The sequence below is a fragment of the Sciurus carolinensis genome, chromosome 5, assembly GCF_902686445.1.
Source record: "Sciurus carolinensis chromosome 5, mSciCar1.2, whole genome shotgun sequence".
NCBI lineage: Eukaryota > Metazoa > Chordata > Mammalia > Rodentia > Sciuridae > Sciurus > Sciurus carolinensis.
In genome coordinates, this window is record NC_062217.1 from 114,761,551 (window position 1) to 114,833,639 (window position 72,089).

Genomic DNA, 72,089 nt, shown 5'->3' on the forward strand with positions numbered 1-72,089 from the left:
GATTTCCTGATAGCTATTAGGGACCCATCTCTGCCAGCTTGGGATGAGTATGCACATTGTAGATGAGTAAAGAAATGGAGAAAGGTGAGCTCCTGGCTATAGTAGGAGGCCACAGAAGATGAACCACACCAGTCCCTCAGTTTTTTTGAGGCCTTTTTTTGTGGATCTCTTAGTGCCTTGATCCATCTTTGCCAATACTTTGGGCAAGGTGGCAGTGGGGGACACAAACTAAAATTCAGATATTCAAAAACAAACCAACAAACAACTTCACTCTAGCAAATCATTTTATTAGGCTCAAGATGAGTTCCTGCCTGCAAAGCTCTCAAATGTCAGAACCTGTGGGCTGGGCAGCCGCCTACTTCCCATCCAAGTCACGCTGCTTAGGGTTCAACCTGAATGGCTAATTATTGGTCACCTCACCTTCTTGTCAAAGCCAAAAGATTATACTTAATGCACAACTTAAGCCGTCCCCTGGACCTCATTTGTTTGGGTTGGCAATCACGTTTTCTGTTCCCCTCCCCACTTACCTTTAAGTTTTAGTAATTGCCCTCTGTGCTCAAAAGAGCTTCCCACTAGGCCATTGAAATGTTGAAAAGCCCCCTGACATGGAGAAATGTTTATCTGCACTCTGAGAGAAAGAACTGGGACAAATATGTGCGGCTTTGGTACATGACAGGATGCAGATTTCTTGTAAGCAATTTCTTAACTTTCAGCTTAATAATGACTATAATCAACTTGGTGTGTTGAGAGTTGGTTAGAAGTGTTTTTAAGCAGTAACTGGAAACTTTAAAGATGGTAAATAAGTCATAATAGTGATCTTTTCTACAGTGTAAACATAATACCAGTGCTCCTTTGGGCTTTGAAAAATGTGGTACTTTCTCTATCTATCTAGGAACAAAGAAGATAAAGTCCTTTCTTCAGTTCTTCACTAGTCCTTCCTGTGGTGGGATTCCTAGCAGAACTTGCTTACTTTAAATAAACCTTTCAAGGATGCATCTAATGACCTACTACCAACAGGTCTCCTTCCAAAAGATGGGCGACCAAACTAAGTGCATTTTAGGGCTTCCTCAACACCCTGAAACCAATCGGGTGTAGGTGCAGTGATCAAAAGGAACCAGGCAGATTTTATCAGGAAAAATAGAAGTCTTTCAACTTCAATAGGTTTAACACTGAGTCTATCACCCAGCTGCTAGCAATGAGATCTTGGGTATGTAAGTAATTTAAGAGACAGATATATATATGTAAGCCTTGTCTGTAGGGTAAGAATTACCATGACTTTTGGACTTCCATATTCTTTTCTGCTTCTGGTCATTTCATCTGCCTACCTGTCCAATTCTTATTCATACTTAATAGTCCATTGTAAATATGATTTCCCTCTAAAAATCTTTTCTGATGTGATTCCCTGTTAGTCAACTTTTCATCACTGACCAAAATACCAAACACAAACGGATTAGAGGAAAAAAGATTTATTTTGACTCAGAGTTTCAGGGGTTTCAATTATGGTTAGCTGGCTCCATTGCTCTGGGCTTGTGGGGAGGTAGAGCATTACTGCAGAAGGACATGGTGTAGGAAAGCTGCTTAGCTCATGGCAGGTGGAAGCAGAGAGAGAGGGGGAGAGGAGGAGGCGGGGGGAGGGGGCGGGGAGAGGGGGAGAGAGAGAGAGAGAGAATGCGCCAAGGACAAGATTTTAGTTCTCAAGGACACACTTCCAGCGACCTACCTCCTTCAACCATTTCCCTACCTGCTTACAATTTCTACCAGCTCCCAGTAGTTCATTCAAATCATTAATCCATCAAATGGGTTAACTCACTAATGAGTTTAAAACACTTATGATTCACTTTCCAAAAGTCACACCTCTGGACATTCTGCATTGGGGACCAAATCTTCAACAAATGAGCTTTGGGGGTACATTCCAGATCTAAACCATAACATTCCCTATATGATGTAGGGTCCCCATTTTATGATTTCCTACCCAAAGCACCCTGTCCTATTCCTTCACAATATACTAGAGAATCATAATTAATTCATTTTCTGAATACTTTGTTTCTACTGCTGGAATATAATCTCCATGGGGAAAGGAGTGTTTTTTCCTGCTTACTATGGTATTCCAAGCTCCTTGTACATGGTTTCACTTTTGTTAATAAATGAATATTAATAAATAGTTGCTGGATGAATGGATGGTTGGTCTGTCTCTTGAGATCTGTGAGGCGGTGCACACAAAAGTCATGGAGTCAACTTGTTTTAACCTTATTCCTTCTCTTTCATTGTTATTTCACTGATGTGTTCATTTTTCTGCTTTTGTCTACAAACTTCAGATTCTTCATGTCCTGTCAAAGAATCAATTTTAGTGCTGGAGAACTGAGAAGATCTTCACTTTAATGGATCTTCATGTTAAGGACACTGTAGTTGAAGCAAAGAGGGTTTATTTAATTGTCAAGGTCACAGTCTATTTGACAGTATCCTGAGCACTCAGGTACACTCAGGGTTTACTTTGTGTTACTTTTTTGTTTTGTTTTGTTTTGTTTTTAAATCTCTAATCTTTTCCCAAACTCTTTTCTGGCCAGGGACATTCAACAGTTTACTTGAGTAGCCAGCTATACAGGGACCTGGTCTAGTGGAACAGAAAAAAAAGATTCGTACTGAATGTAGCATGTATAACCTACTTGCAACTAAAATCATCTAAGAAGTTTGCTCTAAACCTGGGGAACCCCGGGGGGAAGGAAGCAAAATTTATTTCCCATAGAAAAGGCATCTGTAATGAAAACAATATTTTTATTGATTGTTAAAATCCAAAAAGGAGTTTAGCATTTTCTTATTTTGTTGTATGATTCATCACAATTCATACTGTAAAACTTTCAAATTAGTTCACTAAATGGTACTCTTGATCATTAGAAGTCTATGGATTATTTGAAAAAAGTAGAAGCTGACCATGAAAGTTAGGTTATTTTATTGAGGTAGATGACTGAGTAGCATAAAGTTGTTTAAGGTATTTGCTAAACTCAGATCAAAGACTTGTAGGAATTAGTGAGTGTCCTAGAATCAATCTATTAGATCCTTCAGAGATGACAAGATTCTATTGATTGGCTGATACCTTTTCATCTAAGCCCACTGAATAAGGTCAGTGCTCATTTGTCAAGAGAGTACAGTGTGATCGTCACACTAGCTGGTTGGATTGAGACATGATGGTACATAAAAGTTAGACTTCTTTTCCATTGTAACCTGGCCCAATCTTGACAGAATTAGAAATTCCAAAGAAGTACAGAACTATCTGAGAAAATGAAGTCACCCTTTCAGAAGCAATTCTCTCATTTTGATGCCTTGAATCACGTGTTGAAGTTTCTTTGTTTGCTTTTATTCTTAAACAGGGCAAGTTCCTGAATTATCAAGTGTCTGTCACATCTGTGTCAGGTACTAGAGCTACTAGTCATGCTCAGTCATTGGCAGTGTTGGTGTTTGCGCAATTCTGTGACAATACCTTCTTTTCAATTGACACTGACCTATCATCAGTTATCTGAACCTATTGATAGAATCACCTTGCCCCTGACTTTTCTCAAGAGCGTTGAGTTTACTAAACAATAGTGTTCTTCCCGACCTCAAAGACAAGGAAGGATTGGCTAGTCCAATGCCAAAAACTGCATGGTTTTATGTGAATAAATTTGGCCCGGTACCTTATTGAGATACTTTAAAGTTATACATAAAATTCACCAAAGTAACTTTTGTAATAGGAGTACAAAACTAATAGTTTTAAAAATTGGGGAAATCAGACAATACCTACCATCTTAGCACCCAGATATGTACTGTTAATATTTTTGCATATATTCCTCATTTTTTCTGCATCAGTAAAATAAATGTATATGTGTATGAGTGATATATATAAATGAATTATGAATATATGTGTGTGTTAAAATGATGGAACGCCTTGTTTTATAAGCTTGTATTTTAAACCTTCCATTATGATATCAACAATGACAATAATAGGTAGTAGGCTAATAAATTTATAGGAACTATCTCATTTAATCTTGAAATGTTATTGCCACCTGTGGGAAGCCATTCTTATTTAGCATAGTTAGACTAGGTTGAGCCATGAGATGCAGAGGCCTGACTTCTAGGAACTGCCAGGAGGCCAGTGGCAATTCATAGGAGTGGTTCCCTGTCTCCTTTTGGAATTATCCCTTAAGAGAATGGCGCCCCTAACTCCACCCTATCCTGGTCATCACAGAGGAATCTCCTCCCAGTCCTTGCCCCCTTTACCTGTGTGTCTATAAATAAAAGAGAGCTGGGTTACTCCTGGTCAAATGTTGAAAAGAGGCCAAAGCTGGTTTGGCCAGACCCATCACACCACCTCTCTCATAAAAGGAGTATTGGCTCTTGTGTGTTTATTGTGTAGATAAGTTTTTTGGGTAATAGATAGAAAAACCACCAACATTCTCCTCCAGCAGTTAACCCTTTCTTCCTCCATGCAGGACGTGGCAGAGAGGACCCCGACAGCCACCCTTATGTCACATGTGAGGAAACAGACACTCAATGAAGTTAAGTAAAATGTCTGAGATCATAAAACTAGTTATTGGTGGAAACAGTACTTGAAATGATATAGAACTCGTTATACAATGTGTGATCTTAACCGTTATACTATACCGTTTTCCTTCTCAAGACATTAAATACTCTTTTTTATCAGATTTTAATGGGTTCATACTATATCATAATCCTGATAAATCTATTATTATTATCAATATATGATATTTCCAATTTTGTATTAGTAGAATAATAGTGTGGCGAATATCCTTTCAGATAAAGGTTTGGCTTAGTTCCTCCCAGATGATGACCTGGAAATAAAGATTTAAACACTAGCAACTTATTTGGGAGTGATCCAGGACACATAAATAAGGAGAGCAAAAATGAAAGGGAGAAAGAAACTCAATACACAGTCTCTTAATGAGCAATTCACCACTGTAAGACAGCTGAGGCTCTATTCCACTGTCACCTTTGGGAGTCTGTGTCGAACTCACATTTGTTCCCATGGAGGGTGAAGAATCCTTAACCTCTGTCCATCCTTGGTTAAGGATGCTTTCAAGGGAGTTAATTCCTTGGAACTTCCAGCCAACCTCATGTGTGATCTGGCAAACTTCCTTACCCAGGAAAGAGTCCAGGAAGAGAGTTGTTGGTGCTGGTTGTTAGAATCCAGGTTGCATTAAGAGAAGAGATTCGAGTGGTCATTGACAACATCTGATTCAGCATATATTTTCCTCCTGGATAAACTTAGGATTTATGAACTTCTGAAATATGCTAAATTTTGATTGGCATTCAGGAAGCCTATAAAGTTTATACATACTTTTTACACTACCACCAGTCTTGGGTTTGCCATGTTTGGTCTTGTCGTTATGTGCAAGAAGGTAAATCTTTGTCATTCTCTTAATAAGTGTTGCAGTTAATCTTTTAAATATATATACTTATAAGCATAATTAATATCTTTTTGTATGTGTTCATTGCCCTTCATTTACTTTGATCAAATTTTTTGTTATTATTTTCTTTTATGTTGAAGATATTATTTTCCTACTTTTCTCTTTGTCTTTTTAAACATATGTGTACTTTAGTTGTCAATGAATCTTTTATTTATTTTTATGTGGTGCTGAGTATCGAACCCAGGGCCTTGCACATGCCAAGCAAGTGCTCTACCACTGAACTATAACTCCAGCCCCTCTCTTTGCCTTTTAATTGTTATAATTTCATTAACATGGAAAAATTTTAAATTTTTCTATATTTTATACATCAGTTTCATTAATGGGCTAAGACTCTTCATGCATGACATTTTTTTACTTTTAAAACTTTCAAAACATTAAACATTGGTATATATTTTGCTTTATCATTTGAGGTAAGAATCAAATATGTAATTTATCTCTCTCATACTAAATTTAAGTTGTGTCATTTACTAAATTCTTAAGTAACAGATCAATTACTAAAAACAGATATTTAAGGACTTCTTGATTAATTTCTTATTATTTTATTGATACCTAAGATTGGAATATGAAAAGACTGTTCCTCATAGAAATTTCTAGTTTTAAGAATTTAAATTTCCTGTATTTATATTAAATATGATCATATGACTTACTATTACAAAATTCTAGCTACCTTTTCTGTATACCCACCATTGCCTTTATTCATGACATGGACATACAAAAACCCTCATGATTATTCTCTTTCTGTATTTGGCATTTCAGCCTACAACTCACACTCTTAGTGTTGCTTAGAGTGAAAAATTATTTTATATTGAATTTTTATTGTAAAATAAAACTTGCACATTTTTAAATTACATTTTCTCTGCATGAGACAACACTCTTCAGCAGATACAGTTTATGGTTATAAAGTAAAATTCTGGAAACTGGTACATGTTGAACCAGCCACCAGGGAATTCTTATGTTTCCATGAATGCAGTATCAGTGGCGTAAGATATTCAAGTTTCAACAGTATGCCTTCTCTGATTCTGTAGTTACATGAAAGAAGTAAGCCAGAGCTGTGGTCCATAGCATTAGAAATGCCAGTTACTGCACTAACAGGCCCCCTGATTTAACATGTGTCTGTCATGTATCACATTGGACATTTTCCAAGTTGTACTCCTGAAAGCCAAGTCCAGGTGGTCTCATCCCACTATCTTATAATGTCAAAGGGTTGCTTATCAGAACAGCTTAAGAAAATGTATCGTTGCAAGAGAAGGTTCAAAATGGCCTCCTGTCAATAACATGTCAGTAGAATATACCTTCTCCAGAAAGCACTCCAGTGACTTTCTGTTAGGGGTGGAATTTAATCCCCTCACATTCACACATTGAGATTCTAACTGCCATACCTGAGAATGTGACGTTATCTGCAGATGACTCTTTACAAAGGTAATCAAGTTAAACTGAGGTCAGTAGAGTGGGCCCTGGTCTAGTGTGACAGGTGTCCTTGTGAGAAGGGGAATTGTGGATATGGAGACAGAAATGCATAGAGAAGATTGTGTTCTCAAGCTGAGGAACACCTGAGACTGTCAGAAAAGAGGCCTGGAGTAGATCTTTCCTGGGTACTTTCAGAGGGAGCATGACCCTGTGAACACCTTGATCTTAGATTTCTAACTTCCAGAATCATTAGACTCTAAATTGCTGTTGTGCGAGCAACTTGGTTTGTGGTACTTTGTTATGACAGTTCTTGAAAACTGTATATTTTCCCTTCCTTTTTTACTTTCCTGTACTCTCAAAGCATTCTGCCTATACCTCTACCAGAGACTTACCACGTTTTATTGAGTTTTAGACTTTTGTAATTGTTTTTGAAAAGGTAATACATGGATATGAGAAAATGTTTCAACTAACAGTTTAGAGTAACACAAAACAGACACAGTGAAAACTGAGTCTTCTCAACTGATTCTCTGTGGCAGTGCCCCCGAGTGTCTTTCTGAGAGGCAACCTCGGTGACCTCTGAATTATATTCTTAGTGAAGGGTTATGGAAACTCCGGTCTTTTGAGCTTACATTTAGTTCTATAATTATCCCCAGTTTCTTTCTGTATTCCTCTTATTTACTATAAGCCACATGGAGGAGGGACTATTGCTTCTGTCTGTGTAATATCAGCTCTCCAAAAACATGAGTTTAATAAACTGTTCACAGGGTAGTTTCAGGCAGACTGATGTATTTAAAATGCATTTAAGGCTCAAAACCAAACACTTTTATTATTTAGTTATTTGAACATTTGGGTCAAGTAGAATCTGAGAGAAGATTTTGCTTGGTGGATCAGAACTAGGAGATGGTAAGGAAACTGAGCAATCTTGGGAGTGGAAAGAATATCACTGAAGATGAAGTAAAGGCTTTGTTTTCCTTTTGCTGCTCTTAACGGTCCTCAGTAATTGACTTTGAACTGACTTGGAATCTGAGAGGCAGTCTAACATACTGGTCATGAGCTTGCATTTAGGAGCCAGACTATTAGTGTTCATACAACTGCCACTAGTCGTAATTCATTAAACAAGTGCTTTAACCTCTTTGTAATCAAGTTATTTCTGTGGGAAATGAAGAAAGCAATAGTATCTCCTTTTTATACTTGTAAGGATTAAATGGGTTAAAGCTCTTAGATCAATTGGGGGCGCATAATAAGTACTGTAAATGTTGGATTTATTATTGGGTCATATGTGAGTTGTTCCACTATGGATATGTTAATATACCATTTTGAATGCCTTTGGCTGCAAGTAACAAAAAAATCAATCAAAAAGGAATTGAAGTAACAAAGATGCTTATTATTTACTGTAATAGTAGGTTCTCACAGAGGTTTCAGGGCTGGTTATTTAGTGTCTCATTGATGGCACTAAGAATGGAGGTTTCTTCTTTCTTTGAAACATCCATGTTTGAGGAATGGGGATCCCTAGCATGTTGGCCTTTGTCCTCATTCTTGTCTCCTAAGGGTCAAGAATGTTGTTGTTTTAGCAGTCAGACATAGACCTGACAACTTTGAGGGGGAGGTGTGTGGGGGGAGAGAGAGAGAGAGAGAGAGAGAGAGAGAGAGAGAGAGTCAGAAAAGAAAATAACACATCAATCTTGAAGAACAAGCAACTTTCTCAGAAGCTTCCAGAAGTTTCCTCATAGTTCATTGGTAGAATTATATCACATGTGCACACAACCAATCATTGAGACCTGGAATAACAAGTCCATGATCATGGGCTGCAGACCATCTTTCAGACCTGGGTTCTCAAAATTAGGATTTGTTAGCACAGAAAAATGGCAGTAAGTTGGCAAAGATATCTCTACCATAGTTAATTCATCATTAATTTCTTGATAGAATTGCTGAAATTTCAACTTGTTTTCCTCTACTGGTTCCTCCAAGGGGCCCAACATCATATAAGGATATAAGATATCCTTATATCTCCCTGGATAACAGCATCAGTGTTCATGGTCTCAACTGCTTCCAATGAAATCAACAGATTTCATTGTTTAACTCAGACTTCCTTTCTGAACACCAAATACATTTACTCAATTTTTGGGTGGCAGTCTTTATTAGCCTATTCTACTAGAATTTCAAACAAGTTAAAAATGAGTGTTTTTCTCCATAAGTCAACATAAGTATCAAGGAAGAATAGGATTAGGCCTGCCTTGTAGAGGTCACAGTAATAGTGCTCCAAGTCACCTGGCCTTGTTTCTTTTTTTTTTTTTATATTGTAAACAAATGGGATACATTTTGATTCTCTGTACATGGAGTAAAGGCATATCATTCGTGTAATCATAAACTTACACAGGGCAATGTTGTTTGATTCATTCTGCCATTTTCCCTCCTTCCCCCCCACCCCACCCACCCCTCTTTTCCCTCTATACAGTCCTTCCTTCCTCCATTCTTGCCCCCCTCCCTAACCCTAACCCTAAACATAACCCTAACCCTAAACCTAACCCTAACCCTAATGCTAACCCCTCCCACCCCCCATTATATGTCCTCATCCGCTTATGAGCGAGATCATTCGTCCTTTGGTTTTTTGAGATTGGTTTATCTCACTTAGCATGATATTCTCCAATTTCATCCATTTGCCTGCAAATGCCATAATTTTATCATTCTTTATGGCCGAGTAATATTCCATTGTATATATATTCCACAGTTTCTTTATCCATTCATCTATTGAAGGACATCTAGGTTGGTTCTACAATCTGGCTATGGTGAATTGAGCAGCAATGAACATTGATGTGGCTGTATCTCTGTAGTATGCTGATTTTAAGTCCTTTGAGTATAGGCCAAGGAGTGGGATAGCTGAGTCAAATGGTGGTTCCATTCCAAGCTTTCTGAGAAATCGCCATACTGCTTTCCAGAGTGGCTGCACTAATTTGCAACCCCACCAGCAATGTATGAGTGTACCTTTTTCCCCACATCCTCGCCAACACCTATTGTTGCTTGTATTCTTGATAATCGCCATTCTAATTGGGGTGAGATGGAATCTTAGGGTGGTTTTGATTTGCATTTCTCTTATTACTAGAGATGTTGAACATTTTTTCATATATCTGTTGATTGCTTTTAGATGTTCTTCTGTGAAGTGTCTGTTCATTTCCTTAGCCCATTTGTTGATTGGGTTATTTGTATTCTTGGTGTAGAGTTTTTTGAGTTCTTTATAGATTCTGGAAATTAGCACTCTATCTGAAGTGTGAGTGGAAAAGATTTTCTCCCACTCTGTAGGCTCTTTCTTCACATTACTGATAGTTTCCTTTGCTGAGAGAAAGCTTTTTAGTTTGAATCTATCCCAGTTGTTGATTCTTGCTTTTATTTCTTGTGCTATGGGAGTTCTGTTAAGAAAGTCTGATCCTAAGCCGACATGTTGAAGATTTGGACCTACTTTTTCTTCTATAAGATGCAGGGTCTCTGGTCTGATTCTGAGGTCCTTGATCCATTTTGAGTTGATTTTTGTGCAGGGTGAGAGATAGGGGTTTAATTTCATTCTGTTGCATATGGTTTTCCAGTTTTCCCAGCACCATTTGTTGAAGAGGCTATCTTTCTCCATTGCGTATTTTTGGAACCTTTGTCTAGTATGAGAAAATTGTATTCATTTGGGTTTGTGTCCATGTCCTCTATTCTGTACCATTGATCTACCTGTCTATTTTGGTGCCAATACCATGCCGTTTTTGTTACTATTGCTTTGTAGTAGAGTTGAAGATCTGGTATTCCGATACCCCCTGCTTCACTCTTTCTGCTAAGGATTGCTTTAGCTATTCTGGGTTTCTTATTCTTCCAGATGAATTTCATAATTGCTTGCTCTATTTCTGTAAGGTACGTCATGGGGATTTTAATTGGAATTGCATTGAATCTGTATAACACTTTAGGTAGTATGGCCATTTTGACAATATTAATTCTGCCTATCCAAGAACATGGGAGATCTTTCCATCTTCTAAGGTCTTCTTTAATTTCTTTCTTTAGTGTTCTGTAGTTCTCATTGTAGAGGTCTTTCACCTCTTTTGTGAGATTGATTCCCAAGTATTTTATTTTTTTCAAAGCTATTGTGACTGGGGTAGTTTTCCTAACTTCTCTTTCTCATCACTTATGTATAAAAATGCATTGGATTTATGAGCATAGATCTTGTAACCTGGTACTTTACTGAATTCACTTATGAGTTCTAAAAGTTTTCTGGTGGAATTTCCAGGTTCCTCTAAATATATAATCATGTCATCAGTGAACAGGTATAGTTTGAGTTCTTCTTTTCCTATTCGTATCCCTTTAATTTCTTTGGTTTGTCTAATTGCTCTGGCTAGAGTTTCAAGGATGATGTTGAATAGAAGTGGTGAAAGAGGGCATCCCTGCCTTGTTCCAGTTTTTAGGGAGAATGCTTTCAGTTTTTCACCATTTAGAATGATATTGGCCATGGCTTAGTGTAGATGGCCTTTACAATGTTAAGGAATGTTCCCACTATCCCTATTTTTTCTAGTGTTTTGAGCATGAAGGGATGCTGTATTTTATCAAATGCTTTTTCTATGTCTATCAAAATAATCATGTGATTCTTAACTTTAAGTCTATTGATATGGTGAATGACATTTATTGATTTCCTGATGTTGAACCAACCTTGCATCCCTGGGATAAAACCCACTTGATCGTGGTGCACTATCTTTTTAATATATTTTTGTATGCGATTTGCTAAAATTTTGTTGAGAAGTTTTGCATCGATGTTCATTAAGGATATTGGTCTGAAATTTTCTTTCTTTGATGTGTCTCTGTCTGGTTTAGGTATCAGCTAAATATTGATATTGATATTGGCTTCATAGAATGAGTTTGGGATGTTTCTCTCCTCTTCTATTTCATGGAATACTTTGAGGAGTATTGGAATGAGCTCTTCTTTAAAGGTTTTGTAGAACTCGGCTGAGAACCCATCTGGTCCCGGACTTTTCTTTGTTGGTAGGCTTTTGATGACCTCTTCTATTTCATTGCTTGAAAATGATTTATTTAATTTGTGTATGTCCTCCTCGTTCAGTTTAGGTAATTCATATGTCTCTAGAAACTTGTTGATGTCTTCGAGGTTTTCTGTTTTATTGGAATATAGATTTTCAAAATAGCTTCTAATTATGTTTTGTATTTCAGTCGTGTCTGTTGTGATATTTCCTTGTTCATTCTGAATTTTAGTAATTTGAGTTTTCTCTCTCTTTCTCTTTGTTAGTGTGGCTAAGGGTTTATCAATTTTGTTTATTTTTTCAAAGAACCAACTCTTTATTTTGTTAATTTTTCCGATTGTTTCTTTTGTTTCAATTTCATTGATTTCGGCTCTGATTTTAACTATTTCCTGTCTTCTACTACTTTTGGTGTTGGTCTGTTCTTCTTTTTCTAGGGCTTTGAGCTGTAGTGTTAAGTCATTTATTTGTTGATTTTTACTTCTTTTCTTGAATGTGCCCCATGAAATAAATCTTCCTCTAAGTACTGCTTTCATAGTGTCCCAGAGATTTTGGTATGATGTGTCTTTGTTCTCGTTTACTTCTAAGAATTTTTTAATTTCCCTCCTGATGTCTTCTGTTATCCATTCATCATATAATAGTATATTATTTAATCTCCAGGTATTGGAGATTATTCTGTCATTTATTTCTAATTTCAATCCATTGTGATCTGATAGAGTACAAGGTAGTATCTCTATCTTCTTGTATTTGTTAACAGTAGCTTTGTGGCATAAAATATGGTCTATTTTAGAGAAGGACCCCTGTGCTGCTGAGAAGAAAGTGTATTCGTTCTTTGTTGGATGGTATATTCTATATATGTCCGTTACGTCCAAATTGTTGATTGTGTTATTGAGATCTATGGTTTCTTTATTCAATTTTTGTTTGGAAGATCTATCCAGTGGTGAGAGAGGTGTGTTAAAATCGCCTAGTATTATTGTGTTGTGTCCTATTTGATTTCTGGAATTGAGAAGAATTTGTTTGATGTACATGGATGAGCTAATGTTCGGGGCATAGATATATATGATTGTTATGTCTTGCTGATTTATGCTTCCCTTAAGCAGTATGTAATGTCCTTCTTTATCCCTTTTGGTTTGAAGTCCACATTATCTGATATGAGGATGGATACTCCAGCTTTTTTGCTGTGTCCGTGTGTTGGTGTGGGTATGTTTTTTCCCATCCTTTCACCTTTAGTCTATGGGTATCTCTTTCTATGAGAGGAGTCTCTTGCAGGCAGCATATTGTTGAATTTTTCTTTTTAATCCAATCTGCCAGTCTATGTCTTTGATTGATGATCTCAGGTCATTAACATTCAGGGTTATTATTGTGATATGATTTGTATTCCCAGTCATTTGACTCATTTTTGTTTTTGACATGATTTGGTTTCTCCTTTATTTGGCTATTCCTTTAGGCTAGTTCCTCCCGTTGCTGATTTGCATTGTTTTTCATCTCTTCCTCATGGAATATTTTGCTGAGAATGTTCTGTAATGCTGGCTTTCTTTTTGTAAATTCTTTTAGCTTTTGTTTATCATGGAAGGATTTTATTTTGTCGTCAAATCTGAAAGTAAGTTTTGCTGGGTATAAGATTCTTGGTTAGCATCCATTTTCTTTCAGGGCTTGGTAAATGTTGTTCCAGCCCCTTCTAGCTTTTAGGGTCTGGATTGAAAAATCTGCTGATATTCTTATTGGTTTCCCCCTGAATGTAATTTGATTCTTTTCTCTTGCAGCCTTTAAAATTCTGTCTTTATTTTGTATGTTAGGTATTTTCATAATAATGTGCCTTGGTGGGTCTGTTGTAATTTTGTTTATTTGGAGTCCTATAAGCCTCTTTTATCTGGTTTTCCATTTCATTCTTCAGATTTGGGAAATTTTCTGATATGATTTCATTGAATAGATTGTTCATTCCTTTGGTTTGTTTCTCTAAGCCTTCCTCAATCCCAATAATTCTTAAATTTGGCCTTTTCATGATATCCCATAATTCTTGTAGATTCTGTTCATGATTTCTTACCATCTTCTCTGTTTGGTCAACTTTGTTTTAAAGATTAAATATTTTGTCCTCAGTGTCTGAGGTTCTATCTTCCAGGTGTTCTATCCTATTGGTTATGCTTTCTATGGAGTTTTTAACTTGGTTTATTGTTTCCTTCATTTCAACAATTTCTGTTTTTTTTTTTTTTTCAGTATCTCTCTTTATTGAAATGATCTCTTGCTTCCTGTATTTGCTCTTTTAACTGTTGATTGATGTGATCATTTAATGTCTGCATTTGCTCTTTCATCTCCTCCTTCAATGCCTGCATTTGCTCTTTCATCTCCTCGTTTGCTTCCCTGATTGTTTTAATTATGTACATTCTGAACTCCTTTTCTGACATTTCTTCTGCTGTGCTGTCATTGGGTTTTATTGATATAGTATGTAGGTTTGTTTGGGACATTTTCTTCCCTTGTTTTCTCATATTGGTCAGATATCAGTGGGACTCTGAGATTTCCTCTTTGGCTTATAGTGTCCCTATAGATTTCCAGTATATCACCTCCCAGTCTTCAGTAGTCTGAAGTCTTGGAGGAACTTGATAATGCAGTGCTTCTGAAGAAAGCTGCCCCTAGCCCGCTACTGGTTCTAGGGCTGGGGGCTGGCTCTGTACAGAAAGGCTCTCACTGGGCAACCTGCTCCAAGAAGCTGGCTGTGGAAGGAACCTGCCGCCAGAGGGAGCAGGGCTGCCTGGGGAAGTCTCTGGCTGCCCTTCCCTGGTCCCAGAAGCCACCTGCGGGCTGGAGCCCACCACTAGGTCCGGGGCTTGGAGCTAGCTCTGTGCGGAAAGGCTCTCACTGGCGGCCTGCTCCAAGAAGCTGGCTGTGGAAGGAGCCTGCTGCCTGAGGGAGCAGGGCTGGTTGGGGAAGTCTCTGGCTGCCCTTCCCTGGTCCCAGAAGCCACCTGCAGGTCAGGACCCGCTGCTGGGTCCGGGTTTGGAGCTGGCTTCATGTGGAAAGGCTCTCACTGGGTGGCCTGGTCCACGAAGCTGGCTGTGGAAGGAGCCCACTGTGGGAGGGAGCAGGGCTGCCTGGGGAAGTCTCTGGCTACCCTGCTCTGTTCCCAGAAGTCACCCATGGGCCAGGGCCTGCCGCTAGGTCTGGGGCCTGGATCTGGCTCTGTGTGGAAAGGCTTTCAATGGGCGGCCAGCTCCAAGAAGCTGGCTGTGGAAGGAGCCTGCACCGGAGGGAGCAGGGCTGCCCGGTGAAGTCTCTGGCTGCCCTGCCCTGGTCCTAGAAGTCTCCTGCGGGCCGGGGCCCACCACTGCGTCCGGGGCCCGGTGCTGGCTCTGCGCGGAAAGGCTCCCACTGGGCGGCCCGCTCCGAGAAGCTGGCTGTGGAAGGAGCCCGCTGCTGGAGGGAGCAGGGCTGCCTGGGGAAGACTCTAGTTTCCCTGCCCTGCTCTGAGAAGCCACCCTTGTCCAGGCCTGCCGCCCGGGTTGAGCTTCACCCAGTGGGAGAGACTCACCCCAGGGCTGTATGTTAGGTCTGAGTCTCTCATTGCCTCCCCTTCTTGAATCCTGGGTTCTGGAGCGATGGGAGATGCAGTCACCCTCTAGTCCGCCATCTTGGATCCTCCAGTCCGCCATCTTGGATCCTCCCCTTGCTTCTGACTATATGTTTCTAACCACTTAATTTTTCTGAGTCCTGCCCTGTCAACTTAACCAGCTTTTCTACTAACTATTTCCAATTCTCCCTCTCTACTTTCTTAGCATCAAGTAAGCAGCTTTCTTTGGACAATAGCTCTCAGGTAAAGTCCTGATGAGAATGCAGTTCAGCACATTTGAAACTCTACCACTAATCCTCTGCATCTCATGAAGTCCTCATGGCCACTGGCAAGTCATGACTTTGCTCTGAGCCATGGTCAGCTTCTTTCCCTGATTCAGCCATAAGAGCTAGGAGTGTATCATAACCTGTTGACTCTTCTCAATGCACAAGTGCTCAATCAAATGGACTGGGGGCTAGAGGCCTTGCTAGTGGGATGACTCAAATCCAATAAAAAGACATTTTAAGATGCTGTACAATTGTGACTTTTCACCAATTCAGAATTAAAGAAAACCATCCTATCTTCTGCAAAGCTGAAAAGTGAACTACACAACTTGGACACTAGAAGACTCTTTCAGAGTAGAAGGGAGGAAACGTACACTCTCCTCTTAAGCCCACCAAGTTGACACCAGATCCTTGGCATGGTGCCCCATCAAGGAAATGCCCCAAGTTCTTCAATTGAAGAAGTGGGAGTTACATTTCCTCCCAGCAAGTTCACTGGCCCCGAGGGCACCATGGCAGGATGGAACCTTGTTTCTAGAGAGAGCTGGTCTTCCTGTGACAGGCCCAATTAAGCTGCCATCTGCCATCAATTATCTATAAGGTCAATCAGGTGGAGCAACTGTGTAGTGTGGGGGCTGGACTGGAATCTCCCAGAAAGCTCGTAGACTCTTGGCTGCCTAAAACTTTAATTCAATTTGTATTTATGGAGCCCCTCTTCAAAGTCAGATGGATCTTACTGAAACTCCCATATGTGAAGCGTATTAGGATACTGTAAGATGGTAGGCAAGTTGGGGTGTGCCCTCTGAGAAGAAAACCCTTGGGTTTTCAAGTTCCCTGCCTGTTTTCTGTGGTGGGATAATAGGGAAAGGCCTCTGTGTCCCAGGGACCAGTGTGTACTGTGTTTTTTTCTCACTCAGGAGAAAAATCTTCTTAGGAAAGAACCCCAAACTCCTCTACCTTGAGGTATCATTGACTGGTGACATATTTTAGTTCTTTTATGCAAGTATCTCTAGAGAGATATAAACTTGAGTTTTGCAAAGATTTTCAAACTTTCCTCAGCACCATCTAAGTTCCATAGTATTTCTACAGAGTCTGATTTGGGAGGCAAGGTAGGACACAACTAGGATTCTCAACCATCTAGATAATGAACAAAAAAAGTTTGTGTTTCAAAATGCTTAGGTTAAAGAATTAAATATTTAATTTGAGGCACTGGCTACACTTTGGTAGATACTTTAGAGGGAGGAAAAATTTCTTGCAGTCCCCAAATTCTACCATATACTTGTTTACTTTGTGAGACCCTAAATAAGGTCATGGTTAATCTGTGGTCTAGAGAAGGAAACTTTTCTGGCATCTGATGCTAAATAAACCATTAAGACCATTTCCTAGCTCTGTGCTAGGAAATCTACTGATGAACTTTTCTAGTTCCTCCTCCATAGAAGTTCTGGAGAGAAACTTGAATGCATGTATCAGATAGTTAAAGAAGTAAAATTAGATATCTAACTGTGCTAACAGCTTGATCTGAATTGTTCCTATAATTGAAACAGTTATGTTCTAGGTCATGATAATGCCTCTCAGTAATATCTAAATCTCAGGAAGCAGAGAAACACCATAAACTGCTTCAAGATATTAGGATAATTACACATTGGAACTCATTCATTCCTTTGGTCCTGCATTGCAGTTCTTTAGTGGATGACATCCATTACACATTATCAAAAGATAAAAGGGTTCTTTCTTAAAATCCAATTTAGGGGCTGGGGATATAACTCAGTTGGTATAGTGCTTGCCTTGCATGCACAAGATCCTGGGTTCAATCCCCAGCACCACACACACACACAAAAAATCCAATTTGCTATTTTCTAATGAATTATTATGACACCAGGAATTATATAGAAAGTAAAAATTTCAGCACCTTGGTATTGAATCCATTCTTTGCCCCAGTTACCATGTTAGATATGGGAAGAAATAAAAATGTGGGTCAAGACTCAGTACCTATACTCAAGTGGCCCATAGTCTAATGGTAGAGAAATAACTGAATGTAATTATAAGACTTCAAGAAGACAGATGAGGTGGCGAGAGATAAATAATAAACAAAATCCTGAGGTAGACTTTTGAGATCAGGCAGTACGAAGAATGAGACTGTATTCAAAAGAGAGCTCTAAGCTAAATACATGAAGAGAATTTTTCCATCATAGAGCCGTCCCGGTAGAATTCAGAACACCAAGATCTCACAGTTTTCTAGAAAGAAAAACAAAAACACAAAAAAACAAAGTCAACTAGAAAGTTTAGGAAAAACTAAATACTAGATAAGAAATTCATAGTTCAAATATGAAACAAGCAAATATAGCAAGATTTTGTGTCCTAAATCCTTAGTACCTTCTCCTTTTGGCATGTAGATCATACCTCCTACTTTATAGACCCAGTCACATTAGTTAGAAAAATGGTGAATGACTTTTACGTTATCATAATATTAACATTGTTTATTGCTGTGATAGTATGAGCAGGTTATGCTACAAATGACCCCAACACTCAGTGACTTTCATCACCAAAAATTGGTTTCTTTGTCAGACTAAAAGTCCATCACTGTTCAGCTGGAGCTCAGATGTAGATTATCTTCATTTTTGGACCCAGATGGTATCTGGAATATTGTCAGTCTCATAGTAGAAGAAGAGACATGGTGATTCACATTGTGACCCCTCAAGTCACATTGCTATTCCTGAGTTCAGCCTAAGGTTTGTGTGTATATCTTCACACAGGTGGCACCCCAGGGATGGGAAAAAAAAATTTGGTGAATAGTAATACAAACCTCACAGTCCACTTTTCTACCTTTCAGCTATTTAGTATCCTACCTTTCCTATATTCTGAACACACTCATTCCTCCTTTAACAGAGACAACCAGCAATGCCAAACAGTAAATTGAACTCTACCTTTCATTCTAAGATAAAGACCAAGGTCTTTGGGTGAAATGAGATTGTCTCTGTATCGTGTATGGATGCATCTTATCTTGATCCAAAACTGTGAAAACACAAGGAGAAGCCATCATTCCCTCCCATACCCAAAAGACAGTGGCAGAACAGGGATGCTAATCCTAATAAACACCCCCACTTGGAAAGGTAAGGAATGAGAGACACGAAGCCGTTACCAGTCTCTATCAATTCTAAAATTACTGTAGGCAAATGTTGTCGAGGGAAGTATTCCTTGACTGGGCCTTGATTCTACTTTGGGGGAAAAACTACCTAGGCATTTTCCCTTTAGTCCTTGACCCTAACCTTTGGAAAGTCTTTCTTTTCCACTATTATCTTTGGCTACTCCTCAAGAAAGAATTGGTAAGTGCGACCTCCTTGGAGGCTGAAGAACTTTGTTTCCTTGCTTCAGCTCAAGCAGGAGGACTGGGGAGAGACAAAGGTTGTCCTAGATCTTGCACAGTCTCTTTCATGTGGCTCTACTACTAGCACAATGCTTTCAAAAACTTGTCTTTTCTCTTTGATTATTGTCAAAGAATTCCTAACCCCATTTTGAAATACAGCTCTCTAAACATCTTTAATCACTAGTACCATGCATCTATCAGACTTCTCTAGGAGACCAGCACCCTTAATCTCTTTCTCAGAGTCATTGAGTCTAATCAAAGGGATTTTCTGGATGCCATCTTAATAGGTTGAGATGCTTCAACAAAAGCAGGCAGGAAACCCTTAATTTGGTTCCTTGACATGAAGTTGAATTTTAGTAGGATTTTGTTGTTCAAAGACATATATAGTCCTTCCACAGAGAGAAAACAGAAGTTTGATAACCAGTAATATAATTAATTGCAATTATTCTAAATTTTAGATTCAGCATATCAAAAAACACAGGTGACATTTATACTGTAGAACTGAAGCACTAAAACCTTAACCAAATGAAAAGAACACAGCTGACAAAATTAGAGAGATAAAAGCATGCAGTCTATCTTCTTAACCAGAAGTCCTGCCCCATGCCTCTGACTCAGCAGGCTATCCTGTACTCATGGTGATTATATAATTTACCACCTGAATCTGTACACTCTTAAGAGTGAAAGTTGGTGTTATTAATAATTGTATCAAGAAGCAAACAATGGAGACAGTCCTATGATATCCAGAATGTGTATAATTCCCTACCTGAGCTACTCCTTTTAGCTCATGGTCCCAGTTACAGATTTTGCTGGGATGGTATGAATTCTCAGTTGTAGAAAAACAAGCTGTATGTGTCAACCATAATTTGGCAGCACAGAAGTGAAGAGTTGCCAGTAGAACTGTTTGCCAAGACACATGGTTGAAACCATGTCTTAAAAAAAAAAATCTATTGTTGCTGGCACTGATATACTGCTGCCAATTATTCTAATTTTCCTTTATTTTTGGTGTGGGGGATTGAACTCAGGGGCACTTGGTCACTGAGTCATATCCCCAGCCCTATTTTGTATTTTATTTAAAGATAGGGTCTCACTGATTTGCTTAGTGCCTCGGTTTTGCTGAGGCTGGCTTTGTACTCTTGATCCTCCTGCCTCAGCCTTCTGAGCTGCTGGGATTACAGGTGTGTGCCACCGTGCCAGCTCCTTTTGGTTTTTATGACCAAGAACCTGCCATTCAAATGTCATGCTTCTGGGTGAGGCTTTGGATTGAGAGAATCATAGGTCCATTGTGTTGAGAAGCTTTCATCCATCGAACACATTTATTAAGAATGGTTTACACAACAGGCACTTTATAAGACACTTGTGCTAAATGATGACCTTAGAAAGACCAAGTCTCCCCATGTATGAGCTCCAGGTAACTTTCATACATCTATGGCTTTTCTTCTTAATGACATTGTAGACGTCTAGAGGGCACAGCTTTCCCCCTCATGTTTTGTATTTTTCCTAGAACCTGTCATAGTGAGTGGAAGAGGCTTCAGAATATTTGTTTCTGTGAGATAGGATTGTATTCTGTTTAGCTTGGGACATAGGTACTCAATTATTGTTAAATGAATGAATATTTATTGTGTAATTTATTTCTTAAGTTTCATTCCCTTGGTGAAACAAAATCCAGTTCCCCACCCAAAAAGAAATACTTGACTGCTTGAGGAAGTCCAGTTTTGTTTGTTTCAGACATACTTTTGCCAAAACAAGAGGGGCTGAACTAAATTCCTCTTGTGAAGCAACTCTGTCTTGCTCCCCACTAAATCAGTGACCTTACAACATAGGGAAAGGGTGAATGCGTGTGTGTGTGGTTTTTTTTTTTTTTTTTTCTTTAAATAGTATTTAGCAGTCTTACTAGGAAAGAACAACATTCTGAAAATTTCTTTAAGTCTTGAGATGCTGGCAAGGAATTCATCTTAACTAAAAAGTGTATATTATGAAATTGTCAACTCCAGAATGTCTACTATGGGTTTTTTTTTTCTTTCACTCCAAAATTATTTCACTTAACAAAAGGGCCCAAGTTTGGCTGTCCTGTCATGATTTAAGTGGCCTGCACCTCATTAGTGTTGCCAGCATTTATTTAATAAAATCAAATCAGAATAGCATTTAATGTAGTTTTAATAGGATAGTTAACGCATGCTAATGAAATATTGATTGATTATTAAAATGAAGAGTGCTGAGGTGTAACAAATATGTGAGATATAAATCTTGTTGCTATGCCATTAATTCAGAATTACATAAGCAATAAATGTCTAATTAGATTCTTAGTAGTGATGAGTGGTAAGCATTTATTGAGACTCAGTTAAGATCGATGTTATAGACTTGTGCTAAGAAACACAACTTAATTAACTCTTCCATTCCTAATTTTGCTAGTCTTTGCTATTTTTAATTTTAATTTTAATTTATTTATTTTTGTTTCAAGAATGCTGAAGTGGAGGGGTAGAGGCAGAGAGAGGAGAGTGATCAGATAATCCCAAATTGGTCAATGACAAGAATATAGCACTGATCATTCTCTGATGAATTTGGATGGTAAGGCACTCACTAAAGTTCTTTTCCTGAAGAAAAGTTTGTAGATTCAGCTTGGCATGTCAATATAGTCAGACCTATGATTAAAGTTAAGACGAAAAGTGGTCCAGAATCAATCCTATCTTAGATAAAAGAATCTTAGAATGAAGAACAGTTCACTTACATAATATGACTTTAGGAGTCCTTGCTCTTCCAAAAATATCTATCTTACTTCTTTCACATCCTGCCTGAAAATCATTCAGTTATTCCTTTGGGCTCAAGGTATTAAGGCCTCTGGATTATACAGGATGGCCATAAAGTCTGGAAACATAGATAATTTTACAAGATGAATAAATAGTTGAAATAAAAAGACACTATATGTTCAATGACATTACATGATAATGCTCACTGTGTTAAAAATACATAACTCAGGTCTGGGGTTGTGGCTCAGTGGTTGAATACTTGCCTAGCATATGTAAGGTGCTGGGTTTTATTCTCAGCACCACATATAAATAAATAAATAAAATAAAGGTCCATAAACAACTAAAAATATATACATATATAAATTTAAAAAATACATAGCTCAACGTGCTGTACAAAATTACAAAGAACACATTTCATTAATGCAGCTTTTTCAAAAACGTATGTGATATATTGCCTTATTTGAATTTCTGATTTTCACTGAATAAAACTGTGCCTTTACCTAGTCCCCAGGGAAGTAATCAAGAAGTTTGAATCTATAAGAAATAGTTTGCATATGTCACCAGCTTTTTTGGTTGGTGTATTTTAAGCTGGTATTAAACAGTAGTTCTCTAATATCATTTCAAAAATTAACCTAGCTATTTACCTGGATAATGTCATGGAGAGACTTTGGGTTTTTAATTAGATCTGAGTTTGAGATCTGTGTTCTGTTCCTAACCATATGAGCTTCTTCTATTTACTTTACCTCTGTAGACATAATAACATGTGTGCCATAATGATACTGGGGGAATTAAATAAGATAATGTAGAAAAATGCCCAACACAATGTCTCCAATATTGTATGAATCAAATAGATGTTAGAACTCTTTGTCCTTCCCTGTTCTCCCCTACCCCTTTTCCACCTCACCTTATTTCACTGCCTTCAATGCACTTAGATTAACCCTCTTCCTTTCTTTTGTAAGAGGTGGGTAAAATGCTGATTCTTAGTTGGGTGTGGTCTAGAAATTTGAGGCAGGAAGTGAAAGAAGGGCACTGAATCACAAAGAGGAAATGTGGCAGAACACTAAGAGCATAATTCCTTGCTGTTCACTTTTTTTTTTTTTTTTTTTTTTTTGCTAAGGGCCAATGTCTCCTGGCCCAGACCAGCATCCAAAGGAACCCTAGTTGTAGATATTGCAGGTACTTGTTGCAGATGTCGCAGGTCCCTCCTTGCTCTGTGGACAGAGGGTATCTCAGAGCTCCAGGTGGGGCCACTACCTACAATTGTGCATTCCTGGAAGAGGCAGCACTGAGAAGGAGACTTTCAAATCTGCACGGGGGTAAACATCGTCTCAGGTTTATGTAGTTGTATTTGCACCATTTGTTTCTTCACCCCATTATCCTTTTGCAAACATCCCTTGGAAGCTTGTGTTCCTGGACCCCTGCTAATCTCTGTGAATGGAGAGGTAATAAAAAGGCTCACAGTTGAACATGGAGAACTGCCTGCGGTGCCTTCTTGTATTTGGGAAACCTGTGTCTCTTACAATAGAAACTTTCCTAAGGAGAATCATTGAGATTCTCCTCTGCAAGGTCAAATTTGGTTAAGAGATTCAACTTTTTTCCTAGAAAACTTGGTACCAGAAGCTATGAGTTTATATTTCACTTTTTCCCCCATTTTTTTTTTTCCTCCTTGTTAGTGAGACTTGAGTACAGGGATTTGACCCTGGGAAAGGATTTGATGATGTAGTCTCCTTTCTTTTCTACTGCCTGGTAGTTTCCTCTGCTAGTTGTATTGCTCCCGACAGTTGAATAAGAGAAGAAGGATTAATCAGGCATAAAATATCATTTTATTGTATTTCTTCTATCAACAAGCAACTACTTGTTGACTGGTGTCTTACTACGCACTCAATATTGTTCTATTAGGTAGTAGTTAGTAATGAGCAGTGAAGGTCATGGGCATACTTTAAGTTACTTTTAAAGTTTCTTTCAATTCCTTCCCAGGCACATGAGTAAATAACTTGTAGCAGATAACTTGTAGAAAAATGTCAGATGCACAGACCTTGAGAGGAAGCAAATAGAAACAAAAGGAGCTAATTGGTCAATACATCAAGAAAGAAGGATTAACGGGACTAACTCTTGACAGGATCCACTGGAGTCAGGATAAAGCTAGGAGTTATGACCATAGGTATTTCCATATATTTTAGAAGGGAAGTTTCTTTAGTATCACGGGGCACTAAGGTAACTTCTGATCAGCCACTGATCCCAGTGCCCACATCAACATAGGATTGACTTGTAGATGAAGTCCCTTGAAGAAGACAGCCACCATGACAGTTCCAGGGAGGACCAACTAGAGTTGGAAACTCCATCTGATGTGAAGGAGGCATTGAACACCTAATTGGCGAAGAGTGCAGAAGGTGTTCTCCAGGTCTCAAGGCAAACGTCAAAAGGTAATCAATTTGGAGACAGCACCGTTTCTTTGGTCGTTCTCTGCTCAGAGATGACCCACTCTCTCTTGAGAGTGCTTGTTCTCTGCTTAGCCTAACCTTACTTGGATTTATAAGAAAATTCTTTTGCTTGGCTTTTGGTGTCTGACTTTACATTTTATTTTGTTGAAACACAAGAACTGAAGTTTGGAGCTTCAACTCCCCACTCTCCTGTGACAGTTCTAAGCTCTGTAGGAGGTAAAAAGAGACACAGGAAATATTCTCTGTCCTCATAGAACTTTCTCATTCTAGCTAGGGATACAAAACTCATTTGTAAGAAAACATAAAAACCAATGTGTACTAAACTTTGCAGTTCTAGTTGGTATAAGATCAGAGATGGACAAAATCCCAGTAGAGAAGGTTCTCCAGGTAACAAATTTAAGGAAGGAAAAAGAAAGAGGAAATAACTAAATTCTCAGAGCATGACATTTTTTCTTAGATTAATCATCCAAACAAGCCTCTGAAGCACGTATTGTCCCCATTTAATCTATGTAAAAACAAAGACCCAGAAAGCACATGGTCATAACTTATTTATAAACACTTAGCAATTAGGTACTAACACCTGAATTTGATTCCAAGACAAGCTGATCTCTGAGCTCTTTCCCATGGAGCATCCTGGGGCCCATGGGACTTGAGTCAGGTTTTTCCAGAGGACAGAGTTTGCGTTAAGTGCACAGGAAGAGGACAAACACTTCAACCTCTGGGTGCCTGGAGGATAGTGAGGAGGCCTATGAGACCAACATGACTGAGGAAAGAGAAAGAAACTTTTATCTTAAATTCATGGTATTCCTTGGTATTTTTTTCCCTTCAGGTGCCTCGTGGAAATTCAATAAGTAATATTTAAACCAAATAATAAAAAGCAAATTGAAGGTTAAAATAATAAAGATCTAAAATACACTTCTCTTCTTTGCACACTGTTCCTGTGTGTGGAATACATAAATGAGAAGTACACTATGCAGAGTGGCTGTAGTAAGAAGCAGCTCACTGGCATCCTAACACCCACAGTTCAGAATATTTTGGAACTAATATGATTCCTGAACAAGCAGATGCTTTCTGGGAATTGTGGACCTTTGAAAGTAAAGGGGCAGTGTAACAATCCTTCATGAAGATGTGCAAATCGCAAGCCTGTGTACACCTTATGACCTCAAAATACAAACAGAATGTGAGAGGATTACAAAGAGAGACTAATGTGGAATCATAGTGGGAGGTTTTAATATATTTTTTTCAGAAACTGATAGCTCAAGTAGACAAAAGAAAATTAGTAAAAATATAGATTTGTACAACATAAGAGCTGAATTGAATGGTAGATGTAGAATCTTGTTATTAACAGACCAAGATTGGATTTTTTCCTAAGCACTAATAGAACATTTATAAAAATTGATCACACACTAGGTCATGAGAAGAGTCTCCACAAATTCTGAAGAATCTATATGAGCCATGCTGCCTAACCATAATAAGATAATTAAGTTAGAAAACAATAAGAACATGGTTTAAAACAACAGCAACTGTTGAATCTTTGGGACTGGGACATATGTTTAGAAAAATTAAAGAGGAAAAATTTGGAAATTAAAAACCACTTAGTATTGAATGAAAACAATAGTATTACATTTTGAAATAGGAGCTTAAAGTAGTATTCAATGGAAAATTTCTAGTTTACAAATTTTCCATTGAATACTGCTTTTCAATGGACTGCTGTTTGTAAACCATTGGTGTGGGGGTGCATGCTTGTAATCCCAGTGCTCAGAAGACTGAGACAGGAGGATAGATCGCAAGTTCAAGGACAGCCTAACCAACTTAGTGAGACCTCTCTCAAAATAAAAAATAAAAAGGGCTGGAGATGTGATTCAGTGGTTAAGTGTTCCTGGGTTCAATTCCCAGTCCCCAGTTAAAATAAAAATCACTTCTATAAGAAGTGAACTGGATTTTTCTTAAAATTTAAAAAATTATATTATTTATAAGATAAGCAAGAATATCCAATAACTAAAACTATTCTTAAAAATGAACAGAGTGCAGACTTGTGCTACCTGATATCAAGATTAAGTATAAAGCTATGATAAAATAACATGATATTGGTGCAGGAATAGATACATAGATCATCAGAACAGAACAGAAAGTCTAGGAATGAAATCAACACATATGGGCCCTGGGTGTATAACAGGAAGCAATGATAAATCAAAAACATGGGATGAACTAACTAATAATTATTGCACAGGAAAACTTGGTTTTCACATATAAAATGTAAAATTTAATCAGTCACTGCAGACATAAAAAATAATCAACACTGCACAGATCTGAATATGATTGGCTATATTAATGCCAATATCCTTCATGCAATGTTGTATTATAGTTTTGCCAAATGTTACCATGGAGAAAACTGGGCAAAATGCACAAGGGCTCTCTATTATTTATTACAACCACAAATGAATCTACAATGATCTCAATATAAATTACAATTGAAAATGTGAAAAGATGCTCACCCTTACTGGCAATCAGGGAAATTCAATATTAAACAATGAGATGCTATTTTATACTAAATAAATTGGTAAAAATAAAGAATTGTGACTATAACAAGTGTTGGCAGGATGCAAATATTTTAGGAAAAGGGGAATTCTAGTATTTTGCTTGTGGGAGTATAGATAGTAATTTTGCAATACTCAACAACTTCACTTCCAAATATATATCCCGAATATATCACTTTACATGCACCCATGGGGAGATGTACTAGGATGTTTGCTGCATTTGGTAGTAAAAAAAAAAACTGAAAGCAAATGAAATATCCATGAGTGGAAGAATGGATCAGTATAGACCATGGTAGGGGAACACTAGGCAACAATAAAAATGAATGACCCACATCTTCAAACATCGATGTGGATAGTCCTGGAAAGCATGATGCTGATTGAGAAGAATCAAGCTGTGAAACACACCCTTGAAACCATTCACTGTAAGTTAAAAACACACAACATAACATTTTATGTTATTTACAAAATCTTATGTAACAAGATATTAAAAAGAGAATCTCCTTGTTTCAGTTTAGACTGGAACACCTAGTCAAAGGCAGAATTGCTCTAACATTTTAAAAAGAGATGCTAGACCAGTGCAGCGAGACTCAAAAAGGAGTCACCTGTCCTTCTTAATTTATCACAATTCCAATCTTTCAAAAAGGATGGGGATGTTCAGAGAGATCATGGTTGTTAAAGTTTGCTTTGGAAGAAGTGTCCACGTGTCTCTCTTTCCTCCATCATTTTGCTTAGGTGAGTTAGGTACTTTTATCTCAAGTCAGATAAGGGAAGCTTCCTCAGAGATCGATTGTGTCTGTTGGTTGTTTGTTGAATACCATGGCCTGGTGGAAAGTGAAATCCGAGCCAGCTGAGGTTAAAAGGATATGACTGAGGCTCAAAGTTCTGAGAGTATAGCAAGGAAAGAGGCTGGGCAGGGTCAAGGAGGCACACAATTTCTCAAAGACAAGTTGAACCATAAAGAAGAGTCTACCATTCACTCATTAAACAAATTAATTGCGTATTATATACCAAGCATTGTTTAAATATTTAAATCTATTGTATAACATGGCAAAGATTATTATACTCATGGAGTTTATGTTCCTGTTAGAATAGACAAATAAGAAATAATAAACACTATAAATAATTGAAGAGCTAATCATAGAATGTGGTAAGTACCATAGGAAAAATAGAGGAGGGTAAGGGGCATTGGTTCTTCTAGAGTATAATTTTAAATGAAGGCATAGAAGCAGGTCTCTTGAGAAGATACGATCTAGGGAAACTTGAAGGAGGTATAAGAAACACCCTTCCATGTTTTGAGCCAAGCCTATTCTGGGAAGAGAGAATAGCCAATGAGAATGTCCTAGAAGGGAGCATGCACAGCATGTTCAAGGTGCAGCGAGAGAACATAGGGGCTGGAATGGAGTGATCATAGGGTGAGTGACAGGAGATGAAATCTGAGGTCAAGAAGGTAATGACTGGCAAGGTGGGAGATTATATAGGACCTTATAGGCCCTTATGAGTTCCTTAGCTTTTAATCTCATTGAAAACAGAAGCCCCACAGGGCATTGCTCAGAGGGGCTGATGTGATTTGCAATGTTTTAATGAGTCCTTCTTGATTCTGTGTTGAGAACAGACTCCTAGTGGCCAAGGATGGAAAAGAAACCAGTCAAGAAACTGTTGAAGCAATCCAGAGAGGAGGTGATTGAGGTTTGGACCATGGCAGAGGAAAGGAAGATGGTGAGAAGCAATCAGATTCTGAAATATGTCTTAAGGGTAAAAGCAATATTTCCTGATGGAACAATGTCAAGGGAAGGAAGAAATCAAGGAGATCTCCAAGTTTGGAACCTGGGCACCTGAAAAAATAGAAAGTATCAGTGAGACAGGAAAGACTTCGGGAGGCCTGGAGGCAAGATCAAGAGTTTAGCTTGACCCATATTCATTTTGAGATGATTGTTAGGCCAAGAGGGGATGTTGAGTGCCTGTTGGATGTATTAATCTGGAGTTCAGGAGAGAGGTCTGGACTGGGAAGTTAAATGTAGGAGTCATTGGCAATGATATTTTAAGCCCCTGAGAGTAGAATTAAATATGCAGAGAAATGAGAAATTAACTCTAGGGTCTCAAACATTAAGAGACCAGGAAAATGAGGAAGAACTAGGAAAAGAGATTGAGAGGAATGAATGATTAATGAGGCAGAAGGAAAACCAAGGGAGGTGGCGGTGGAGGCTGAGAGAGGGGAGTGTACATTGGAACAGGATGTGATCAACTGTGTCACATGTGCTGAGAGATCCAGTAAGATGAGGCTGAGAATTGATCATTGGTGGTCACCTCAATTTCCAATTAAAAAATAAAACTCAATAAAATAGAAATGGGTGAAAAATTCTTTAACATAGTAAAACATCTTTCTAATCAAACTTTTAAAATCAGTTTTTAAATTTCAATTTCAATTGAGATATAGAAATCAATAACCTCTATCCACCCCAAACTTCATTGGAACACACAATGGCAGAAAATAACTCATTAACAAAACACATAGAGTACCTAGGAAAAATTCATGCACACACACACACAAAAGTGCAAAACTTACATGGAGAGAACTTTAAAGTGCTATTAAAGGACTTAAAAGAATACAACAACAAAGAAGAAACAGCATATTCCAGGATAGAGAAACTCAATTTTATACAGACGATAATTTTCTATTTATTAATTTAGATACACAATGCAATCCCAATAAAAATTCTAATAGTTTTTAAAGCTATTAAATTAGACAAAATGATTCAAATGTGTAAAGATGAACTTGAAATTAAGAAAGTATGCTTTCATGGGGAGATGAAATCCTAAATGAAAGCTAAATGCAAATTGGGAAAAAATTCTATTTATATATATATATATATATATATATATATATGAGTAATTTGTTAATATATGAAGAGCTCCTACAAATAAACAAGTAAATCAACAACTCAATCAAAAGCTGGACAAATAAGTTAGTGAGCAAAGAAAATATAAATACTTTTTAAACTTTTGAAATTATAACCTCATTTTAAATTAAAAGAACACATTATAAAATTATAATGTGGTACAATTTTTCACCAATCACATAAAAATTTTTGACATGTACTTAGTGTCTAGGAAAATAGGTATGCTGATACATTTCTCATACAAGTATAATTTGTTATTCCCTCTTTGCAGACTAATTTGAGAATGCCTAGTTAACAATTAAAGCACCTTTTAATTTAGAAATTCCACTACTAGGTCTTATCTTACAGGTAGGTCTATACTGGACATGACATATTCATTACGATACTGTTTTAAATAGTGAGAGATTAAAAACTGCCTAAGCATCTGTAGAAAAGGGACTGGATAGATAGTACATATCGTAGCGTGCAAAGGAGCTTTAGGCGGCTGCTTAAAATAAGGAGGTGGTAGAGTACCCATGGAAAGCTCTCTAAGCTATGTTCAGTGAAAAACAAGCAAAACAAATCAGGGTGGAGAACACACTAACGATTGTTTAAAATAAATATGTGCTGTAGGACTGGAATAAGGTTAAAAAAAAAAATGGGTGGCTTGTGCAGCCACAGGAGGGACACTTACACTTACTATTACCAAAAGCACTCTTCAAATTGTATGCCATGTGTATGCTTTGTTCATTCAAAAATATAAACCGCTTTTGAAAAAAACCAAAAATAGATGTGCAAAAAGCACAAGCAAATTAATTGGAAAAGACCAAGAAAATGAAGACTTTAGAAGTCATCGAGATTCTCTGTGGTGAGTTCTGAAATCCAACAAGTCAGCGCTTGAGCAAGTGGACTGTTTGGCTTCTGTTGCAAATTCACTTGGAATCCACCAGATGGCACAAGAAAATGCAGTGTGGATAATTTTGGAGGGGTTGGTGCAGGTAATAAATCAGGGTTGGTGAGAAGGCAGGACTGAGGAGAACAAATATCCTCTCCGGACTGAGTCCTGATGGGTGCATTTAAATTCCAAGCTAGCCATGAACCCCCAAGGGTGTGTTTTTGTTACACATCAGCTGGTTGATGCTGGGGAATATATATGTTGACAACAATAAGCATACAATCAATTATATGTCACAGTTTCTGCAGGAATGGCTTATTAAACACTTGCTTCTTCATCATAGGATTCTCTTTTCTTTATATTTCCCTTAATCCATACTTAATGCTTTATGAAAAGAGGTATTTGTTTCTTGGTAAGCCACGTTTCTTTAATTAAAGGAGGAGAGTTGGGAGAGATCCACTGGAAAAGGAGAAAATTCTGGTTTCACAATATGCACTATTTATGAGGGTGCTTTGCTGTTGAAACCTATTAGAGGCCAACCCGGCCCAGTTGCCTCTTGCCCTCCCAGGAGACAATTACTGTCCTGCATAACAATTTGAAGCAAATATCGGATGTGGTCGAAAGAACAGTTGCAGCCCTCTCTCCAGCAACCGTTTCTGCTTAGATTTCTTAATTGTTTCCACCACTTCCTTTACTTGGCTTGTGGCCTTCTGGGTTCTGCAGGATACTGAGCTTCAATACAGCCTCTCATCCTCTCTGGAATTCACATGCGCAAGCAGATACTTCCTGCACCCTGGAGGAGCAGCACCTTTGAGAAGTGCTTCCAGCCAAATTCGTCCAACACACATGCACATGGGAGTCTTTGCCATGCTATGACTTCTTGACCACCAGGAAGAAGGCCTGCCTGGGTCAAGTTGCCCCCTCACCTCCTCAGTCAGCATAACTTTCCCTCTCTCCATTCCTGGAGTTCTGATCTGGTTTGTCCTAGGACGCAGCAGAGCGCGCCTTTGCCAGTGACTTTCTGCTTTCACCTGCTTGCTGATTTTTTTCAAGTGTGGCCTTCCAGTTGATTTGAGCATAGTAAGATAGGGCATCAGGAAAAAAAAAAAAAAAAAAAAAAAAAAAAAAAAAGGAACCAGGAAGCTTCTTCAATGATACAGTTTTCAACATTGAAATACTCAAGTCAAGAGATGTTTGGGGGATATTTGGGGTTACCATGCTGGAGAAAGCACTGCTCTTTTTGACTAAAAAGAGAGACTGCTTTCGGTCCTTATTGTTCATGACCCATGGCAAGATGCTGGGGTGGCAGATGTTAAAGGCCACCAGGTGTGGGGACCAGGAGTGGGAGGGTACCCATCTCAGCACTGTGACTTCAGTTCAGGAATATACCTACCAGCCTGGGCCTTAGTGTCCTCCTCCTCTCTAGAAGTATGATGGCAGAAGTATTGGTGAAGTCCAACTCAAAGAGTTATGAGGAAGAACAAAATTAAATAATCTACTTAAGGGAGTTTTGTGATTGGTGAAATGTTTTGTATTCATGGGGTGCCAAAAACTCTGGGCTGTGATGGTAGCTAGAAACACATCAATGATGGCTTTGGCTGCATGTGAAGCAGATAGCACCTGAACAGCTTGACCTAGTTGTGGCCAAGTCATGGGCAACAGAAGGTGCTACTAATCTCCCTGACCTGGGCTGGATGTGAGAAAAACTATTCCTGACCACGTAAAGAGCTGGCTGCCTTCTCCATCTCCAAGACTTCTCATTTAAGACGTGGTGCAGCATGTGAATGGAGGTATTATATCAGTCTTCCTTGCCAATGAAGAGCAAACCAAATCACATACATGTATTTTCCCATTTGTGTCTTAAACAATTCTGAGCATCTGCCAATTCCCATACTGTTCTTTGCTTTTTGAATGGACTTGCAAAGGTAGTTGGTACTGAGTCTGGAATTGCACACAGTTCTCTCCAAAACTCTGCCAGGTCACCTTTTATGCAAGCTGACTCTTTTATATGCACCCACAGTCTGTGGCAGTACTTAATTTTTTAGAGCACTCCCCCACCTTTAGTGCTACCAGTCATATGCTACATATACATTTAAATGGACCTGTTGAGCTAGAAGAACATCCACAAATAATATCCACCACCCACAAAGAACTCTGTAATATAGATACTGCCTCCTTTTCAAAGAGGAAGAAACAAACTCAAGGGGATTTGCTGATTTGTCCACGGATGTAGTTTGTAAATTCAAAGGCACAATTAGGACTCAGCCCTATCTGCCACCCCTCCTTTAGCAACACCATATAAGAAGTCCCAACAATATAGGAAATAGTGGAGGAATGACATGTGGCCTCTGTCATGTAGCATTCAGTCATGACCCACTGGCTGCTACACTAGCTTTTATACAACTTGTTAGAATGTGTAGATCCTAAAACTCCTTGTCCAAATATGTTTGGAAAACATATTCTCCTGCCTTACCGCCCCACAGTGTGCACAGTAGTATTCTAAGGGCCCTGAAAAGTCCTCCATTAATGAAGTCCATTTTACCTTATCTGACCCCATATTTCCCAAGCTTATTTGGGTACAGATTTTATATCATATCTACTAAAATCCTGAAGAATGAGTGTGCCAGGTGGGGAACACACTTTTTGATAAGTGCATAAAATTGATTTGAGTATATGAAAATGATTGAGGAAGTCGAAGAAAGCAGTCAGGCAGCATATAAACACTCAAGAAAAAGTATGTGAGGGGAAAGCTGCAGAGGGCTGGAAGCATGTCCCCAGAGGTGCCTGGGGGCCTGGGTGCCCAACACCCAGCCTTTCCCAGTCACTCATCCAGTCTCTCACCCGCCTCCAGACCTTGGCCTCCCCAGCTCTACACCGAGGGGCTTTCCCTGGGAGAACTCCAAGGTTGTTTCTCCCCCTAACCATCAGTCAACTTTTCCAGGAGATTTTGAAACTAATCCCTCAAAGCCATTTTATTTGTGGCTTTGTACTTCCATATGACTTAAACATCAACAGAAAATTTACAAAAGAAATATATAGGGCATTTCCTCCCCCCAGATTCATCCACTGTTTATGAGTTGCCCCATTTGCTTTGTGGATCTCCCCCACCCCTGTTCTCTCTCTCCCACTCCCTCACACCCCATCTTTCTCTCTCTCTCTCTCTCTCTCTCTCTGCAGTATTCCTTTTTGGGGAACCATTCGAGACAAAGTTGGAGATACCATCCTTCTTTATGATTAAATATTTCAGGGTAAATTTTCTAAGAGTTAGAATGTTCTCTTAACATATCCATGGTATCATTATCAAATTCAAGAACTTAACATCAATATAATACTATTATTTAATCAAATTTCAGGCCTGGGGATGTGGATCAAGAGTGCTGGCCTAGCATCTGTGAGACCGTGCATTCAATCCCCAGCACCACCAAAACAAAAATGGATTTCATCAGTTCTCCCCATAATGTCTTATAGCTTCTTTCCCCACTAAACTTCCATAGAGGGTGAGGATAAGTCTATGCGGAAATCACTTACCCACCTAAAATGAAAGAACTGGGGCATCCCATTTCCCTTTCCCTCTTGCTTCAGCACTGGAGTGAGCAGTTTGAGGAGTTTTGTAAACTTTGGCTCTGGAGTCCATTCATCTATGCAAGGAAAAAAAAAAAAAAACTTTCCATGTTAATTCTTCCTGAAAGTGAGATTTTGATGATACAAACTCATTTGGTTCATGGTGAAAATCAGCAATTTCTGAAAACAAAATTTTGTAATTCATCCCTTATTCATTCTCACTGAGCATGCATAACTTATAACTAGATTATAAATGTATCTGAGTGACAACTGGCAGTTACAGGCTCAAGGAGAACCTGGTTGGTTAGAGAAGATTTATACAAGAAAATAGCAGAGCAGAGAAGAGTTGGAAAGTAGGTTTGGTACTTAAATACTTAACGATTTTATTCTTTATGTTTCCTCCTTGAGAGAAAGATTGCTTTATTATCTTGCAGCAGTATAGGACAGTTGAGAGAGCACAGACTTGGAAGTTCTAGGGATCAAATTGCAGCTTAGTTCCTTATTACCTGAATATGTCCTTTAGCCTTTCTGGACCTCATTTACAAAATATGGATGTTAAGAAAACAAATTCAGGGGTGGGTTTCAATAAACCTACACATATAAAACGTTGGTCCCTCACCTCTGCCTGTATCATCCTTCAAATACTCTTCCTTACTGAATACAAAAAGTCTAATATCAACTTGTGAGACATGTTTACCTGGGACCTAGTACTTTGGGGAGAAGGAAATATTTCCTTGGAAATATTCCGTGGAAATAGGAATAATGTGATGCTAGGAAGCGTCTCAATGATGGCAGTCTTGACATTTTAGCCAGGAATTTTTATTCTTTCCCTCTTACATGTATCTGGTCGCCACCAGCAATACTTTTCCCCCAGATTTCTCAGTCTGATTGGAAACCTTCAACACAACCATCTGGGGTTCACAATAAAGGGTCAACTGCAGGTGCTGAGAAAATGGAACCAAGAGTCTGCCACTCCTGGGGGAGAAAGATAGGGACAGCTTTTGGGAGGAAATTGGTTGAAAAACTTACATGTGCAGTTTGGAAAACCCCCTTTTCTTGCTCCATCTTTTGGAAAAATCTTGATTCTCTTCAGAGAACCGTTTGGGAGAGAGTTTTGGCTAAGGCAGGTGTCTATGGGAGACCCTTCTCATCCAGAGCCAGAGCAGAGACTGGGGACCAAAAGGGAACACTATTTCAAGGCCATCAGATATTCTGTGTATTTGGCTTTGGGAAACGAATCCCCAAAAGCATGGTAGCTACCACTCTCATCCATGTTTTAAAAAAGCCAACAGTGGACACATTTCCAGCAATAGCCAGCACTAAATATAGTCAAGTCCCTCATCTGTAGGCAAAGGATAGTTGCTGCGGAGGAGCCAGCTGCCCTTGAGCCATTCTTTTGTCTCTGGGTGGTTAAATCAGAAAGGGAAGGGGGGTTTGGGGGTTAGAAAGAAGATAAAACAAAAAAGATGAATGGAAACCATTTTCTTTTAAGGGGCTCTTGGAGGAAGCAGTGGTTCCCTGAAACACCTCCCTCCCCAACCAGTTTAGACTTGCTCAATACAATGACTGGCATTTCCGTTCTCAGGTAAGAATACTCCAAATAAGAAACGTGTTCCTGCAATTGTTTTTATGGACTCAGTGTGATATGTCTGATGAATTGAGTTAATTCATTCTTTAACCTAACTGGCAAGATTTAATGGTTCACATTGAGAGCATGAATAACCATTTTGTTCCTTGAATGACTCTAGTTTAATGTCTCCTGATGTCAGTGTGTTTTGCCCAGGGTAAGACTTGCTATATGAATTATTCACTGCTTGATGGAATGAATGGGGCCATGTTTGCCCACAGAATGTTAGCTGTGGTTCTCTGACACGATGGGGCCCAGCGGATGCGTACAAAGAACAATGGGTGATTTAGAATTTGGTCTAAGCCTCAGCTAGAATCTTTATAGAAAGCATAGCACATTTTTCTTTTGTCTTGTAGCATACATCATGATAGCCTCAGTAGGTCAAGAAGCTCCTAGACTGTAAAAATAAAGAAAGAAAAAAGAAGAAGAAAAGAAAAAAAAAGGAAGGAAAGAAAAAACTCTAAGAGTGGTTCAGTAGTGGGTTGTTTTTTTCTTTTGTTAAACCTTGGTTAGTGTAAGGTGGTAGGTGATGAGGGATGGAAATGAACTTAAGAAAAAATTAAAATAAATAAATTATAAAATTACTAATTATAGAAAATTAAAGAAATTAGTAAATTTCCTATTTCACCAATGTGAAATAGAACGCTTTTGGTGAAAAAGACATGTAATGACTAAAAATGATGGATTTTAACTTTAACTTAGAATCAAAGAGATAGAAGCCCCTCTGGTTGAAGAGCATTTTCAGATAAGTTATCATCTTCCTGGCTACAGCCTCCACTAAAATTTCTCTTGTTTAATAAGAATGATTTATAATCTGGAGAAACAGTTAATGCAACTTAGTGGGAGCTGATAAATGAACCACTGAGTTTACTTACACAAATAAATGGAGCATTAATCTTGACTTTGAATTTCTCCACTGGGTTCTCTTTATAACCATTTGATATTGTGAATGACAGGGAGAAATGATTGGCAAGTTTTAATGGTTGGCAAAACTTTTCTGTCTTTAAACTTTAAAAACAAGACAAGCCTTGACACCGAAATATGGATGAAACTGGTTTCCATTCTTTCAGTCTTTACAGCTTAATAATGGTCAACTTGCTAAGTTAGCACATTCATTCAGAAACCACACTGAGACACAGCAGAGAACACAGCTCAGCTTGGCATCTGTCTGCAGCTGAGCTGTTGGGTAACTCTAGCAGGGTCCTGATGGTATCTCTTTCAACAAAGAGAGTGTCCACCCCTTATTCAAACAACTCTAACCAAGCAGTACGGGAACCAATGTGACTGCAAGGGTTCATCCCTGTTGCAGATAGAGAGGTAATTCTCAGCAGGGACATCAAGGCCTGGGAAGACACCTGTGGTAAAGACATCCCTTCCCAAAGACATCCATATCTTAATTCTGGAAACTGTGAATGTTACTTTGTATGGAAAAAAGATACTTAAAGATGTGACTAAATGAAGGATCCTGAGAGGAGAGATTATATTACATTGTCTGGAATGGACTCCAGATATAATCACTAGGGTCCTTATATGAGGGTGACAAAAAGTTCAAAGGACAAAAGAGGAGTCTAATCCCAGTAGCAAAAGGCTGGAGTACAAGAGGAGGGGTCATATGCCAAGTCATGAAGGCAGCCTCCAGAAACAAGAAGAGGCAAGAAAAGGAATTCTTCCAGATCCTGCAGGAGGCAACAGCCCATTGACATGCTGGCTTTCCCCCAGTGAAACTGATTTTAGATTTGTGGTCTCTGAACTATAAAAGAATACATTTGTATGACTTTAAGGAGAGCCTGGGTTTGATCCCCAGCCCTGGGGAGATAAAAAAAAAAAAAAACCCTAAAACGAATTCAACACCCAAAAGGGCCTTACTCCATTAGTACTATAAATGTCTCAAAAGGATTTTTATCTCCTTGCTCTTAACTCCCCACATGAGTTTTAAAGCCTAATTTCGTGGTGTCATCCTACAAAGTCTTGTTAGTCCACTGCAAAAGAAATGTTGAGATACAGACCATCATGTCATTTCCTCTGAATCAGAGGCTCTTTGTGTTTGTGGAAATACTGTACTCAACAGGGAGGTCTATGTTTCAAAGGGAAGTGAAGACTTTCACTTTACATATGGTAAGGCCTGAATAATTGTTGATGCAAGGATAAATAAATGAATGGAGAAACACAGAAAAAAAAAAAAAAGTCATTGAAAAGTCCACAAGTAACTCAACAGTTTCTGCTCAGGATTAAAGGCATTTCAATTTTAAAACTCATTGTAAGACGTAGTAAATGGGAAAGCCAACCCTGGATTTTAAATTAGCCTTTGTTTTCATTTGAGTCTAATAAAAATGCTAAAGCAAAAGCTGATTTAGTAGTATAAAATAATTCTTTGAGCTATTTTTTTGTGTGTGGATATGTCTGCAGAATGTATTTTATTCTTTTTACTTATTTCCTTCTGCTCTGGTATCCACTGGAACATATGTTACTACAAAAACTCACTTTACAGGGGAAAACATGTCAGGTTCATTACAATTTGATCCTGCTGGTCCCATTTAGACAGCCTTAGACTTAGGGTTAAATTTAAGATTCTCAGCTACTTACCTCATGCCTTAATTTAGGAAGGAGATGTAGACAATTATTACACTAAGTCTCCAGAGCTTTCATTCACAAGTTCCAGGCCCTTTCTGATCTGCCTTCTTCTTCAATTATATTTCTAGCATTTGACACAACTGACTCATTCCTTGATATTCTCTCCTTTTGTATTGCTGTGACTGCCCTTCCCTGGTTGCCTTCCTATCTGTCCAGGAGTTCCTCCATCAGCTCCTCTGCTCCAGCCTTGACTTGCAGGAATCTCTCTAGTCTCAGTTCTTCCTGCTTTCTTTCTTCTCAGTGGTCACTTCTGATCTGATGATGACTCAAGGCTCTTCCCATCAGGGGACCTTCATTATAGCAATACAGCATCTAAAACCAGCAGCCAGGCAATGCCACTTGTGTGGCATCTCTAATACCTCCACGACCCTGAACAGGACCAGAGTTTCCTTTGTCCCAAGTCTTGCTTCTTTGCAGGTGCTATTCCCTCTGTCTGAGTTTCTTCTCTCTTTGCCTATGAAACTCCCACAGATCCTGCTTCAGATGTCCTTATCTCATGGATGCATTCCCTGACCACCCAGACTAGATGAGAATCCCAGTTATAGGCTCTTAGCACACAGTGGAAAAAATATTTAAAACCCCTTTGTGAAAATGTGGTATATACAGACAATGGAACATTACTCAACCATAAAGAAGAATGAAATCATGACTTTTGCCAGTAAATGGATGGAACTGGAGACTATCATGCTAAGTGAAATAAGTCAATCCCCAAATGAACAAAGTCCAAATGTTCTCTCTGATATGTGGATGCTAACACATAAGGGGAAGGAAAAGAGAAGAATAGAAATTCATTGGATTAGACAAAGGAGACTGAAGGGAAAGGAGAGGGGATGGGAATGGGAAAGACAATAGAATGAACTGGACATAACTTTCCTATGTTAGTGTATGAATACACCACCAGTGAATCTCCACATCAAGTACAACCACAAGAACGAGATCCTAATTAGAATAAGTTATACTCCATGTATGTATAATATGTCAAAATACACTCTACTATCCTGTGTACCTAAAAAGAATAAATAAATAAATACATAAAACCCCTCTTTGAAACATATGAAACAAATGTTTTCCTCCTGTAAGAAGGAAATCAGTTTTAATTAAAGGGAAACCATAAAGCACATTAATTAGAACTAAAAACTATTTTGCCTTTTAGAAATTATGCCATGAAATGCTGATAGGGAATCTGAATTTACAAGGGAAGCTGAATTTACAACTTAGTAAACTTAACCAAAAGCCTTGGTTATGTGACTCTGTGAGAAGCAAAGTCCTAAGTGAGACAAAGTGTGATATGCTTTGTTCTCTACCATCCAAGGACAGAACTTGTCTTTACCCATTTACCATATGTAGATAATTGTGGAAACTGTGAATCATGGCTAGTGTAGAAGATGACTGTTCATGAATTGTCCTTATGGCTAATCACTTTGAATATAACTGAACTTAAGATGAACTCCCTTGGGTTGAAAACATATTTTCCTTCCTACAGCCCACATCTAATTCTGCCACATAAGGTGATTTTAAAAATACAAATAGCTTTATCCTGATATAATCCACATTTTATACAATTCACTAATTAAAAGTGTACAATTCAATGACTTTGACTATACTCAGAATTGGGCATCCAATTCCCAAACCACAATCAGTTTGGGAATATTTTTATCACCTGGACAGGCAATCCCACATCTCTTAGCTTTCACCCCCAACCCGAGGTAACAACTGACTTTCTGTCTCAGTGGATTTGTCTGTTCTGGACATTCCATATAAATAGAATCACGTGGTACTTTGTAACTTCTTTCACACAACATGCTGTTTCCAAAGTTCATCCATGTAGCATGAATATATATAATGTATTATATTAATATTAACCAATAAGTTAATATATATAATATAAAATAGCATGAATTCATATTTCATTATTTTTTTAATTGTAGAATCATTTTCCGGTGTACAGATGTGCCACATTTTATTCATTCATTCATTCATTGTTGAAGGTCTGTGTTGCTTTTAATTTTTGGCTATGAATACAGGATTGTCTCTCAGGTTTGAAAGTTGCCTTCACTTTTTTCTCCTTTCTGTAGTTATTTAAAAATAAAAGGTGGCTTGGGCATTTCTAAATCTGAAACTGTAACACAAAAAGTTGGTTTTTCTTTGACTACTTTATAGAATTTGCTTCACGTATTGTTATTTAGTTAGCTATCTGTAATTGTCTGTATGTTTCCCCTCTATTCGTGAGCTCCATGAGGAACAGGACCATGTAGTTTGTCTCTGTACCCCTGGCATCTTGCCCAGTAATTAGTGTATTTCAAAATTTTCTTGACTGACTAATTTAATCTAACCCCCACCTTGGTATGACCTCTCCAAATCCCCATTTCTGTAAATGACATAAGTGTTGTCTCAGTAATTTGAGATCCAAATCAGAGTCATATTTGTTTCTTCTTTTTTTTTCCCTTCTTCGTTTATATCTGAGTAGTCAGCATTTTATTTATTTTTTGGAAACTTTGTTCAAAGCCATTCCCAACATTTGTGTATCCATTCCTTCCTCCCACACTACCCAATCTAGGCCCTCATGCTTGATCTCCCTTCCTTCCTTCTCTCCTACAAAAGTTTTCAAAGTAGTCTTCACAAAAAAACCAATAGCATTACTCCACTTTCCTCTTTGTGACCGCCCAGTGGTTTCTCATTGGCCACAGACTAGAGGTCCTCAACCCGGAGTTGGAAGATGTCCAAAATGGGGTTCTTGTGCCACAAGGCAAGCAACTGCCTCAGTCTTTTCCAGTGTTCCCTCCTCTTATTTATCAGAAGACAGACTCTGCTCACTTGACCCATTGGATTTGACCAATATAATTGGATCAACTACTTAAAGTTGTGTAGGGAGGCATATACTAGTAATTTGGAACATTTTTATGACTAGCTATCCATCTCATTGATCAGTACAAAGAAATTTGATTCACGATTGTTGGATCAATATATTCCAACCAAAACCATATTTATTGGTTTTATCTATTTCCCAAAACTGAGTTACAAATAACTCTATCCCATAAGAAGTTTCCTATATACGGAAACTCCTTGCTTTCCTATCAGAGACAAGGTCATACATTGATCATTAGTAAACCTCTCTTTTGTTTTACATAAGCTCATGTCCTCTGCAGCAGAGCTAGGATGTCTTTTTATGGTATGGTAAAAGTAAAGATACAGAGAAAATATGATTCTCTTTTTCTTAGCAGAGAACTTCTCTTTCTCTAATCCAAAAAATGTTTGCTTTTGTTAGATAATAGTTTGATCATCCATTTATTCTTGGAGATGACACCTTCATTTCAAGGATCATGCCAAAACCCTACATTAGTCATTTTCCTATTATATATTAATTGTGTGTTCATGATTGGCAAGTCCTGGGCCAGTTTTGTCTGTTATAGATGATGTTTTTTAACATCCAAAAGGTCTTGCTGGACTCCTCTCCCACCAGCATAGTATGAAATAAATTAAAGCTGTTAAATAATGTTAATTAAAGAATTACCCAAAACCCTCTATAATTTATATGCCACAAATAAATCATAGCCTTGCTTTTCTTTGCTGCCACAAAGATAGACTCCTTTCCTTATTCCTATTTCATTTCCATCAGTACAGAGGTGGAGAGGAAAGCCTTCCCCAGTTTCTCTGACAATCAGCTGTCTTCAGATTTACTGCACCATTGCTGCCTCAAAAGTTAGAGCCTGCAATAATTGTGCATATTGAATATGTTATATCACTGGGAGGCAAATTATTGAACTGCTTCAACAATACCCTCTTGAAATAGGAACATGAAAAACTCAGTTTTTGCTTAAACTCTCAATGATGAATTATTTACCAAAAAAAGTTCCAAGCATGTGAAATAAACCAGCTTCCTGTTACAAGAAACAAAATCATGGTTCACTCTGACCATTCAAGAACATAACCACAAGTCAAAATTGTCACAAGACCCACCTGTCATAATTATTCATTAACCAGTAAAAATGCCATTTTCAGAAGCCATTACCACTGAGATTTTATGGTTGGTTAATTTGGAAAATGTTCTTAGGGGTTTTGAGAAAAGAATCTACTTCTTTAGTAATCAGTGTGTTATTGATTCAAGTCATATTTAGCTTTCATTTGAATGTATGATACACTAGAAAGTGTATGAATACCTGTTGATTAGCTTGGCCAGTTGGTGGGGAAAAATTACCTCCCACAACAAATTGGTGAAGAAAAGCAAGTCGAGTACTTGCAGATTTGACTATTCGACTGGTCTTAGCAAGGATCACAGTTTTACTGCTTTTGACTGGCCTATTAGTGCTCAGTTACTGTTCAGCTGTTCATGTCCGCATCTGTAAATGAACACAGACTCATCTCGAGAATTGTGTCAACCTTCTTTAGCTTTGGTGACCTGTTTTTTTTTTTTTTTTTCAGTTTCGTTCAAGCAGTTAACAGGCATCCATTATAGGTGAGCTCTGCTTGGGTAAAATTTGAACTGCCAAATTGTTTTAGGAATAAAAAGTCAAGAGAGATTTTCCTTATAGTTAAAACTGAGAAAACTTTTTTTCCAGTCATATCCATACATAATCTTGGGAATCAATTTTCAAGAGGTTTAATTGGTTTTGTTAGACCTCTGTAGTCCAAGAGTCAAGTTGAGCCCCTCCAATCTCAGGGCTCTCTTTCTGTGGTTCTCTGAATTCCATTCACAGCTCACCTTTTATGGTATATCCCTTCTCTCAGCTAAGTCAAGCTTTGGCTATCCAGATGAAAAAGATGTCTCTTTTCCCTGATTGGGCTTCTTCCAAAACCCACCTACTCTAGGCATGTGGTCACTAACTGTTAGCTATAGTTCAGTTTAAACAGTTAGTGTTCAAGATACTGAGAATAAAAGAATGTATAATAACATATAAGAAATAAATAATTTCAAGCTATGTAAAGATTATCAAATCTTTTCTTTTTATCCACAAATGAAAATTTGCCTTTCTTCTTGTATTTTTAGAGAAGTTTCTGACAAAAAAACTTTCATAATTCTCTAAAGATTTTCTTAGCCAGATCATAAGTTTAATACAGAGATTAACTACATGGTATCCTGTAATGCACTAACAAAAATTTTTTTAGTTGACGAACAAAATATAAATGAAATAATTGCATAGAAAAATACAATTTTTCTCAATGTAAATTTGACTTATAGACCATGTATATCAAGGGTAATGGTGCAACTAGTCTGATAAATACTATGCAATGGAAAAATACATCTAATGAAGTCCTGGGTAACACTTTGTCCATTTTGAAAAGAATTTGCTTTTATATCTTTCTGGTTTTCAGACATTCCAAAAGGAGTCATTTTGATTTAATTGAAAGCAACTGTGGAAATCAAATCAATTTAACATCTATAAAAATAGTCTTAGAATGGAATGATTTAAGAAATATGCAGTTTTATTTCCTCTTTTGGATCACTAAAACAAATTTGTTAGAATTTGTATAGATTAAATTATAACTGAAGATTTAAGTAGGGAATGAAAAGAAAATTCTTCTGTGGTCATTTTTTTTTTTTTTTCTGGAGTTGTTTAGCTGAAATGTTGTATATATAAAGACCTAGTGTATTTTGGCAATTCTAACCCTGAGATTTACATTTTTTGCTATTTCAATTTAAAATTAAAATATTCAAAAATGCCTTTTATCTGCCTTTTCAGCCATTTAGATTCATGCCCTACAATATGCTGTAGACATGGTGAACTTGATTGCCTGCAGAATGAATTAACGAATCTTTTATGTCAATGGGAGTTTATTAACAATGTTTGTGACATTTTCAAATCAATCCTCTTATGTTCTCCAATTATGGCCTCATTGTGGTTAGGCACCATCCCAGGGGGAAAAAACAAAGGGTGGGAGAGAATCAACATACTTACAACTGACTTCAGAAAAGCAAATTAATAAAGGGAAGTGTATCTAAATTATGTTTTCTGTTTTTTGTTACATTAAATGCAAATGTCTGTTCTTTAAGGATTTTGGCTGTCCTTCAAAAATGTGAGTTATTCTCCCAGAAAGCAAAAGCTCTTTCCACCAACATCTATGTCCATAGTTAATTTAGGTTGATTTTATTATTTTTAAAACATGGGGAATTTCTAAACTTAAAGGTACATAGTACATACACATCAAACATACTAAAACTAGATAACATCATCCGAATGATGAAAATATAAGGTTATTTTGGATGAAGGATTGTTGTGCTGTAACCAGTGTTCATACTATATAAATAAGGTTAAAATGAGTATAATCCTTATATGAATACATTGGATCATTATATATATATAATATAGACACCCATATGTGTCTTTATGTTATATTCGTTCTTAGTCAGCTTTTTGTCACTGTGACCAAAGTATCCAACAAGAACGACTTAGAGGAAGAAAAGTTTATTTTGACACACAGCTCCAGAGATTTAGTCCTTGGTTGACTAAGTCTGTTACTCTGGGCCAAGATGAGGCAGCATATCATGGGGAAGGGCATGGTGGAGCAGCGCTACTCTATTCATGGCAGCCAGGAAGCAGAGAGAGGGAAAAGGAAAGGCACCACAGGAAAGGTGAACCCTCCCAAGGCACACCATCGGTGACCCACTTCTTCCAGCCATGCTCCTCTTGCCTGCAGTTACCACCATGTCAATTCATTCAAATGAAGATGGACTGATTAAGTTACAACTGTCATGATCTAATCATCTCCCCTCCAAATATTTCTGCATTAATATAGGAGTTTTGGGGGAATGCCTCATATTGAACCTAACATATTATTTAAGAAGAAGTCCTGCCTTACTTTCTTGGGTCACCTTGATCCAAACGCTAACTTTTCTGTCTCTCCATCTCTATTAATTGAGGAGGTTTTTTGACAATGTATCACAGATATCAAAGATACTTTTTTATAATTATTAGTTGAATCTTTATTTAGAAATGTATTTTCCCTCCTCAGCCCCTCTTTCCTTCTCTCTACCTGTTATTCCAAATAGGTAAGTCAAGACACATTAATATATTGTGACACTTTCATAGAAATCCCACCAAAACTTCATTGTGAAAGATTTATTTTTGCTTCCACTGGGAATGCATATTATGTTCTGTGATGTCAGGTGAAACACTATCAGCAGTTCTTACAACAAGGTTAAGACACAGTTTGCCAAAAATAAGGGATAAAAGAGAATTGAACTAGTACCAGTTTAAATCTGTGCAGTTCAATATGGTAGCCAATAGCCACATTGGCTACGGAGCACTTGAAAATGTAGTTAGTTTGAACTGAGATGTGCTATCAGTGAACAATGCACACAAATTTTCAAAGCTTAATACAAAAATAAAAATTATAAAATATCTCATTAATAATTTTTATGTTCATTGTATGTTGACATAATAATCATTTAGGGGTGTTAACACCTTAAATATAAATATTGTCAGAATTAATTCCACCTGCTTCTTTTTACCTTTTAAAAAACTTCCATATGTGGGTCTCATTATATCTCTTTTGGACAGCACTGTATTGTCGTGTGTTTATTGGAACATGAAAGAACTGCTTAACAGTATATAAGAAAATATGATTAAGTCAATAATGTTTCCAAAAGCTCGACAGGGCTAGAGAGAGCCTGAACAGAAATACTGATAAACTGAAGCCATGTTTGTCTTAAAATAATTTGACTTGTTTAGTCTTGTTCTGATCTCTCAAAACCCTTCAGTGTGTACCCTCCTACCTGTGTATACAGAAGGCCAAGAACAGGCTGCACCTCCTTTTGTCATAGTTAATACTAAAGCTCTGAATGTGCCTTATCACATCTTCAGTTACACTTGGTCTGCAACTTTCATTCTCATACATATGCTTAACTCCCAGGGTAGATAATGGAGATGAACAGCAAAAAGCACCCCTTTTTCTTACCAGTGGATCCAGCCTGGATCATCTTGTTTTGCCATTTCAGGGGGCCCCAGTGGCTCTGCCCACCCCTTCCTCCTTCCTCCCACCTGGAATCACTTTCCTATCAAAGGAGATTTGCCTTGGTCTTGGTGTTGTCCCTCACTGTACCTTTTTAAAAAAAATGTTTTTAGGAGTTAAGTACTAAGCACACCTCTCCATGCATGTGGTATGGACAAATAAGTGTATTTCAAAGGGATCACGTTTGAAAGTGAGAGATGAAACACCTGAGCACTTTCAAAATGCACATTAACTCTTTGAGAGCAGGTAGTTCTTTTGTGATGTCCTCCCTGGGCTTTAGATCTATGTCTTACTTCTCCCCCTACCTTCTTATTTGTTCCATTCTGGAAAATTTCAAGCCCAACATCTGTTTTGAAGTGCTGTACTCCTTTATGGAAAACAGTTTTCTTTTTTTTTTTTTTTTCAATTCCAAAGTTTGCTTATTTCCTCCTTATCATCCCCAGATGTTTTGCCCCTCTTCCCCTTTTCTTCCTTCATTTTAAGAATTGTGCAAACCCCAGAAGAACTACAGGCAAATTTTATTCCCTCTGGGTCAAGCTCCTCAGCTTCTTCCCAGAGTTCTACCTCTGCTCTTTACCCATCTTTTGGTGGACTCTGTCCAAAGTCCAAGAAGTATTTGGGAGGCTATGAAGAAAAGGTGGACTGTTATTTCTATTTAAAAATAGATAAGGGTGTTCTTAGCTTTAGAATACCTGTGCTCAGGTAGGGATATAGAGAGGAAATAAGTTTCACAGCCTGAAAGGAAAGAGGTTTATTGCTTTTTTTAAAATTGACTATTAAAAAATAAAGTTGAGAAGCATAAAAATTTAACTTTTTAAATAATAAAGTTTTATCACTTTTATTTCTAAATAAGAAAGATAAGGGCTTGGGGTGTGGCTTGGGGATGTAGCTTCTTGGTAGAGCACTTGACAAGCACACATGAGCTCCCCAGGGTGAAGGAGAAGGAGAAGGGGAAGGGGTAGAGGAAGAAGAAGGATAAAAACATATAAACCAATCATAATTTTAGAGAGCTAAAGTTCACAACTATCCTAATGCATTATAAATCTAATAATAATAATACATCAAACTAGAATACATCATTATAGTTTTCCCAGTGCTTTTACCTGTAGATATGGAATGGTGGAAGCAGCTGGAAAGCTGGGGTCCTCAGGATGGAATAGTTGAGGCCTGGAGTTTAGTTTGGAAGCAACTCTGAAAATAAGCTGTGGAAATTTGAGTAAATCATTTTCCTTTTATAGGCCTTTATTGCTTAGTTTACACTTGACTCTGATTTTGCTTCATTTTTGATTTTCACAGAAATTCTATGTTCTTAGGACTTCCTAAGTGGGAAAAGTATACTTATGCCCATTTCACTGATCAGTAAACCTTCCTGGAGAGATTCCTTTCTTCAACCCAGGTCACACTGCTGGTCAGAGTTCATTTCCTCTGCTGAGGTCAAGTGGAGCCTCAGGTCAGTGGGTCTTCAAGGAGGACTTCCATCTTCTTTCATCTTCAAGGCCATGAGTCACAGGACCCTGCAGTCAGACTTGTTGACTACTCTGCCTAACTTTCCCCCATGCTCTGGCCATGATGTGTTGAGGAAAACAGGACACGTGTCTGTGGATGAGAAGCCAAAGTCAGGACTCTGGAGGTGAAAACCAAGATGAAGGTACTGTCATCATACATGAATGACTTAGAATCCAAGACCTCCCTCTGAAAAGATCACCAAAGATGAAGAATTGATCACTCATGCTGAAATAGCAGATAGCGATGTTAACATAACTGACAATATGATTAGGATTTTCTTTTCTTTCTTTCTTTCTTTTTTTTTTTTTTTGGTATTGGGGATTGAACCCAGGGGTGCTTTACTACTGAGTTACATCTCCAGTCCTTTTTATTTATTATTATTTTTTATTTTGAGACAGGGTCCCCCTACGTTGCTAAGGCTGGCCTCGAACTTGCCGTCTTCCTGCTTCACAGTCTCCCAAGTTGCACCATGGCATCTGATTGATTAGGACTTTCTTTTTTTTTTTACTCCGAACTGTTAAGTATTTTTATTTTTATTTTTTTTATTGTAAACAAATGGGATACATTTTGATTTTCTGTACATGGAGTAAAGGCATACCATTCATGTACTCATAAATTTATACAGGGCAATGTTGTTTGATTCAATCTGCCATTTTTCCCCCTTCCCCCCCACCCCATCCACCTCTCTTTTCCCTCTATACAGTCCTTCCTTCCTTCATTCTTGCCCCACTCCCTAACCCTAACCCTAAACCTAACCCTAACCCTAACACTAACCCCTCCCACCCCCCATTATATGTCATCATCCGCTTATCAGCGAGATCATTTATTCTTTGGTTTTTTGAAATTGGCTTATCTCACTTAGCATGATATTCTCCAATTTCATGCATTTGCCTGCAAATGCCATAATTTTATCATTCTTTATGGCCGAGTAATATTCCATTGTATATATATGCCACAGTTTCTTTATCCATTCATCAATTGAAGGACATCTAGGTTGGTTCCACAATCTGGCTATGGTGAATTGAGCAGCAATGAACATTGATGTGACTGTATCTCTGTAGTATGCTGATTTTAAGTCCTTTGTGTATAGGCCAAGGAGTGGGATAGCTGGGTCAAATGGTGGTTCCATTCCAAGCTTTCTGAGGAATCTCCATACTGCTTTCCAGAGTGACTGCACAAATATGCAACCCAACTAGCAATGTATGAGTGTACCTTTTTCCCCACATCCTCGCCAACACCTATTGTTTCTTGTGTTCTTGATAATCGCCATTCTAATCGGGGTGAGATGGAATCTTAGGGTAGTTTTGATTTGCATTTCTCTTATTACTAGAGATGTTGAACATTTTTTCATATATCTGTTGATTGCTTGTACATCTTCTTCTCTGAAGTGTCTGTTCATTTCCTTAGCCCATTTGTTGATTGGATTATTTGTATTCTTGGTGTAGTTTTTTGAGTTCTTTATATATTCTGGAAATTAGCGCTCTATCTGTAGTATGAGTGGGCAAAGATTTTCTCCCACTCTGTAGGCTCTCTCTTCTTCACATTACCGATAGTTTCCTTTGCTGAGAGAAAGCTTTTTAGTTTGAATCTATCCCAGTTGTTGATTCTTGCTTTTATTTCTTGTGCTATGGGAGTCCTGTTAAGAAAGTCTGATCCTAAGCCAACAAGTTGAAGATTTGGACCTACTTTTTCTTCTATAAGATGCAGGGTCTCTGGTCTGATTCTGAGGTCCGTGATTCATTTTGAGTTGATTTTTGTGCAGGGTGAGAGATAGGGGTTTAATTTCATTCTGTTGTATATGGTTTTCCAATTTTCCCAGCACCATTTGTGGAAGAGGTTATCTTTTCTCCATTGCATATTTTTGGCCCCTTTGTCTAGTATGAGAAAATTGTATTTATTTGGGTTTATGTCCTTGGATTAGGACTTTCTTTATACAAGAGTTTGTTGAGGGCTCTCTATGGCCAAGGCCCTTGCATAGTGGACAATCTCATTCAGAGATAGAATCTATAAGAAGTGGAGAAGAGATTACACTTCAGTGGGGGTAAGTGAGATAACAGACAAATCTGTGAAAAAACTTCTTTAAGCATGAAAATGAGGACCGCCAAGAACTTGGTTGGGCACAAACCAAACAGAGATAAAGATGTTGGCCAGGGCACTGTACACAACCTTTCCTGGCTTCTCTGACAAAGGCCCCATCCTATGACAAGAGCAGTATGATCAGAAAAACCTGCAAATTGAGCAGGTGGTAATGAGAGGTAGGCCACACATGTTCTAGCTCTCTCTGTTGTAGGGGACAACTGGGAGAGAAGTTTCTGAGGGTTCATTCTGCAAAGAGGAATATTAAAAAGTCAATTAGAGCCTGCCCACTTGAGAGAGATACTTTTTACTGACCAGGACCCAAGTGTATTAACCCTGTTAGTGTCGGTCTAGTCTCACCATCCTTCAGTGTAACACTGATGAATTGAATTCTTTCCGAGCACCTTCCTTTCACACTTCCCGCCCTGTTCCTCTTCCTTCTCACACACACATTTAATGGACTCACTATGTGTCAGGACTTGGGATTCAGGCCGCCCCCAGGATGATTTCTTGCCTGGTATACACATGGTGGATCAGATCTTCCTTACAACTCACCCACAAGAACTTCATCATTCTTTGCTTCAGAGCTATTGAGTCAAGCTGGTCCTTTGGACTTCAGACCCAAACACATTTAAATATCTCTGCTCGCAATTTAAATCTCTTGCTTTTAGTTCTGAGGGTTTGTTATGTTGTTTAGTTGCTGGAAGGGGTTACTGAGGAAGAACATGTAGTTGTCCATTCTTGGAGGTCTTTACAAAGAGAGTAATCTGTCTGTTTTGGATGAGTTTCTTTTGCCTAAAGATCTTTTTCCCATTCTATTCTATGGCCTTTGGTTGTGCCAAAAGGGACAACTTCTAATGGTTTCCAGTTTTTTTCTGGTTTTCCACTAAGCTCTAATTTTGTCGCCAGAGTAAAGGTTCTGACCCATCGTACATGCTTTTAATCAAATAAGAGAAAACAGTCTCAAATGCATTGTTTGAAAGGGAGGAACCCACTAAATTTTCATCTGCAGATATCCCAGGGGACCCTCCAGGGACAATCCAAGAGATTATGGAATTTACAGAACAGGGTAAATTATGGTGGTTCTTTTGAAACCATCCACAAGGAATGGAATGAATACATCAGCAGTACACGAAACTGTGTCCTGGTTAGTCATTAAATAGCCGACATAAAATATGAACTGTTCTTTCTTTCTCCATCTGATTCATGTTTACGCTTCACATTGCCTGTTAATTTTTTTACATTCACTGGGCTAAGGACAATGAGTCACCATTTTAGCTGATAGTTCTTGCAGGCAGGATTAAAATTGCATTGATCCTGGAGCTGTGCTTCCCAGTTAACAGCATCCTTAGCTAACAGGGAGTGAGGCCCTCCCACGTGAAAGTTGAGTTAGGGGGATACACCTGAGTTTTCTTTGCAACATCAGGAGACTCCAGAGTGAATTTTTCAGCAAAGGGTTGGAAATGCAGATCTAGATGTCAGATAGGGCTGGCACTAGAAATAGAGATGCAAAGGGAGATAATAATTTAAGTTGTGGGTGTGGGCGAGATCATCCCGGGAAGCAGCCACGTAGAGGAGAGAGCCAAGGAGAGGCTCTTGAAGAACACCCACTTGTGGGCAAGGGGATTTGGGATGTGATGTCACAGGAGGAAGGAGGAGGTGGAAAGAGAAGAAGCACCAAGAGCAAGAGGTCATCTCATCAGAGCCCTCAAGGCAGCAGGGGGTTTCAAGGAAGGCATGGCCCACAAAGTCCTTTGACAACAAAGACATTTGCCAAAGGAGCTGCTGAAAAAGTCACAGGTGATGATGATTGTGAGACCTCAGGTGCCTTCTGATAAAGGGAGCACCGTAGAGCCTTGGAGTAGAAACCAGACTGCAAGAGGCTGAGGTGTCCAGGAAGAATAATTCAGATCATCTTCCAAGAAGTTTGGTGGTGAAGGCAGGGAGGAGAGAGGTGAGAGTTGACATGCACACAAATGATGTTGCCTTTCAAGAATAGAAGTCATCTGATTTCATGTGCATGGCCTGGAGCCTCTGGGAGGAGAGACTGAGAAGACAGTTGAGGGAATCACTAAAGGAGCTGGAAAGAACTGGATGTATAACCAATGAGGAAAATCTAACCCTGAACAGAAACAGACATAGGTGGAACAGAAACAGCCATAGGTGGAGCTCCCAAAATACATACAATTTTCATTGAATGAAATTCGTACTGTACCACAGCATAATGACCAAGGGCATGGAACCTGACGGTAGACTGCCGGGCTTCACGTGACGACTTGGTCTTCATGACCACCGGATGCCCTGTGCCTTAATTTTCCCATTTTAAAAACATGGAAAACATCAGTAGCTACCCGACAAGATAATATAGATATATAGATGCTCTTCTATTTATAATGGTGTTACATCAATCCAAACCCATTGTAAGTTGAAAACATTGTAAATTTAAAATGCATTCAATACATTTGACCTACCTAGTTTCATAGCTTAGCAACATAATTCTCTGTAGAGTACCAGTTGTTTTCCCTTATGGTTGTGTGGCTGACTGGGACTTGTGGCTTGTGGTTCACTTCTGTTGCCTGGCATCACCAGCGAGTATCATACCACATATTGCTAGCCTGGCAAAAGATCAAAATTCAAAATACAGTTTCTACTGAATACAGTCACTTTTTGCATCATCAGAAAGTAAGAAAATGGTAAGCCAAACCATTGGTAAGTCAGGGATTACCTAGAGAATGGTTAGACAGTGTAAGTTTTCCTTTTAAAAACACTCTGTCTTTAGGTTTTCTTTCTTCCACTTTTCCTTTCCCTTTCCCTTCCCCTTCCCCTTCCTCTTCCCCTTCCTCTCCTCTTCTCCTCCTCCTCCGCCTCCTTCTCCTTCTTTGTCCTGTTAGTCCTTTGCCCAATGCAGGAAAACAAACCACGGTAGCTGATAGTTTTTTAATGATGCTGAGTCTCCTTGGGTCCATTCAAATGTGTGAATGCCTCTGAGATCCTGTCAGACATCATGGGCTGCTCACTTTGGGGCAGGAAAAAAATGGGCTTGACAAGCTTGGTTGCCAAAACTGTAACTCCTAAGAAAACTGAATCTTATTACTGAAAAATTAGACAAATTTTGAGGAATATGAATATGAGTAAGAGTCTAGTTTTCTTTCTAGAAGTAAGAACAGGAGTATTCTATGTAGGCATTTTACATACAAAGCATTTCAAGCTCAAAAAAAGAGGCAAGTGAAATTGAATAGACTATTCACATTGAGTCTGGAATGTGTGACTTACTGTCATCTTTGAAGAGCAGCATCTCATTTCACCTCTTGAAGGTAAATCAAGGAGCTCTAACTGAGTTGGTCCAGGTCACACAGAATCTGAGATTCACTCTGGTCTATGACTTTTCCCCAACTCTTGGAGCAACTTCAGTCATGGCAGAACTAATCAGTGGGTGATGAGTCAGACAGAAGAACTCAACTATCTTTCACAGCTTGGCAGGTGTGAAGGAAAGATAAACTTTCAACAAAGCTGTATTTATCTCACTGAAGCATTTTCTTTACTTCCGTGCACAGATATACCTAACATACATTTTCCGATAGTTCAAGAGCCTTTGTGTCCCTGAAGCTCCTGTGTGGGAAACTTACCCTTCAATGCAGAGGTGTCCAGAGCAGAGAGGTGGGTCCTCACCAGGTGTTTAGGTCACAGGGCTCAGCCTCCTGAGGGGATCAGTGTTGTTGTGGAGTGGCTTTGTTGCAAAGCCAAGTTCGACCCCTCTTTATTCTCTCCCACAAGCTCTTGCCACGTGATGCCCTCCGACATATGACGATGCAGGGAGGAGGCCCTCACTAGAGGCGGCCCCTGGATCTTGGACTTTCCAGCCTCCAGAATCCTGAGTCGAGTGAATTTCTGTTCATATAAATTACTAAATCTCAAGTATTCAGTTACAGTAGCACAAAGCAGACTAAGTTATGAAGACTCTGAAATGTACTCAGTTTGGGCCCTGAAAATCTAGACATTAACCAGACATTTGACCTCCTCCATCACCTGGTGTCAACCTTGTACCCCAATCACCCACATTACCTTTTACTCAAATGGGCTGTTTAGGTGCACTCTGTCTTCACTGTCTCCCAAACACATTTGGGCAGTCCCATCTCTCAGCCTCTGATCCTGCTATATCTACCCATCTATAGACCACCCATAACTCAAGGCCCATTTGAAATCCCTGCTTCATGTGTGAAACATTTTCTGAAGACTATAGGCCAAAGGGAATCTTTATTTTCTTTATTCTGCCATGCTTATTACTACTTAATTATCTTTTCTGTTGCTTTGAACTTCTCATTTTTTTATCTTTTTTTATGGTTCTGGACTTCTCATTTTATTTAATTTTTTAATCCTTTTTTGTTCAGACAGTACAATAAATTCTACATTTCACTCAGACATAATTTACTGGTGCAAGTCTTTCCATGCATTTTTCTATGCATTTATGTACTTGTGAATATACAGATATGGTTTGTTTTTAGTTCTTTAATTGTTGTATGTTTTTTCTCTTGATAGATTGTAAACTCCTTGAGGAAAGGGTTGGGGGCTATGTGTCTCTCATCCTCCACAACTCATAATACTTTCTAGGAAAGCCCATCAATTTCATAAAAATCAAATTAGGGCACAATGGAATCTGATACATGCGGAAGTGGTAGTAACAGGTAGACTCCTTACCCTTACCTGGACTCTAAGAATGATTTTATTCAGATTCAAATATTAATGGTAATTATAATCTATGAATATTGAACACTCAGTACAATGAGTGTACTGAGTATTGACATTGGCGTCTTCTTTTCACAAAAGGGAACAAGACCAAGTTATTAAGCAATTCACCCAAGACCACACAGCTAATAGTGTAGTGAAGTAAAAATCTGAACCCAGGTCTTGTTGGGTATACAGTACTTATTCTTTCCAATAGATTGTGCTAGTGAGAGGCAGAAAGAGTGAGCATAATCCAGATAAGGATTTGAGAGGCTGAGTTGATTTGTTCATCCAACTGTGTGATGGGAATTGTGCTGATGCTGGAATAAAAATGAGTGGGGTCCCTATCAACTTCCTGGGGATTTAAGGAATTTACCTTTGGCACCCAGACCTTGTGACTCCTCCTTCCTCTCTCATGTGTGTTGGTAACTTCTTTTGAACTGTTCTCAACCTCTTGGTTTTGCAGGTTGCTTGACCCTTCAACATTGCCACTAAAGTTCTTTTGGTTTTTTGATTTTTTTTTTCTTGTTGTTTTTACTTCTACCCTACTACTAAAACTGTGGTACTAAACTGGTAATTCATAATGCAAGATAGAGGATAGGGAGGGGAATAAGGATGTTACCTTTTCCTCTAGCTTCTGATTTCAGGTTGAATTCTCATGATTTTATTATCATCCCTCTCTCTCTTTTTTTTTTTTCTCCAATACATTCAATATTCTCTTCTTGGATATAGCCCAACCATGCTCATGGCTGAAGTTAATATTGACAACTTATATCAGTGACCTTCAAAGTTCTAGGTTCTACACTGATTTTTCTTCTAAGTTTGGGTTCACACTTGCAACACTAAATTTGTATCTCCATCTATATTTCCTACGAAAATTACCTTCACTGCATGCCTTCCATATTCCTTATTTTATATTGCCCATCTTGATGACTAACATACCATCTATCACACTCTTCAGATCAGAAACTTGAAAGTATGCTAAATGCCTTTTTCCCTTACTCTCCACTTTTATTGATTCAACCTTCAAATAGTTCTTGAACTCTATTTCCACTGCTATGTCTTTAGATGGGGCCACCTTAATTCTTACCTGGATGGTTGTATCATTGGCCTTCCAACTGATCTTTCTGCCTCAGGGGTGATCTGGTGCACAAATCTGCTTAAAACCTTTCAAAGGGAACCCAGTTCTTGAAGGAGAAAGAAGAAAACTCTTCTAAATATATGCCCTGATGCTTTTGTGATCTACTGTTATCCTAGCCAGAAATTAACTGGACTTCTATGTACTCAAGCCAAATATGCACAACCATAGTTTATCAAAGCTGATGTACTTTGGTGTAAGACACACCTTTATCTTATGTTCCACTTCAAAAAGAGGGAGGAGTTGCGACTCTGTTAACTGAACTATGACTTACCATAAATTGTAACCCATATCCCAACTCAAAGGTATTAAAATGTAAAAATTTGCATATCCTAGAAGCAAGGAAGCACAGTACTTGATGCTTTCCTCCTTGCCTATAATGCTCTTGCTTCACTTGAATCCCATAAACATCAGAAACACTTCTGCTCATCCTTAAATGTCTCCTTTTCCTGCAAGGCTTCCCTGACCTATCTTGACAGCTTTGAGCTTTTCCGAGTTGCCTCTGTTACAGTGGCTATCACATGGTCATCATTATATGTCCCCAGCCTGCCCAGCCCTGAGGAGCAGAGCCTGTGCTCTACTCATCTTTCTTTCCCTGATGCCTAGCACAGGATTGAGAGTTGGGAGGCACTTGCTGCATTGGTGTTTGGTAAATAAATAAAGGGGCATTGTTCTGATTCAGGCTTTCAGTTGACTCTGACCTTGCTTCCTGGATGTGCCTTGGCTTAGGTTATTCTATGTGGTCACCCTTGAAGGTCCTGAGCCAAAGATTTTATTTTGTTCCTGAAGTAATCTAGCACAGATGGCATAGTAAGATTCATCACGGATGTAGACAACCAGATCCCAAACTCCACGAGTTGTCAATTCTTATATTGCCTGTAGCATTTAGCATAAGACCCAGCATACATTGGAGATTCAATAAATCTTGGATTGCTCACCTAGTTCTTTACAATTTGGATAGAATATGCAAACTGTTGAGGAAGTCTCAGTTTTCAATTTACCAATTTGGTTGCCATGGGATTTATTTTGCATAGAAATGCTTTTGGTAACATTGGAACACTATTTGTTCAAATTACAGAACTGATTACTCTTAAATACTTTTTTCCCAGTGCTTCATTTTTATTCTTTGTCCTGGTGAATAATTGGTCATTTGAATATCTATTGATGATATTCTCCAGGACAAAGAGTTTCTACTTTAGCTTGTAAGAGCATTGCATGTGCAAACCACCATGCTCATTTTAATAATCGTTAATGTTTTGGATCAATGATGAAAGTGTTTCACTCCCAGTTACCAGGCAATTTTCTCCACCATATGTAAACCCTATATATCCCATAAACTGCATTTCAGTCAAGTTTAGTCTATTCATTTTATGTCATCTCACCTCATCATGAATATTCTTGCAGTTAATTTAGGGTATTCTTAGATTTTTGTAAGCACCATGAAGGTTTTCTGATAATGTTTACCCTGGCTAATGATTTTGCTAATGACAGATTATTACTACAGTCTGAATGTTGGGCAAAGATACAAACTGGGCACAAAGGTGGTTAAGATATTTTCTTTGATTCCAAAGGAAGGAAAATCTGATCGAGGACGTTGTGTCTATTGGTGGAAGACCATTCAATAACTTTTATTAATGTAAGATGAATAATCAGAATCTGGGAGGCTTCCAATAAATGTGATTGCATAATGTTCATAATCAGAAGTAAACTCAGATTGTGACTATCTGAAAGATTTGCTTTGCTGGACATTGTCAAGTACCATACTAAATGTAGGAGAAGGCAGTATTTTGTGATTAATAATGCTTAATAGGAAGATTAACCGAAGACTACTTGAAGCATTCAGGTACATTGCTGAAAAAGGTGTGGTTGAGTCAATGATAGTGTTCAAGTGCATATTGAGTTCTAATAGAAAAATCAAAAAAAGAGAATGGCCAGGGAAATCAGAATACTCTGTTGCAGGTGGTTCAGGTTGTGAGAAAAGTTCTTTTAATCTGGTCTGATACAAGTGATTATCTATGAAAATAGAAGTTCTTGTCACAAGGTCCAACTTCCCATTGTTGCTGAGAGCAAATTTTGCCACAGTTCTGTTGTTTTGATGTCTCCAATTGAACTGTCCACACTGGCCAAGGGTTGATGCCAAAGGTAAAACTGAATAGGTAAATTTTGTCTTTAAATCCCTACAACTTGCTCTTTCTTTACCTTTCTCATCATTTGAATCTTCTTATTTACTATCCTCTATTGATCCAAATTACAAGTGCCTTACTCTTGCCTTAGCCCCAAGTCTCCTCTAAACAGTGCAAATCTGGTACCTTTCAGTTCTAGAAGTCAGAAATCCAAAGTGGGTCGTACCATGGTAAAACTAAGATGTTGGTCAGACCTATGGATCCTTCCTGCTGTTCTAAGAGAGTATCCGTTTCTTTGCCTTTTTTAACTTCTAGAGGTTGCCTATATGACTTGAATGCAAAGCATCCCTTCGTCTTTGGAGCCAGTGTTATACATCTTCAGATATTTCTCTAACTCTGCTCTAGTCATCCCTCCTACATTGACTCTGACCCTCCTATTTCCCTCTTATGAGAACACTTCTGATCACACTGAACCCACCTGGATAATCCAGGACAATCTTCCCACCTCAAGACCTTTAACTTAATTACATCTGCAAAGTCCCTTTACCATGTTAGGTAACATATAAGGTCTCAAGAGCTAGAATAAGGGCATGTTTGGGGGGTCTTATACTGCTTATCATAAAGTCACATGAGCTCCGGTAAATCACTACATTTCCAAGCTCTGTTCTCTCATCTACAAAATGATAATGCTAGGTCTCTCTAAATATTATTGTAAAAATATAATGCAACAATGCACAAAGAGTACTGAACACAGTGCCTGAGTTTTTTTTTTTTTTTTTTTTTTTTTTTTTAACTCTTTGTGAAAATGTAGAAAGTTGAGGGTGGAAAAGAGCCATTCAACCAATTCTTGGCAAAATAACTGCCACTGGCTTGAGCTACTTCTGCAACAATTCTGGAAAAATCAAGCTTAAAGTGGAATAACTTTAAGAATTGTCACAGCATCATGTCTTTGTTCCCTTTACACTCAAACATGAACACAATGCATACTCAATACATGGAGAACTAATCATTCTTAAGCCTGGAAGGAATGTGAAGTCATCTAATTGGACACCTCCAACAAACAATTCTTGCCTTGTTATCACAGTGTTTCTTCTATTAAATAATCTTTAGCTATTTGAAGACAACTGTCTTGTTCCTAGTTCTAACCTACCTCACCCCTAAGTTTTCTCTTCTCTAGAATAAACAAAACCAGTTCTTCATATTAAAGCCTAACAACAAAGATAAAGGTTGGTTTTGAGTCAGCAGGAAAAAAAAAAGAACTGAAATAGTAGTTTTTTTTTTTTTTTTTTTTTAACATACCCTCTTGTTCATATTGAATATCAGGATGGACAGAATGCATGAATATGGGGTAAAGGAAAGTCAGACAGGCTCTCCATATTATCCCCACTCTTATCCTGATATGAGCCACCATTATTCTTTCCAGGAATACCGAATAGCCTTTGCAGGAATACAGAATAGCTTTCTAACTAGTTATGATTTGCTACCTCTGACCTGTGCCCCCTTCATTACAGATAAGATACTGATACAGAGAGTTTAAATAAGTCATTTACTCAACGTCACAATGTAGGTGAAAAGTTGGAGAACTCAAGATCATTTTGATCCACAACCTGTAAGAATATTAAGGATGGCCAGTGAAGCCAACAAGTAAACCATGAATTCAGTGCAGATGAAATGAAAATAATAGCACATCTGAAAATAATTTTAAAGGCATATGTCGGGTTCTGGTTCCAAGGAAGAGAATAAACACAATCTAAACCAGCACTTCTATTGAATGCAACTATAAACCCTGGATGTGTGTAACAGCTATGCAAAATCTCTGAAAAGTAAATGGTAGCATACAGACTTGGGGATAAGACCTGAATTGGAAGCTCAGCAAAACCAGTGGTGAGTTTTCCACTCCCCCCCCCCCTTTGGTATCACCTAGCCTAAACTCAAAGGAAGTTTAAAATTCTGAAGTATATCCTGGCTGCTGTCAGGAGATCAAAGGAAGACTCTAGATTTCTGCTGCAAGGGTCAGGGAAAGGGAGACCCTTCCCTAAGTGAGAGAGAGGGCAACACTCTGTCTTCCCTCTGTACTTCTACTGCAGCCTTGAGGTATTATGGGAGCAACACTGGTGCAGCAATGGCAGTGCTGACTGGGCAGAAGCCTAAGATGCTGGGAGAGGGAATCTTTTCTCATGACCAAATGAGTTGTAGATCTAAGAACATGGAATGAGTTCTCATTACTTTCATACTTTCTGATTTCCCTTTGCTTGACCCAAGATACAGAAATAGTCACAAGAAATGCTCTGCAGAGTAGTTCTCTGTAGAGTATTAAAAATAAATCCAGGGACCTGTGAAGGGAGGCATAAAGAAGCTAAAACATATCATTAAGATGTGGAGAAGTTGGAGATCAAAAGAGTAGTCTACAGCTTTGTGTCTAAATGCCTGAGATTACCTTTGATACACACATGTATAATCTGAGTATATCATAGGATTAAAGGATTGTGTTACAGTGTAGACCACCTCCCAGGTCCTAGACTGACCACTGCATGATACAACTATGGAATTGGTCTGGATAATACGGAAAACACTGAAAATGAACTAATATTGGAAACAGCTCATGAAAGTCAAATCAGACCTCAGGATGGACCTAACCTAAACAATTGTTAGCTAACAAACACACACAATAAAATCATTTCCCTCAAGATATAAACAAAACTCAGAATCTCAAAATATTCAAAATGTCCAGGATTCAATCCAAAGTGACTTAGTATACAAAAGTAAACTGATACCAAAGCCAAAAGCAGAAAACAGGAAATCTTAATTCTCAAAGAAAAGATAATTAACAAAGGCCAACTCACAAGATGAGGATGTTGAATTATCTGCAAGAAGAAAGAGTAATTGACCTTGAAATAAATGGAAAGGTAGAATGTTTCAGTAAAGAACTAATAGAAAGGAAAATCAAATAGAAATGTTAGAAATGAAAAATATATACTCCAAACTAAAAAATTCATTAGATGTACACAATAGTAGAACAGAAATTATAGAGGAAAAAGTCAGTAAACTTAAAAATAGACCAGTGGAAATTATGTAATGTAACAATAGAGAGTAAAAAGACTTTTAAAGTGAGCCTAAAAGAACTATGTAAAATACCAAAAGTTCTAATATTAGTGTTATGTCATCAGGGTCCCAGAAATAGAGAAGAAAAAGGCTTGAAGAGAAAAATTATCTGAAGATATAATGATTAAAAGAGTCCTAAATCGGGTTTTCAAGATAGCAGACTAGAGGGTGGCTGCATTTCATGTTGCTCCAGGATGCAGGACTCAAAAGAGGAGACTTGGGACCAACTCAAAGCTGCCGGGTGAGTCTCCCCCGTTGGGGAGGCGTCCTGGATGGGGTGGTAGCCCCAGAACACAGGGAACTTTGTGAAGTAGAGTTGCTCAGTGAGACACCCCTCCCCCCGCTGGAGCAGTAAACATGGACAACTGGGATCATCGTAGAGGAGGCGGCTCAGCACAGCGCTTGGTTTCAGAGTAACCCGCTGGGCTTCGGCGGCTGCCCAGAAGACGGCCTGCATAGGCAGGCGATTAGGTGCAGAGCAGGGTCCCAGGACCTAGGCGCTTTTCGGTGGAAGAGCTGCAGAGACAAGCTGAGGGGCGGAGCGAAGTTTCCAGGACTGGGCAGATTCTCTGAGGAGGGGCAACCTAAGGAGACTCATCTGCGAAGGGTGAGGCTCCCAGGCCCAGGAGGTAGGTCCAGGCCCCTGGGAACGTTGCCTGGGAAGGCTGCCCTGCCCAGACGGCAAGATACCCCTCTCCCCGCTGGAGCAGTGAACACGGACAGTGGGGAACTTTGCAGAGGAGGACACGCAGCACAACGCTTGGTTTCAGAGCAACCCGCTGGAACTCCGGTGGCTTCCAGAGGAAGAGCTGAGCGGCGAGCTATTTGGACTCAGCAACCTCCTGAACAACGGGGAGGGGGGGCGGCATCCTAAGGAGGTGGAGGTGCACAGTGAGTTGCTTGGTCTCCAAGCGATCACACAGAACACCAGGTGGTTGCCTGGAGGAAGAGGCGTGCGGCCGGTCGCTGGGGCTCAGAGCATCTGTACAAGGCTCCAGGTGGCTGCTCAGAGGAGGGATCGCATAGCCAGGTGATTAGGTACAAAGCACGGTCCGGGGACCTAGGCGCTTTTTGGTGGAAGAGCTGCACAGAGACAAGCTGAGGGGCAGAGCGAAGGTTCCAGGACTGCAGGCAGCTTCTCTTAGGAGGGGCAGCCTAAGGAGACTCATCTGTAAAGGGCAGGGCTCCCAGGCCCAGGAGGTAGGTCTGGGCCCCTGGGAACGTTGCCTGAGAAGGCTGCCTTGCCCAGGTGGTAGTTGTGGACTGAGGGGAACCTCCAGGAGGGGAATTGACCAGCAAGACCTCCCCACCGGGTGAATCTTCCCCGCCTGGTGAGGTTTTCCCACAAGGACGGTAAAACCAGAGACAAAGGCACAAACAGGCCTTGCCTCAGCCCGCAGCCTAGTTCCCCTTTGGATGACCATTGGTCAACAAGTAGAGGCACCTCTGCCCACCACCAGGAAATATACCCCACCTGAGGGTCACCACCCCTTCCTTGGGAGGCAGCTTCCTTGGGAAGCACTGCATTATCAACTTCCTCCAAGACTTCAGGCTACTGAAGGATAAGAGGGGATACACTAGCAATCTTCAGGGACATTATAAGTCAATAGAGGAAATCTGCAACATCTCAGCAGTCCACTGATACCTGAACAATATGAGAAAACAAGGGAAGAAAATGCCTCAAACAAATCTAGATGTTACATCAATAAAATCCAATGACATCATGGCAGAAGAAATGTCAGAAAGGGAGTTCAGAATGTACATAATTAACATGATAAGGGAAGCAAACAATGAAATGAAAGAGCAAATGCAGGCATTGAATGAACGCACCAATCGACAGTTAAAAGAGCAAATACAGGAAGCAAAAGATCATTTCAATAAAGAGTTAGAGATATTGAAAAAGAAACCAAACAGAAATCCTTGAAATGAAGGAAACAATAAACCAAATTAAGAACTCCATAGAAAGCACAATCAATAGGATAGAACACCTGGAAGACAGAAACTCAGATATTGAAGACAAAATATTTAACCTTGAAAACAAAGTTGAACAAACAGAGAAGATGGTAAGAAATCATGAACAGAATCTCCAAGAACTATGGGATATCATGAAAAGGCCAAATTTGAGAATTATTGGGATTGAGGAAGGCTTAGAGAAACAAACCAAAGGAATGAACAATCTATTCAATGAAATAATTTCAGAAAATTTCCCAAATCTGAAGAAAGAAATGGAAAATCAAGTTCAAGAGGCCTATAGGACTCCAAATACACAAAATTACAACAGACCCACACCAAGGCACATTATAATGAAAATATCTAACATACAAAATAAAGACAGAATCTTAAAGGCTGTGAGAGAAAAGAACCAAATTACATTCAGGGGGAAACCAATACGGATATCAGCAGATTTTTCAATCCAGACCTTAAAAGCTAGAAGGGCTGGAACAACATTTTTCAAGCCCTGAAAGAAAATGGATGCCAACCAAGAATCTTATACCCAGCAAAACTTACCTTCAGATTTGACGATGAAATAAAATTCTTCCATGATAAACAAGAGCTAAAAGAATATACAAAAAGAAAGCCAGCATTACAGAACATTCTCAGCAAAATATTCCATGAGGAAGAGATGAAAAACAAAGAAGCAAATCAGCAAAGGGAGAAGCTAACCTAAAGGAACTCTCAAATAAAGAGGAACCAAGTCGTGTCAAAAATAAACAAATAAATGAATAAAATGAGTCAAATGACCGGGAATACAAATCATATCTCAAGAATAACCCTGAATATTAATGGCCTGAATTCATCAATCAAAAGACATAGACTGGCAGATTGGATAAAAAAGAAAGATCCAACAATATGTTGCCAACAAGAGACTCATCTCATAGAAAGAGATACCCATAGACTAAAGGTGAAAGGATAGGAAAAAACATACCATGCACATGGACTCAGCAAAAAAGCTGGGGTATCCATCCTCATTTCAGATAATGTGGACTTCAAGCCAAAGTTAGTCAGAAGGGATAAAGAAGGACATTTCATACTACTTAAGGGAACCATAAATCAGCAAGACATAGCAATCATAAATATCTATGCCCCAAACAGTGGCTCATCCATGTATGTCAAACAAATCCTTCTCAATCTCAAAAACCAAATAGAAAATAATACAATAATACTAGGTGATTTTAACACGCCTCTTTCACCACTGGACAGATATTCCAAACAAAAATTGAACAAAGAAACCATAGAACTCAAGAACACAATCAATAATTTAGACTTAACAGACATTTATAGAATATACCATCCAACCAAGAGCGAATACACTTTCTTCTCAGCAGCACATGGATCCTTCTCTAAAATAGACCATATATTATGCCACAAAGCTAATGTTAGCAAATACAAGAAGATAGAGACACTACCTTGTATTCTATCAGATCATAATGAATTGAAATTAGAAATAAATGAAAGAGTAAAAAACAGAAATTACTCCAACACCTGGAGATTAAACAATATGCTATTATATGATGAATGGATAACAGAAGATATTAGGAAGGAAATTTAAAAATTCTTAGAGGTAAATGAGAACAAAGACACATCATATCAAATCTCCGGGACATTATGAAAGCAGTACTTAGAGGAAAATTTATTTCATGGAGCGCATTCAATAAAAGAAGTAAAACTCAACAAATAAATGACCTAACACTACAGTTCAAAGCCCTAGAAAAAGAAGAACAGACCAACACCAAAAGTAGTAGAAGACAGGAAATAGTTAAACTCAGAGCTGAAATCAACGAAATTGAAACAAAAGAAACAATACAAAAAATTGACAAAATAAATAGTTGGTTCTTCAAAAAAATAAACAAAATTGATAAACCCTTGGCCACACTAACAAAGAGAAGACGAGAGAAAACCCAAATCACCAAAATTCGGAATGAATAAGGAAATATCACAACAGACAAGACTGAAATACAAAACATAATTAGAAGCTATTTTGAAAATCTATACTCCAACAAAATAGAAAATTTCGAAGATATCAACAAGTTTCTAGAGACCTATGAATTGCCTAAACTAAACGAGGAGGACATACACAATTTAAATAGACCAATTTCAAGTAATGAAATAGAAGAAGTCATCAAAAGCCTACCAACAAAGAAAAGTCCAGGACCTGATGGGTTCTCAGCCGAGTTCTACAAAACCTTTAAAGAAGAGCTCATTCCAATACTTTTCAAAATATTCCATGAAATAGAATAAGAGGGAACCCTCCCAAACTCATTCTATGAAGCCAATATCACCCTGATACCTAAACCAGACAGAGACACATCGAGGAAAGAAAATTTCAGACCAATATCCTTAATGAACATCAACGCAAAAATTCTCAACAGAATTTTAGCAAATCACATACAAAAACATATTAAAAAGATAATGCACCATGATCAAGTGGGTTTCATCCCAGGGATGCAAGGTTGGTTCAACATCCGGAAATCAATAAATGTCATTCACCATATCAACAGACTTAAAGTCAAGAATCACATGATTATTTCAATAGATGCAGAAAAAGCATTTGATAAAATACAGCACCCCTTCATGCTCAAAACACTAGAAAAAATAGGGGTAGTGGGAACATTCCTTAACATTGTAAAAGCCATCTACGCTAAGCCCATGGCTAATATCATTCTAAATGGTGAAAAACTGAAAGCATTCCCTCTAAAATCTGGAACAAGTCAGGGATGCCCTCTTTCACCACTCCTATTCAATATCATCCTTGAAACTCTAGCCAGAGCAATTAGACAGACCAAAGAAATTAAAGGGATACGAATTGGAAAAGAAGAACTCAAACTATCCCTATTTGCTGATGATATGATTATATACTTAGAGGAACCAGGAAATTCCACCAGAAAACTTTTAGAACTCATAAGTGAGTTTAGTAAAGTAGTGGGATATAAGATCAATGCTCATAAATCTAATGCATTTTTATACATAAGTGATGAATCTTCAGAAAGAGAAGTTAGGAAAACTACCCCATTCACAATAGCCTCGAAAAAAATAAAATACTTGGGAATCAATCTCACAAAAGAGGTGAAAGACCTCTACAATGAGAACTACAGAACACTAAAGAAAGAAACTAAAGAACACCTTAGAAGATGGAAAGATCTCCCATGTTCTTGGATAGGAAGAATTAATATTGTCAAAATGGCCATACTACCAAAAATGCTATACAGATTCAATGCAATTCCAATTAAAATCCCAATGACGTACCTTACAGAAATAGAGCAAGCAATCATGAAATTCATCTGGAAGAATAAGAAACCCAGAATAGCTAAAGCAATCCTTCGCAGGAAAAATGAAGCTGGGGGTATCACAATACCAGAACTTCAACTCTACTACAAAGCAATAGTAACAAAAACGGCATGGTATTGGCACCAAAATAGACAGGTAGATCAATGGTACAGAATAGAGGACATGGACACAAACCCAAATAAATACAATTTTCTCATACTAGACAAAGGGGCCAAAAATATGCAATGGAGAAAAGATAGCCTCTTCAACAAATGGTGCTGGGAAAATTGGAAAACCATATGCAACAGAATGAAATTAAACCCCTATCTCTCACCGTGCACGAAACTGAACTCAAAATGGATTAAGGACCTCGGAATCAGACCAGAGACCCTGCATCTTATAGAAGAAAAAGTAGGTCCAGATCTTCAACATGTTGGCTTAGGACCAGACTTCCTCAACAGGACTCCCATAGCACAAGAAATAAAAGCAAGAATCAACAACTGGGATAGATTCAAACTAAAAAGCTTTCTCTCAGCAAAGGACACTATCAGTAATGTGAAGAAAGAACCTACAGAGTGGAAGAAAATCTTTGCCAATCATACTTCAGATAGAGCACTAATCTTCAGAATCTATAAAGAACTCAAAAAAATTCAACACCAAGATTACAAATAACCCAATCGACAAATGGTCTAAGGAAATGAACAGACACTTCACAGAAGAAGACCTACAAGCAATCAACAAACATATGGAAAAATGTTCAACATCTCTAGTAATAAGAGAAATGCAAATCAAAACCACCCTAAGATTCCATCTCACCCCAATTAGAATGGCGATTATCAAGAATACAAGCAACAACAGGTGTTGGTGAGGATGTGGGGAGAAAGGTACACTCATATATTGCTGGTGGGGCTGCAAATTAGTGCAGCCACTCTGGAAAGCAGTGTGGAGATTCCTTAGAAAACTCAGAGTGGAACCACCATTTGACCCAGCTATCCCACTCCTTGGCCTATACCCAAAGGACTTAAAATCAGCATACTACAGAGATACAGCCACATCAATGTTCATTGCTGCTCAATTCACCATAGCCAAATTGTGGAACCAATAGATGCCCTTCAGTTGATGAATGGATAAAGAAACTGTGGCATATATATACAATGGAATATTACTCAGCCATAAAGAATGATAAAATTATGGCATTTGCAGGCAAATGGATGAAATTGGAGAAAATCATGCTAAGTGAGATAAGCCAATATCAAAAAACCAAAGGAAGAATGATCTCGCTGATAAGTGGGTGATGACACATAATGGGATGTGGGAGGGGTTAGTTTTAGGGTTAGAGTTAGGGTTAGGGAGGGGGGCAAGAATGGGGGAAGGAAGGACTGTATGGAGGGAAAAGAGGGGTGGGAGGGGTGGGGGGAAGGGAAAAAATAACAGAATGAATCAACCAACATTACCCTATGTAAATTTATGATTACACAAATGGTATGCCTTTACTCCATGTACAAACAGAGAAACAACATGTATTCCATTTGTTTACAATAAAAAAAAGTCCTAAATCTTGTCGATGAAATAATTTTTGAAATTTGAGTAACTCAGTGAATCCCAAAGAGAATAAAATCCAAGAAATCCATGTCCAAATACAAGATAAACTGTTGAAAACTAAAGACAAAGAATAAGCCTGAAAATAGCCAGAGAAAAACAGTGTACTTCATTTAGAGGAACAAGGATTCAGAGGACTGCAGATTTCTCACTGAGACCACAGAGGCCAGAAGGAACTGAGACAGCAGTTTTAAGGGCTAAAAGAGTAATATCAGGATTCAGATCTGGCAAAAATATCCTGCATCCAGTACATATTTTACTTTCAAAAATGAAAGTGAAATATATTTCTCAATGTAGACAAACTAAGAAAATTTATTACAAGACATGTTCTAAAATAAATGCTAAAGAAGTATGCAGTGAAAGAAAAATGATATTACAGGGAAAATAGAAATATGGAATGAATGAAGAACAACAGAAATGGTAAAAATCTAGTACATATAACAAATTATTTTACTTTTAAGTTCTTTAAAATATGTATGAGGTTGAAAGCAAAGATTATAACACTGCCTGGAGGGTATTCAATGCATGTAATATGTAAAGCAGCTATATTATTAAAGGGGGAAGGTAAAGGAGTCTATGTCATAGTAGGTTTTCTTAAAACCTACTTAAAATGACAAAATATGAATTTTAATTATACTCCAAAAAGTTTGTACATTTTGATCTCTGAAGCAACCATACAAAATTTACAAGGAGATAATAGTTAGAAGCTTCATAGAAAAATTAAAATGGAATTCTAAGAGGTCCTTAAATATTCCAATGGAGGCAGGAGATGGGAAAAGAGAAGCAGCAACAAAATAAGACACAACAAAAGGAACAGAGAGAACAAACAGAAAACAATAATAAGATGGCAGCATTAATCTGAACATTGATAATTGCATTAAATATAAATGGTTTAATCACATCAATTGAAAGATTGAGATTGTAAGAAAAGAAAAACAAAACCCAATTATATGTTATATATAAGAAACTAACTTTAAATAAACAATATAAATAGTTTAAAAAGTACAAAGATGGAAAAGACATACCACGGAGGCATTAATTGAAAGATAAGTGTGTGACTGTATTCGTCAAGAACCATAACAATCCTAAATGTGCATGCACCTAACAACTATCTTCAAAGTACATGAAGTAAAACCTGATAGAACTGAAAAGAGAAGTGGAGACACACAATTGTAATGGGATGTGCAACAACATCGGTCAATACCAAAGGTATTTTGCTAACTGACAGAAGCCAGTCTGGAAACGCTACTTAATAGATGAATCCATTTGTATTTTCCATTCTAGAAAAGATGAAATTGCGATGATGAAGAAAAGATCAGTGAATGCTTGGGATTAACAGTAGGAGGAGGATATGACTAAGGGACAACACAGGGTGCTTGGGGGTGAGGGGCGTATTCTGTGTCCTATTTGTGGTCAAGGTTACCTGAATTTACATGTGTGTTAAAATGCACAGAACTGTTCATCAGAAAGTTTTATTGAATGTTAATTATAAAATTAGAGAATATAGAACAAAAATTTATACTTAGAATTTTGAAGACAAAATAAAAAATAATACTTATAAAAAGAACAATTACAAAATATAAACAGACAGAATTGAAATAATATTGTAAACATAAAAGGAATTTTTAGAAGAGAGTACTTAAGTGAGCTGACAAAAGAACACATATTTAATAAGGAGCATGATGGGATTTGAATGCAAGTCCCCTGACTTGAACTACAGAAAAGCTCTTATAGAACTACGGAATAAAGTATCTCTTTGGATTTAGATTTGAACTGGTTTGAATTTGAACTCAAAATTGGATTCGAATTCAAAGTACTGACTCCACCCTGTCTTCTAGCTGTGAATCTGTTTTCTCATCTGTAAAAAGAGTTTAATAGCAGAATTTGCCTTATAAAATTTGGTCACAGTTTATAAAGTGTTTAGTGCCCTGATAGGTACATAGTAACTGCTCAAGAAATGACTGCTATTAATTACCTAGAGCGTAAGTTCTACACTAATAACAGAAAGAATACCTGCACTGTGAAGGGTTTAAAAAAATATGCTAAAAGTATGTTCTTTTGTCAGTTTCTTAACAATTTCCATAAAAAACATAAATCCTTAGGGTTCATATTTGGTTATAAAAATGAATGAAGAAAATTGAATTTAGTTCTGTTTGATACAAAACAGTCTTCCCTCTCCTCCCACCCCATCTCTGCTTAGTTCTTATTTTTGCTGATAATGAATGCTCCCTGAGTAGATGTCCATGAATATCTGAAACATATAAATTAAGATTTTATTCATCAAGATTATATCATATAAAGTATATATATATACCATACTCATAGTATACATTTTATAGATAGATAGTCTCAAAGACAAGAAACAGTAGTCAAGGTCAGGAACAAGAAGAGAGAGAGGGAGAAAGAAAAAGAAAATGTCTTTGGTTACAACTTTTCTGCTTGAAGCAGCTCTGGTTCTCTCACCACTTGTACACACTTACAAGCCAGAGCAGAGATGACAGGCACCCTGGCTATTGTTATACACATAGATCACCTCAATTACTTGAAGTGATGTTGCTTCATACAATTGGACAGCAGCTTACTAAAACAAGCAAAGCTCTTTTCTAAGTATTGACGTCAGCAGGGCCTTGTGATTGTTCCTCTGAATGGTTCAACTGCCACTAGAGCTGCAGGTGTTCCCTGCACGATACACACTGCCACTTTCAACGCTGCAGCATCAACACCGAAGCCGTCCCCTTCTTGGGGTTGTCAGGGATGCGGTGGCAACCTTTGCCTTCAGCTTATTGGCTGTGTGCATCCGTTCAGGTGGGGTGTCGGGTGGTTGGGGGATGTGGTTCAGAGTGTGCTTGGGTAGGGAATCTTTGCTCTACTTGGTTTCTCACATGGGTTTTACAAGCCCATGTGAGGTTAGAACTCACTTCCACCCCCTTGTCTGCTGCCCTACCTTATAAGCAGAGATGAAGCCTTAACTTAAAAGTGGAGGGGAAACCTGTTTAGTTTGACTTTTCAGGTGAGAGTCTGAAAGCCCTTTCCCTCTACTCCAACTCATTCTCTGATAGGCCACAAGAAATCAAGATTATTAAATCTGAGTTCATATTTTGGCTCAATTCAATCTATTGATCTTTTAATAAAGAGTAGGATCTGAAGGGAAAGGGACTCAGGAAAGACAAGTTCAGATGGTAACATTAAAGCAGAGACAGAAAGAGGGATTAAAAGCAGTGAGGAATCCACGGAATGCTTTAGGGGTCAGGTCATAGAGGCGAACACACAGAAATGAGGAGAGTACCAATCAGAACAGAAGTTGCTAACACAATTTGCCTGCTCTGTAGAAAGAAACTTACCTGATAATATCTGACATCTGGTAGGATAGCTTTTATAAAAAAGATAAAAGACAACAAGTATTGGCAAGGGTGTGGAGAAAATGGAACCCTTTTTTTTTTTTTCCACATTTTATTTTATTGCTGCGTTATAGTTGTATATAATGGAGGAATTTGCTGTTACATATTCGTACATGTACACAATATAACAATATAAATATCACTCCCCAGCAACTCCTCTCTACCTCCCCACCTTCACTCCGACCCCCATCCCTGAGCAAAGGGAATCCTTATATACTGCTGGTGAAAATGAAGATGATTGGTACAGTATGGAGGATTCTAAAAAATATTAAATATTTCCCTCTCTCTGCTTCCTGGCTACACAGAACTGAGCAGCTTCTCTCTGCTGCACCCTTCTGTCATGGTGTTCTGACTCACTTCAGATCCAGAATGATGGAGCTGCTGACCATGCACTGCCCCTCTGAAATGATGAGGAGAAAGAGAGAGTTAGGGAAGGAAAAGAAAGAAAAGAAAAGAAAAGAAGGAGGAGGTGGAGGAGAAAGAAAAAGAAAATTAAAAAAAGATCTACCTTATGATCCAGAAATCCTTCTTTTGGGTACATGCCCAAAGGAAATGAAATTATCACCTGGTAAAGACATCTGCACTTCCATGTTCACTGCAGAACTATTCACAATAGCCAAGATATGGAAATAACCCAGTGTCCATTGACAGATGAGTCAATAAAAAAATACGATATGAATCCATCATGGAATATTATTTGACCTCTAAAAAGTAAAAGATCTTACCATTTGTGACAACATGGATAGACCTAGAGGGCAGAATGCTAAGTGAAATAATCCAGATAGAGAAAGAAGAACTCCGCATATCACTTGTATGTGGGATTTAAAAAAAAAAAAAGGAATCAAGTTCTGTAACAGA